Raw genomic sequence first — 71,188 nt, 5'->3', positions numbered from 1 at the left:
TACACACCTTGCTCTGTGCTGCTCAAGAGAAGCCCTGGGCCTGATCTCTGTACACTCACCACAACCAGCTGTTTCTTTCCTCACAACACATTTCCATAAAAATGAATTTTTAAAATATCAAAAACATAATGCAATGCTCTGCCTACTTGATTTTATCTATTTTCCTTTGAGACTGTAAAAGACTAATGTTTGAGAAGTTCATATAATCTGATTCACCAGTGCATGAAATCCTATCACACACCAATGAACTATTTGTAAATGGATTTGTCTTCCTAATTTAAAGCATGAATTAGGTAGAACTATAGAATAAGGCGATTACTGACTAGCCAGGAATTATGCGGCATTTTAATTTAATCAGTGTGCTTGCAAGTATGCAACATCAAGCACCAACCCCTTCCTATCTAGAAGTAGTTATTAATGGCAGCATGCAAGAAAAAGACATGAAGTCTCAGTAGACCAAAAACTTAATGACTTAGTGCTGTAATGGGGCTGTCCAGAAACCTTGTTTTGAGCCCAGATCCATTAACAGTAATGTGCAGTCTCGGGATACGGTACCCTGGTCACACCCGCTTGTGCAAAGCTCTAGGCCTTACGGCTGAAGAACAGACGCAGGCAGAAATGTCAAAACCACGTCACACAAAAGGAGGATGAGAAACCCAGGACTCCTTTCGAAGAGTTTAAGCAAACACATAATACTGATTAATAAGTGCCTGTATTACACTATAAACACAACCGATACAATTAGGGAGAAGTAGCAAATATCCCTTTTCTTTTTAAAGGGGGAAACTAAAGTAAGAAGTACCAGATGGAGTTAATTCTCAATGCTGGGGGGGAAAAAAAGTGAAGTGAAAATGTGTCAGTATCCAGTTAATGTGTGTGGAGACCTAATTAGGTTAATTCAAATTTCCCAAAGGTCTTTTAGTTTAACATTATAATTAACCACAATTTTTTCTTTTTCGTTGTTGTTACATAGTCCTAACCTTAGAAATCCTCACTAAAGATCACTTTTAAAACAAGCTTCAATGCAATGTATAATCAAATCATAAATAGCTTTCCTTGGTTCTTATTCAAAATAGGTAATTACTAAAGAAAATATTAACAGAACACTTTCACGTTCCTCCAGCTCCCCATTACTCACCCCAGTGTATGTTCTAGACAACTCTGGCAACGAAGACACCACAGAAATTATTATTTACAGTAAATTTTATTTTCATTGATATTTCATTTGACATAATTTCAAAGTAGGTCTGTGCTCTAAGATGAGCTGAAAAACAGAAACCCTAAAGCTCGTAAGAGATTTTTTTTTTCACGCTGTTCTGAGTAGGGAACGGGGCTTGGGGGGCCCCCAAAGTCGATACCTAATGTTTTACGCCTTGAGGCTTTACCTATAGGCACAGAATGGAGAACATCGACACACAAGAATCAAACTGTAATAAGCAGCTCTTGGGATACAAACCACCACCTCTTTAAGGCTGTAATGATAACAAAAGATTTCTTCTCTTGGAAAGTTCAATGTCATTTGTTTTTGGTTTTTTATTTCTTAGGTAAAACGTCAGAATATGTGAAAATGCTGTACTTGTTTCTCTTAATATACTAAAAATATGAGAAGTTTTTTAATTCTTCACGAGTCCAAGCTGGGACATGACTACTACTGACGGGGTCTATTCAACACACTAATTCCAAGTTTGGCGACCATCAGCAAACTGTTCAAAAGAAACACACAAACAAAAACACATCAGGTAAAGAAGAGAACAGGTACTCGACTGCTTTTTTAAGAAACTAAGACTCCAGGTCCTCCACACTACATGGCGAGAAGATGCCAAGGCCAAGGAGGCAGAGGTGGAGCCTTCAATGTTGGAAGCATGAAGGAAATAACATGCCGAGGGGCAGGCTTGCCCTGCACCTGCCTCAAAATAGTACGTGTGAACTGGGAGCTCCCCATCTCACAATCAGGATTCCAAAGACATGAGCGACCGGAAGGCGGGGCACACCGAGGTCTCTCCAGGGTCACAGAGCTAGCTAATGGCAGACTTCCAGCCTCCCAGTTTACTGCTCTTGAACTTGGGGCACATGGACTGTAAAGCATTAGGCTTGACAGCATTGTAACTATGATCGAAGTCAGGTAAGTGATCTTCTTCCAAACAGATTTTTAAAACTTCTGTGCTCAGAGTATCTTTACCACACGTTAAGGAATACATTTTTAAAACCATTATGGCCTGAGTTTTATAACTCAAGTTAGACAGCAGGATTCAATTCAAATTCCCAAACAAATAACAAACAAAATGTTCGGTAACAGAGGACACCCACACATCTAAGAAACCTGAAATTCACGCTGAGAGTCGCAGGAAGAGCCGCAGTCATGGCTTTATGTGAGGCTCCTTCCGTGACGGGCAGGAGCCAGGATGGACCAGATTGCAAAATGTGACAGCAAAATGAACTTACTTCACTTTGACATCAAATCAACTACTGTTTTTGCAGCCTTTCCTACTTGTGTGTAAATTAAATGGTTTTGGTTGATGGCCAGCATCAGACATACCAATGCAAGTAAATCTAGGAATGTACAACGCATCTGGGGCACTAAACTAAACTCCGTCCTGGTGAAGAACTGCAAGGGAACAGAAAATACCTGGCACCCGCGATTAAGCCTGCAGGCATAAATTTTCCAGAGTGGTAGAATCTCATTCCCATAATGCCAGCTAAGGTTCCAGATGTAGCTGAGGGGAAAGATAAAAAGAATCAAATGTCATTACATCTTCCATACGGGAGTATCAACATCCCATCCACCTTTCAAGGACCAGACCCCACCTCACACCATGTCCTCCTTGCTGGAGGAGCTTCGTGGTCAGCCGCGCCCTATGGGAGGGACTAAGTGCAAAGACTGGAATATAAGGCCCTCACAGTCTGGGCCAAATCTGCCTTTCTGACCATTCTTCAGCCATAGTTTTCCCCAAATTTGCCATAGGTCTGGTCTCCTATTCCTTGCTGGTGTATTTACCTTAACTGTACGCTCTTCTGGTCAGCCTGTTAAAATACCTACTGTATGTATTCCGTGCGCGGCACAAGGCGCTGGAGGACAAAACTATCATCATTAAAGGTCTCAAAGGTGATCCCGCCTCTTCAGGAAAATTAGGAAAGGATTTACTGAGGAAGTGAAGACCAAAAAAACCAAGACCTGAAAAGAAGTGAATGAGCTAAAGGGGGAACAAAGCACATACCAAGAAGAGGGAGTAATACCCATGGGGCCATGTGGTGAGAGGGAACTGAAGGCTCAACTATGGCCGGCGAGGAAGAGGGGCCAGAGCACAGAGCCCTGACAGCCATACGCGGGACTATGTTCTTCAGCCCAAGAGCAGTGAGAAGCCATTAAAGCACATCAGGCGGAGGACACACGAGCAGAAGAGGGCTGTACACACAGAATTCTGGCTGCTCCATGGAGAGCAGTCCGCAGCAGAACCAGAGCACGGAGGGAAACTGATGAAGAACTTCCTCGAGAAAGCAGGCAAGATAAGGGATAACTGGGCTGAGGATGGTGGCCATGGAGACTGAGGAGACACTTCAGGGCATGTGCTGGAGGTAGTGTCAACAGGACTTACTGCTGAATCAGACAGAAAGAGGGAAGGGAGGAGGACAAAATCCAAATAGACGGAAAACACTGGAACCAAACACGTGCGAGGACATGACGTCAGGTTTGGGCAGATGCCTGGAGACAACTAAAAGATTTCAAGCACACAATCTTTACTTAAGGAGTAAAGCTTGGAGGAGAGATGCCTATGTGAATCAATTTCCTGTTTCAATGGTAATTTAAGGCCTGGACCCCATGACACTGTCGAGCAAGAGGGTGTAAAGAAGATAAAAAGAGCCAGCCAGGTCTTAAGAACTTCAGTATTTAATGGCTTAAAAGGAAGATGGGTCGACAAAAGAGAACAAGAAAATAAGAAGGAAAACAGGAGAGTGGAAAATGGACTGGTCTACTATGCTGAGAAAGCTAAAAGGCCGACTAGAATGAAGATTAGAAAATGTACACTGGGGACGCCTGGGTGGCTCAGCTGGTTAAACATCTGACTCTTGATTTCAGCTCAAGTCACGATGCCAGGGGCGTGGGATTGAGCCCGCATTGGGCTCCACACTGAATGTGGAGCTTGCTTGGGATTCACACTCTTTCTCTCTCTGCCCCTCCCCAGCTCATGTGCTCACTCTTTCTCCCTAATACATAAACATTTAAAAAATACATACACTGGATTTTGAACAATCCAGGCCACTGACAGGCTCAGGGAAAGCTATTTTTGTGGACAAAGGACACAAAAAGGGAGACTGAAGGGGGTCAAGAACGTGAGGTGAAGAAATAAAAGCAGGGCATATGATGGATTGTTTTAGAGAAGTTTCTGAAGGGGAAGAAGGGCAGGCAACTGGAGAAGGAAGCAGGGTCACGAGAGGCCCTTTCGTTTTTAACGGGTGAGAGAGGACGCATCTGAACACGAGTGCGAAGGATCCACCTGCAGGGCGGAACACAAGTAAGAGACGACATCTCTGGCCGCCTAACAGTCAGAGAAGATGGGGAGAAGAGACCCAAAGCCTGGGTGGAGGGACTGGCCTTCGAGAGAGAAAGAGCACAGCGCAAGGCCTGGACGCTGATGGCGTGGGCGTGCCGGAGCCCCATGTGATGACTGCAGGCAGTGAGGTCAGCTGCCAGAGCAGAGGAGCGCAACCAGACATGGGAATACAGGAAATCTGAAAGTCATCCCGGAGCTACAGTGAGGGAGCCGGGAGGCGGAGCTGAGAGCTGGGCGCCTCCTCCTTCCCCCCGGCGCACCCCAAATCGGCCGCCACCAACCTCCCTTCTCAGCCCACACCAACTCTCAGCCCACACCAACTCGTGCAAACCACTGTGTTAACACGCTTGTTCTCCCCACCACTTCTGTAAAGGCCAGAACTATGTCTTCCCACTCTGCGTATCTGTGGAGATGCCTACACTACTAGCAGAACAACTGATGCATGGGTGGGGCTCAATAAAGATGCACCCCAAGCCACGGTGATAAGAAGGAATCTTCCCTTTCCAGTGCTGCTCACTGGTGTGTGCTGCTCCCAGGGCACTACAGCAGCCCCAGTCACCCCACGGAGTCAGTCACCACAAAGGCTCCTTGAAGACAAGGCCTATGCCATACATTTAGCTTAGTGCTAAAAGCCTAATACATGGTGTCCAAATGCAAACAAATGCACTACTGATGCAACCCTAACCCAGGCATGTGATCCTCTGGGGATGCTCAAGCACACGGTCTTCAGTGGGCAGACATAACGATTAAGAGACGTATACTTGCCTTGTACAAGTTTAATATTAATTCCTTTGGCTAGATCTAAACTCGTGAGGCATGAAAACCTTGCCATATTCTGGACACAGAAAATAAACAGAAGCCAGCACAACTCTCTCCACCCCCAATTTTAAAACCTCCCTAGCACTTGGGCAGAAGTAGTCAAATCGTTTTCAGGTGAAGAATCTGCTACATGCCACCAAACCAGAGCCTCTGGGTAGAGGGCTCTGGATACAAAACTGTATCAAGGAGACAGTGAAGCAGACATACCTAGGAAAACCCAAATGTTCCTTGGATCCTGAGACAGCTGATAAGCACCCAGGCCGGCTAGACTTCCGAAAAGCAGCCCAGCGGCCAGCGACGGGACGCTACCTGTATGGAAGCAAACAGTTCTGCATTATAACATCAGACGCTCATTAACAGAAGTCACCAAGTCTCCTTTCCCTCCAGGAGAAAACAGCAAAGAGAATTTCTCTCCATACAGCTCAAAACCAAGGAGCCCTCAAGCAGGAAAAGGTGTTGTGGTATTTGCTATTTTACAGAGAAATCAGGGTAACACCACATTATTCCTCTCTTTTTTAATATACAGACGCTTCCATCTGGGGAGAAAAGAAGGGCTCTTCACCAGGCCTGATGAACCAGTCAGGTGTTGGAATGTCCAGAGGCAGAACCTCAGGCAAATCCCCAAAGGAGAGGGAAACAGGGGCAGTGAATTCAAAACAAAACAAAACCAAACCTGGAGAGTAAGAATTCTGGTGTGTGTTGGGGTGGGGAAGGCAGGCTAGAAAAGAGGTAGAAACAGCACGTTTACTGATAGACCTGTGACTGATGAGAGACTTCAAAAACTGAGCGCGTAAAGAAAAGAGGTTCCTTCCTACTCCAAAGAGCACAGAGATAAGAACACTCTGGGGTCAAGGCTGATGTGTGGTAGTCAATGATACTAACAATCTACTACCACTCCTGCCCACCATCTGTAGATAAACAAGCCAAGAACAAGGGAGTACACAAGAAGCTTGACTTGGGTCGGCCAGATAATGGGAAACCAAGTGCAAGAGGCAGCTACGGGACTGAAAATAAGCCTGCACTCAAGCTAGAGGGCTTAAAGCAAACTTGACTCAAACAAGACCGCACTCTGGGGACCCCAGGGCCTCACTCTTTAACAGCGGCTACGTGACGATCTTAAGAGGTTAAGTAGTTACAAACCATACCTGCTTTTGCATAGCCAATGATCCCACCAGAAGCAATGAGGGCTGCATAGCCGAAGCCAATCCAGTGTAAAGGTACTCTGAAAATGAAAGCGTAAGAGACCAGTGCCAACCAAGTCTAAAAAATAAAAACGACAAGCCCAGGACGGGACTAAAACGTCATCATTCCAGAACAGTCCTATCACGCTGTATAAATGAAAATAAATCCTAGAGGTTGGAGGACTTGCCTGGAGTCAGTGACGGAGCTGGGACTCAAACTCTGGTCCCTGGCCTACATGTCCGTGCTCCGATAACCCCAGGCTGCCCGGCTGTCTACTCTTAGGGCCCTTTTCAGATCAGGAAAGAAGCTCTGGTTTTGAGAAGTTCTCGGCCACTCCGCTCCCGTTCACTGTGTACTTACAGTGGGCCGGAGTCGTTCTGCATTGCTCTCTTTCACTCGGATGAGACGGAAGACTACAGCTGACCTGCACCTGCAGAGGAGACGCTGGATCAGAGGGTAAAAACAGCACGTCCCTTCTAGAAAGAAGTGGATCCTACTTTCAGCTCCACTCCTTAGCAGCTAAGAGGTAATGTACAAGCTACCAACCTCTCTGAGCCTCAGTTTCCTTTACCTTACTGTGAGGATAAGAATGGTACAAATTTCCTGGGGCGGCTGCGGACATTAAACAAAATTGTAAGTAAAAGCGCTTAGCCACTAGTAAATGCTGAGCAGAAACCAACCATTTGAGTAATAACCTCCACCCCAATAGCACAGGACTACAGTAAACAGCAAAACTGACCAGCTCTGTCCAGGTAATAAGTTTACCTTTTCATCAACTAACCAAGTTATTACTGAATCGGAAAATAAGTACCTCCCGATCCCTTAATTTAACTATTTTAGCTACCGCTTTCCACTCCTGCCCAAAGAACTGAATTATTTCAAAACTCAACACGTGCAAACTTTTAGACAGCTAACTTAACTTTTGTATCCAAATCCTAGCTCTTGTTAAGACTGGGTTGGGGGGGGGGGTGATAAAGGGTGTAAAATACAGGAAAGTCAAAGTCATAATTAACGTGGGACACTTCGCTCTTGGCAAAGAAATGCATCTGGTACCCAGTGAGGTTTAACGTGAAAGCAATGAAACCTCTTTTGTTTAAATTATTAATTGTGCGGCAGGGGGCTACTCGGAATTGCGCCGGTTATTAACTGCAAGTAGCACTGAGTCAGCGAGATTCTCAAGGAGCTAGAGCAATAAAACCCCCAGGAAATGAATCCCCAGTAGCTACACTCGTAAGCTCTGGCCTTCAGAGCTCAGGGCTTCTGCAAGGTTGACGACTTCTTTAAGGAAAGCAGAAAATGCGCGACTAGAAAGGCAACTATGACGCGGCCTGAAGCCCCTGCTTGGATCTGGGGGACAAAGAGTAGGCGGCAGCAAAGCCCCTTATATAATCCCCCAAAGTCAAAAAGGTATAAAGTAACAATTCCCAAGCACCGAACCTCTTTCCCCCAACACCGCACCGGTCGAGCGAGGCGCAGCAGCCGGGAGACGCGGAGTCCAGCCCCACCGGAAACAACGCAGCACGCTCTGCGTCCCGAGCGCAANGGGCGTGCCTGGGGTCCGTACCGCCGTGTTCCGATCGCCGCTCCGGCCGTGCTGACCAGCCTTTGAAGCCCAGCTCGCCAGAAGCCTGCCCGAAACCCAGCATTTGAGTCGGGTCTTTGCAAGTGGCTTCGCGATCGGGGCCGTGTTTACCTCGTGTAAACCAGAGCCGGAGGATTGTCACGCTACCGAATCACGTTTTTTGCCTACCACGGTTAAGAACTACTTTCTTCCANCTCTCCTAGAAATAAATAAAACATTAAAAATTTTAAAAATAAATAAATAAATACAGTCTTCAGTGAAATAAGGAAATTGCAGCTCCCACATGCTCCAAAACAAAAACTTTTCACTTGCAACATCCCTTACCTTTCAGATACCAAAACTGAATTACCATCGCTGATTCTAACTAGCCAAAGCAGATCATGACTGAGAAAAACCATGAGCAATTCTAGTATGCCAGACTCTCACCAAATTACTAGAAGATTGCTGAACAACCAACAGGACGGATCATAACCAGCTCTGAATGGATTTAGGGATGCATTCCTCCCCAGTCAGGTGTATACTTAAACCTTACTTATAACACCATCATCTTACCCCTGTCCATGACACTTACAGAAATTGACCACAGAGGATTAAGTGAATTACCTACAAGCATAGTACTTGGTAGAGCTGTTGTTTGAAGTAAGGTCTTTCAAAATCTACACCCTTAACTTTGTGTTATATTGCCTCTGTGTCATTTCTCAACCATAACACACCGCATTTCTGTGTGTGTAGTCCCAAAACTTACTGTAAACTAGATTGGGTCTCTGCTCTGTTTCAATTAGAGTAAACCAAATCAACGATTTGTGTTCAGTAATGTTTCTAGTTGGCATTAACATATTTTAGGAGATAGCTCAGTTCTTGGCTAGTAACCCACTGGATTGATTACTGAAACCCTGAACCACAAATGTGTCAATGGAGTGTGACCAAGACTGTGTACGGAAAAGTTTTTAGTCTATGGTCACTGGGGCTTCTCAATAGTTCTTTTTTTTTTTTTAATGTTTATTTTTGAGAGAGAGAGAGAGAGCAAGCTGGGAGGGGCAGAGAGAGAGGGACACACAGAATCTGAAGGAGGCTCCAGGCTCTGAGCTGTCAGCACAGAGCCCGATGCAGGGCTCTAACTCACGAACTGTGAGATCATGACCCAAGCCGAGCTAAACTCAGATGCTCAACCGATTGAGCCACCCAGGTACCCCTCAATAGGCTGTTTCTGTTTGTTTCTTTCACAGAGGCCTAGAGTCCAGACCGTGTTTGGTAGACATGCAAAGGTAGTCAAACACGTAACCAGAGAAGTAAAGACCGTCAAGAAGGAATAGTGCCTCAGTTTCAGCATAATTTTTTCATTTTTAGAACCTCGTATGTGTGACTTTACACATTAAAAAAATCCCAAAACAAAAAAGTCAAAACCAAATTCCTGGTTGCAGTGTTTTAACTAATGTGTACTGAGGATCCACAATACCAGTTTCTAGGTCTTCAGGATGCATTTTGTAGCTTTGAAGAGCAACATCATCCATTCAATAAAACGTTCCTCCAAGAAATTAATGACTGAGATTATGGGAAGATATTGCCTGTGTTCTCAAACCACCCTGTCTGCCACATATTATTAGAGCCATAATATCAGAAAAGAAAAAAAAAACCATGCAGAATGCTAATTATAAGCCAGACACTGTACGAAGTGCTTTACATAGATGAACTCTTAATCTTCAGACTATCCCTTGGACTAGAGTCTTACTAACCCGTGGTTTTAAACACAAGAGGAGAAAGGGGTTATCTAATGGCCTTAATAAATGGCAGAGCTGCCCTAACTCCTTTAGTCTGTTCTCAATACGGTGACCAGAACACTCGAGTTACAAGTCAGTTGTGTTATCCATATGCTCAGATCCCTCCAACGACCCCTTTTCTCATGCAATGTCTCTCGAAATCCTACACACCTACTTTCTGGCCGTTGGCAGCTCGCTTTCATCTCCCCCTTCACTCATGCTGCCCCAGACTTGTTCCCACCTCTGAGCACCTGCACGTCCTACTTCATCTGCCCAGAATGTCTCCCCAGATCATCTCCCAAGTCACTTCCTTATCTCCTTTGTCTTTACTCAAAGGTCACCTGCTCAATGAGGCCTTCCCGGCTCACCTGGTTTAAAACTGCAATGCATCCGCAGTGTCTCCCACGGCTTATTTTTCTCCATGGCACTCACCTCCATATATAGTTATATAACTTACTGATCGTACACTCATCTCCTTGCCCCTAACAGGTTAAGTTCCTTGAAAAGGATGTTTATGCAGCACTTGGAACAGTGCCTGGCACACAATGGATGCTCAATAAGTATGTACTGAATGAAAGAACAGATGTGGAGTAAGAGAGGCTGGTCCGCAGAGAGAAGCATGAAGACAACATGCAGAGTCGGAGACAAGACGGAGAGATGGCCCCGGCTGCACCCTCTGCCTTTCTGAGCTCTGAGTCTCTTCTGTCCAACCCACCTGTGTCTGTTATAAACCGAGCCCTCTGCCCTCTGTTGAAGTTTAGAACAGCCAGAGTAGCTTTTTGTGTCTCGCAGCTAAGTCTGTCTTAGCTGACACAGCACCCCATTTCCTCTGCCAGAAATGCCATTTTATCCTTGTCTGAAAACTCAAATCTCATTTTTTATTAAAGTCATCAGTCAAGCTGCCCCTGACCATCCCAGGCCATTACAGCTGTTCTGCAAAAGGGAGGTGCAGGCAAAAAAGACCTCCAAAGACCAAGGGGGCCATTAGACCAAAGGAAAAGGCCGACAAGTCTAGCTTGACAAGAAATGGCCCTTAATGGGGGCTTACGGATGGAGTGTTTCTTGGGATTTCACAAGTAGTTCTCTTTCGATCCCACTTCCCCTAAGATTTGCTTTTATAGAGCCCGGGGGCAGGAAGTATGATAGGAAAAGATAGGATTCAGTAGGCAGAGAGGGAAAGGTGAGGATGGAGGTCCTCAGGTGGGGAAAAACACATATTTTGGAACAATGCTGGGAGCATCTGACCACAGCAAACTCCCTCCCTCGGGGTGTAAGGTTCCTCTTAAGAATGTAACAGATGCTACCTCCCCTCCCTCAGGCTCCCCTCAGGAATTTGACAAAAGACCTATCAGTAGTAGACCACAAAATGTATGACTCCGCAAGGAATAAGGCCACAGACCACCCCCTGTACAATGGAACTGAGCCGATCAGGAATGGCCAACCCAGCACCTAGAGTTAGCAAACCCATAAGTGTAGGACCTAAGAAGGAAACAGGGGGAAGGGAACAGAGGGCTGACCAGAATTAGAAAACAAAGACCCTTGTCTACTGCTGTGGGTATTCACCTTTGAGTGCCCCCACTCTGTAAAGAGACATTTTATACTATTCTTTTTTTAAATTTCTTCTAACTTTTATTTATTTTTGAGGGGCAGAGAGAGAGGGAGACACAGAATCTGAAGGAGGCTCCAGGCTGAGTTGTCAGCACAGAGCCCGACGCGGGGCTCAAACTCACAACCTGCGAGATCATGACCTGAGCCACCCAGGCAGCCACTATTCTTACTTTTTAATCTTATACTCTAATAAACTTTTGCCTGCTGCTCATTTTATTTTGTGTTCACCTCTTCATTCTTCAAAGTGGTGAGACAATGAACCCTGGGCATTGAGATAAAAAAAAAAATCCTGCAACAGGAGTATGTGCTGAGGGACCACTCAAGGGGAGGATGTTAAGAATAGGTATGTTTCTTAAATTCCACATATGAGTGAAATCCTATCTTTGTCTTTCTCTGACTCATTTCACTTACATAGAAGGGAAGGAAAAAAATTAAAAAAGAGAGGGAGGCAAACCATAAGAGACTCTTAAATACAGAGAGCAAACTAAAGGTTGCTGGGGAATGTTGGGAGAATGGGCTAAATGGACAATAAGGAGGGTACTTGTTATGAGCACTGCGTGTTATTTATAAGTGATGAATCACTAAATTCTACTCCTGAAACCATTATTATACTATATGTTAACTATCTTGGATTTAAATTTTAAAAAACCAGGTGCCTGGGTGGCTCAGTTGGTTAAGCATCCTACTCTTGATTTAGGCTCAGGTCATGACCTCACGGTTCATGGACTCGAGCCCCACATTGGGCTCTGCGCTGACCCTGCAGAATCTGCTTGGGATTCTCTCTCTGCTCTTCCCCTGCTTGCACACTCTCTTTCTTAAAATAAATAAACTTAGGGGTGCCTGGGTGGCTCAGTTGGTTAAGCAGCCAACTTCGGCCCAGGTCATGACCTCACAGTTCATGAGTTCGAGCCCCACATTGGGCTCTCTGCTGACAGCTCAGAGCCTGGAGCCTGTTTCGGATTCTGTGTCTCCCTCTCTCTCTCTGCCCCTCCCCAACTCACACTCTGTCTGTCTCTCTCAACAAAATAAATGAACATTAAAAAAGTAATCATAATAAAAAAACTTAAAAAAAAAAAACAGGTATGTGTCAGTCATATTTCCAGGGCTGATCAAGGATATTATGCACCAAGGGCATACTTAAGGGTGTGGTTAAACAAAAGGAAAGAAGGGAGTGGTGCTCAAAAAGGTTTCAGGCTAAGGAGAGTCATCATGGCAGATCTGTCCAAGGCAGAGTTAGTCTGGTTCACGTAACATGTAATTTACCAACTTTCATCCTTTAGGTTGGGATCACACTTTTCCTTTCAGCGCCCAGAATCTAGGGTAGTACCTGGCGTATGGTGAACACTTACTACCTGGCTAGTGAACAAAGTGGGGGGTGGGGGGGAGGTGGATATAGATTACATGGCACATTCTGAATTGGGAAAAAGTGGATCTGTGAGGAGAATCAGCTCACACACAAGCATCAAAGTAGATAATTCAACACGTAGATGGCCAAGACTATGTGCAGACTATACATTTCTAGGTGGAAAAAAGAGACAAAGTGAACATGAACCCCCCTCCCAATAAATGATCTATTTTTGTACAAACCGTTGTCAAATACAAGGGCCTCCGAGGACGTTACCAGGTAAACCAGAGGTCACTGAGCAGACAGGCTCGTAGCCTACCCTAAGATGCTTGAATCACATGGTTTATTAAGGCAATTTAAAATAGATGAGGGAGGAGAGAGGTGGTTCAAGACGGTGGCGTAGAAGACCTTGCCCCAACCTTCTCCCATGGACACACTGCATCTACACCAACAGACGGAGAATTACTTCTGAAGACCTAATGGCTGCTTGAATAGCTTCTGCATAACAAACAACAGAGGGACCACGTACAGAAAAAGCTGAAGAGACCGGTAACAACGACCAAAGCGACAACCTGTCAGCAGCTGCGTAGGCAGGGAGGAGTAACACTCAGGAACCCGCATGCGCATTTGCTCATCCCTGGGGCAACTGAACTGGAAGTGAAGGAAATCCATTTATTAACCCCCTGGAGTGTCTACCGAAGGGTGGGAGAAGGGCTGGAGCTCTCCGGGGTTGGAGGGGCCAGCGGGGCAACTGTTTACACACACCCCCCCAACCACCTGGATAGCACAAGAGGGGACAGGGTCCGGGCGCTCTGGCCGGCCTGCCAGGCCTGCTCCGCTGAGCCCCGGGCCCCTAACACACCGACCCCCGTTGAGCCCCAGACCCCTAACACACCGACCCCGCTGTCCCACAAGGAGGCCCCCGCACACGGTGCTCTGGGACCCCTCGGGCCTGCACCAGCTCAGCACCTCACCAGGAATGCCCAGATACCTCATGCACTGCGACACTCCCAACCAGCACCGGCTCCAGCCCAGCCACCCCGCCAGGGCCGTCCAGGATCCCCGAACCTGGCAGGCCCCAGCTCCAGCCATCCGGCCCCAGCACAGAACACTCCAGAACCCCTGCGGCGTACCTGGGGCAGGTCCGGCCATCCTGCCGGTGCAGCGGTCTGTGCGCACTCCAGCCCCAGGAGCGGCCCTGACCTGCACCGGCTCCGGCAGGCCAGCCAAAGCCACCGGGGACATGCAGCCTACACGGGACGTCGCTACACAAAGCCGCTTCTTCAAGACCGAGACAAGTAGCTCTTCTGTCTTTCACAAAAACAAACACAAAAGTCAAACAGAATAAGGAGATGGAAGAAAATGTTCGATAAAAGACGATAAAACCCCAGAGGAAGAAAACCCTCATGAACAAGATAATTTACCTCGTAAAGAGTTCAAAGCAATGGTCGTAAAAGTGCCCACTGAACTTGGGAAAGAATGGAGGAACACAGTGAAAACTTCAACAAAGAGTTAGAAAACTTAAGGAAGAACCAAAGAGAAGTCACAACTGAAGGTTACGGTAACAGAATTGAAAAATACACTATATGGAATCAATAGCAAATTGTAAGATACAGAAGAACAGATTAGCGATCTGGAAGACAGAATAGTGGAAATCACCCAATCAGAACAGTTAAAAAAAAAAAAGAATTTTTAAAAATGAGAAGTTTAAGGGACCTCTGGGACAGTATCACTTGTACTAACATTCATGTTATAGGGGTTCCAGAAAAAGAGAAAGGGGCAGAAACTTATTTGAAAAGATAATGGCTGAAAACTTCCCTAAGACCCGGGGAACTGACTGGGTACAGGAATCCCAGAGAGTCCCAAACAAGATGAACCCAAGAAATCCATACTAGGGTATACCATAACTAAAATGGCAAAAGCTAAAGCAAAAACCTTAAAAGCAAGAGGAAAAAACAGAGTCACATACAAAGAAAACCTATAAGGCTCCCAGCTGATTTCTCAGCAGAAGCTGTACAGGCCAGAAGAGAGTGGCACTACATATTCAAAATGCTGAAAGGAGAAAAAACCTACAAACAAGAACATTCTATCTGGCAAGATTATCATTTAGAATTGACAGAGCGCCAAAAGCTAAAGGGAGTTCATCACCACTAAACCAGCTTTACTAGAAACGTGAAAGGGTTTTAAGTGGAAAAGAAAAGGCCATAACTTGAAATAAGAAAAACCTATGAATGAGGGGCACCTTGGTGGCTTGGTTGGTTAAGCATCGAACTTTGGCTCAGATCATGACCTTGCAGTTCCTGAGTTCGAGGCCAGCATTGTGTTCTGTGCTGACAGCCAGGAGGCTGGAACCTGCTTCAGATTCTATGTCTCCCTCTCTCTCTGCTTCTCTCCTGCTCACATTCCGTCTCTTTGTCTCTCAAAAATAAACAAACTTTTTTAAAAAAAGAAAATATATGAATGAAAAAGATCTTACTGGTAAAGGCAAATATATAGTAAAGGCAGTAAATCAACCACTTAAAAAGAAGGTAGGGGCGCCTGGGTGGCTCAGTCAGTTAAGCGTCTAACTTCGGCTCAGGTCTGATCTCATGGTTCGTGGGTTCGAGCCCCGCATCAGGCTCTGTGCTGACTTCAGATTCTGTGTCTCCCTCTCTCTCTGACCCTCCTCTGCTCACGCTGTCTCTCTCTCAGAAATAAATAAAACATTAAAAAAAAATTTTTTTAAGAAGGTTAAAAGAAAAAAACATTAAAATCAACTTATAACAATAGTAAAGGAATACGCAAAATAAAAAGACGTAAACTATGGCATCCAAAACCTAAATGAGGGTGAAAGAAGTAAAATTACAGTGTTTTAGAATGTTAGAACTTGTGACTAACAGCTAAAAATAGACAACTGTATGTATAGGTCAATATTTAGGAACTTCATAGTAACCACAAACCAAAAGTCTATGATACACAGACACACACACACACAAATGAGATAGGCACCCAAACACTAAATAAAACTATCAAACCATAAGAGAGAAAGATAAGGAATAGAGAACTAAAGAAACAAGTAGAAAACAATTAAATAAATGGCAATCATATTAATATTTACTTTCATTAATTACTTTAAATATAAATGGTCTAAGGGGCACCTGGGTGGCTGTCAGTTAAGCGTCTGACTTCACCTCAGGTCATGATCTCGTGGTTCGTGGGTTCCAGCCCCGCATCAGGCTCTGTGCTGACAGCCAGCTCAGAGCCTGGAGCCTGTCTTCAGATTCTGTGTCTCCCTCTCTCTCTGACCCTCCCCTGCTCACGCTGCCTCTCTCTCAGAAATAAATAAAACATTTTGAAAAATAAATAAATATAATGGTCTAAATACTAAATATTGAAGGACAAAATTGGAGAACTGATGCTATCCAACTTCAAGACTTACTATGCTACTGTAATCAAGACACTGTGGTATTGGCTAAAAAAAATCTAGACACAGACCTAACACATTTCACAAAAATTAACTCAGGATGGATCACTGATCTAAATGTAAAATGCAAAACTATAAAACTCCTATTAAAAAAACTTAGATGACACTTGGGTATGGTGAAGCCTTTTTAGATACATCAAAAATATGACCCATGAAGGAAATCACTGATTAGCGTGGCTTCATTAAAATTAAAAACTTCTGCAAAGGGTATTATCAAGATGATGAGAAGACAAGCCGCTGACAAGGGAAAAAAATACTTGCAAAAGACACATCTGATAAAGGATTGCTATCCAAACTACAAAGAACTCTTAAGACTCAATAGTAAGAAAACTATTTAATTAAAAAAGGCCAAATACCTTGACACTTTGGGAAAAGGTGCTCCACATATGTCCTCAGGGAAATGCAAATTAAAATAATGAGATACCACTACATGCAAGACTGGCCAAGATCCAGAACAGACAAATGTTCAAAGTAAATGGTACAGCTGTTTTGGCAATGTGGCAGTTTCTCACAAACCTACACGTACTCACCATGCAGCCCATCAATCACACTACTTAATATTTACCCAAAAGTTGAAAAGACACCCACCCCCAAACTTGCACACAGATGTTTATAGCAGCTTCATAATTGCCAAAACTTGGGAGGCAACCAAGGTGCCCTCCAGCAGGTGAATCACCTCCAGCAGGTGAATTAACCATTAAAAAGGAATGAGCTATTAAGCTATGAAAAGACATAGAAGAGACTTAAATGCATATTCCTAAGTGAAAGAAGCCAATCTGAAAAGGTTCTGTAGGATTCCTAGTACACGCCATTCTAGAAAAGGTGAAACTATGGAGGTAATAAAAAGATCAGTGATGGTGGAAGATTCGGTGGGGGAGAGATGAACAGGCAGAACACAAGAGTTATTTCAGGGCAGTGGAAATACCCCGTGGATTACCCTATGTCATTCTTCCAAACCCATCACGGCCAAGAGTGATCACTAAGGAAAACCATGAACTCTGGGTGATTTTAACATGTCAATGGTGGTTCATCCTTGGTAAAAAGGGTCCCATTCTCATGAGTGATGTGACTATCAGGGGTGGCTGTGCGTGTAGAGATGGGGGGCACATGGGAAATCTCTGTACCTTCTCCATTTTGTTATAAACCTCAAACTGCTCTAAAAAATATTAAATATTTAAACAAAAATATAACAAAAAACCCCAAACCTACATTCATCTTTGTTTGTAGCCCTGATGTTAACGAAGAGGTAGCCTGAAACGTCAGACACAGAATTTGGCTCACTTCCTAGATGATTTGCTCCTGTGAAGCGAGTGGCAATTCCAAAAGCTGGATGTCTCAATTTGCCTGAACAGGAGGGATTCCCCTGTCGGCCTCAGGTATTTGACATCTGGTCAGCTAATTCACATCTATGAATCCTCTACTAATGTGTCTTTTCAAAATACCCAGGAATCTTCTGAGAGGGGAAAAAAAGAGAGAAATGACAAGATTATAATTAACAGGCTGAATTTAAGATTATATTTATTAGATTAACTGAATTTTTTTGTTGGCCTGAAACAGGTGGGGAAGAAAAACAAAACCCTGTCATTTTCCAAACCATCCATTACCTTGTCATTCAGTGGGGAAGCAGAGTAGTTTAACAAGGTCTGGCAATCTAAGAACTTTCTTAGGCACACAGTCCTAAATTTAAGCATACTTTATGCATAGAAATTTTATCTGTCCATGAGTTTTAAGTTGGTCTTCATACTTGCTGACAGGAAAATCTTTGTAAACCTTGGTTACAAAAAGGATCAAAATCTGTATTAAAAGTACTAGAATCATCTGAAGAAGCCAAAGGAAGGCAGTTTTATTACTCTTTCCCCATTTAGGAGAAAAATCTGAAAAATGACTCTTATCCATCTCTGGTAAAGAATGTGTTCAAAACTGTTATTTTTAAACTACAATATTTTGAGAAAGATCTTTATTTGCTTTATACAATGGTAAAAATTATATATTATACATTAACATACCATATATCACCATGATATATACACTGCCTACCAAAACATTTTTTACTATTCTTCAAAAAAAATAAAAAACACCTAAATGTGTTCTTTTTAAGATGTACATTTTCTCCAAAAGAAGAAATTTCTAGCTTTTACTCGTGGAGGGCAGGGAGGAACATCTGTATAGAATTATTCCATCTAAGAAGTTTTTCTCATATAAGAAATGTGATATTCACTGTATCACTCCAATTTTCTTCTTTTTTCTCTTCTTTTTTTCCAACGTTTCTACCGTTTTCCTCTTCTTGGTTGACACCAGGCTATTTCCTTTCGTTGGCTTATTCCTGGCATCATTTAAACCACATTTCTGATTAGGTTTGGACTGCCTTTCTTCCTCCTGCACCATATTGCCAGCTTCCTTTTTGTTGATTTGAGATTCTTCTTTACTTACTAAAACACAAGAGACAGTGCATTTAAAGACTGCTTTTCCCCTCTTGAAATAAATACAAGCTGAGGATAAAGTGAAGTTATCTGAATCTCCTCCACCTCAACAATTCAAGAACAGACTTTTTAGAAACGATCACTTTCACTTACCAACAGAAGGCTCTGCAGCCAGAGGAAGGCTTTCTTTGGCATCTGTCGCTCTGTCTAGCCACACTCCGAGGCATGTCAGCCTGGCATTAGTTTTTACTTCACAGAGTAAAGATGGAGGAACTTTCTATAACAGAAGAAAGAATTCATAACATAGGGGAATTGTAAATACTTTTCTTTTTGCGTAATCAAGTGAACTTAACTTTTTTCCAAAGTTTTTTTTTTAAGTAATCTCTACACCCAACGTGGGACTCCAACTTACAACCCCCAAGACCGAGAGTCACATGCTTTACTGAGTCAGCCAGGCGCCCCTCAAGTGAACTTAATTTAAAACTTACTATGTGTTCTTGAAAATAAAATATACTGCTTAGAAAAGACCTATTATCTTGATTCATGTTTGGTTTGGCTATGTCCTTCACAGAACATGTTTCTGAATATTCAGAAATTGTAAATTCACTAAGGAAAAGGATCATGTCTGGTTCATTTCTAGATTTTAATAAAGAACCCTGCGCAAAGCAGACACTCGACAAACCACATTTGTGTAATGTGTTTATAACAGAACCAAGTAAAACAAGTAAAAACAGGAGAATCTGTAAGAGTGAGGCCACTGAAGGGATCTAACTTCCCACTTATCTGATTCAAAACTCTTGTTAGATAATTGATCAGTAGCTTTCAAATTTTTAGTAATGGCAAAGGCTCCACACCCAACATGGGGCTTGAACTCACAGCCCTGAGATCAAGAGTCACATGTTTTACCAACTGAGGCAGCCAGACACTCCAGTAATGGCAGTATTTTTATCTAGCAAAATCTTATAGAGAAGAGTAATATACACCCAAAAGAGAAGAAAGTGGCACTCCTCTGACTATAAAAGCAGCAGTTCTGGTATCCTGCCAGCTCAGACTCACACCAACCCCACGCTAGCTCTTGGAACCCTACCTTTAAAACTATGAGCATCAATCATGCATGAAAGAGATTTTAATTTTTTGACAGATCTCTGCCTTATGACCTTTGAAAAATATCACCTCACTTAACCCAAAACAACACCGACAGTAAGCCTTGCATTACAGCGCATTTATAGTGTGCTAACACACCTACCTTATTCTGCATAAGCTTCCACATTTTGATGAAGCCATCACTTGATGCTGTAACAATAACATGATGCTCTGGAATTTCAAAACTGAACATGTCCTTTATCCTAGAATGAAATATTAACACCATAAAGGATCCTTTCTTCCCAAAAGTATGATATTGTTGTAAAACTACGCACACAGACTCTTCATTTTTCAATGTTCCAAATGCTTCCAAACTGCTCAAGGAACAGTGCTAAAATAGAACGATGCTCCACATCCCCGTAAGTCAGTGCGCCATTTTCAGGGTCTAAATTCTAGATAAAATGGATTGTTAACCAGATCTTAAGAAAAAGCTGAAAAGATGATCATGATAACCATAAGTAATTAGGTTATCACAAATGAAATAAAAATACTAAGTCCTTCACCTCAGGAGACTCCAAAGTCAGTATGAACAGACAAGTAACAAAACAGAGATACACCCCGGCTTTCTCCCACACCCTCATTTCTCCCCCTCCAGTGCCACCGCTCTAGTCTAAGCTACTACCGCTGCTCCTCTGGATTACTAAGGAGCCTAACTGGTCTCTCTGTTTCCATTTTTGCTAACATTTTTTTTTAATTATCAAATCATGTTACTCCCAGGTTTAAAATCCTACAAAACCAGGATCTTTTTAAAAATAAGACAGGAGAAGTGTGCCTGGGTGGCTCAGTCAGTTAAGCGTCCAACTGTGGCTCAGGTCATGATCTCACGGTTCATGGGTTCGAGCCCCATGTTGGGATCTGTGCTGACAGCTCAGAGCCTGGAGCCTGCTTCGGATTCTGTGTCTCCTTCTCTCTCTCTCTCTGTCCCTCCCTTGCTTGTGCTCTGTTTCTCTCTCTCTCTAAAATAGACATTTAAAAAAAAATTTATTTTTTTAATAACACAGGAGAGGAGGAAGGTGCCAGGAGCATATATAAAGCAAGTCTGGCCATAAACTGACAACTGCTGAAGCTGGGTGATGGGTCTATGGGTGTTGCTTCCTTAAACTGGTCTATTGGCCTTTACAGTTTTCCACAATAAGAAACAAAACAAAATCTACAAAGGCCCTTAGATAAAATCTAAACTCTTCACCAGTCTACAAGGCCAAGCACCATTTGGCTCACTCTGATCCAGGCACACAGATCTTCCATCTGTTGCTGAGACACATCCAGCTCTTTCCTCCCTCAGGCCACTATGCATGCAGTCTCTTGTCTCTCTATTTAGAAACAGCTCCCTTTTATCCCTCAAGTATTATCCTCCTCCATTTCTGGATCAAGCTGTGGAAGTTATCTCTGTTATTCTTAAAACACACCTTTCTATTGCTTCCTGTTCTAATTACCTGCTTACTTGAGTCACTGAATGCAAGCTCTTGTGTTTTCCTTCAATCATTAAATACTTAGTGCAGTTCTTAATGGATGCCCAATGAATACTTGTTAAATGAATGAACAGCCAAATATTCCAAGTGTTATCTTAAGTGTACTAGAGTTAGTAGTATATTTGATTGAAATGGCTGTGAATGAACACTTCCCAATGCAGGGGAGAACAGGGCCTATACACTGAGTACAGTATCTGGAGTATTCACAAGAGATTTCTCAAAAAACATTACTTGGAAAATAAAAACTAGGACTTGCTTAAGACATAAAAAGACAAGTAAATGAAGCACATTAAAGTAGAACTGTGCATTATCACCTTTTCCACAACTGTGTAGAAAAAGCGGAGGCAGACAGAATGGAATTTGGATCTCAGCCCCACCACCCAACAGTGGGGTGACCTCGGCCAAGTCACTGAGCTGTTTACTCTGACCATCAGCATCTACGCCTAGAAGTACAGGGAGCAGTAACAGGCAAGAAAGATTGGCATAAAACAGAAGTCATTACTGTCACATATTTCTCCTGCAGGAAAAACAAGTAGTGTGCAAAGGAGGAGTGTAAAAGAGAAACAAAGTAAAAGCACAACAGAGATCCTGGCAAAGCTCAAACTGTTTTTTGGTGGTTTTTGTTTTTGTTTTTGTTTTTGCTCCTCTTCAAATACGGCTGATTTCAGGACCCAAGTCCAATATCATTGGAAAAACATCTTGTGCAAATCACTAGTCCTGACGACAGCTTCCCCACTTCTGCGCAAAGGCCAAGACAACATGTCTACAGTCCTCTCAGATACCAGGAATCATATATATGTAGGAATGTCTATCTCTGTAAGAATGTATCCCACCTTATGAAACTACTGCATATGGGACGTTTACTGAAGACCCTACACTTACATACACACATACACAGAAACTGGCAAAACAAAACAAATAACAACAACAAAAATACCTGTTATCATGAGCTTTAAATTCACAGAGACGCATTAGTGAATCACAGTCAAAAAACCTGACAACTTCTTCATCTCCAGCCACTGCCAGGACAGACTCCTGGAAGAAAGAAAAACAATACCCAGAGTGTCACCAACGATTCCAACCATCATCACACACACTCGGATTCCACCACGGACGGCTCCTCACTTACTGAGAGAAACGTGAGTGAAGACACTCTCTTTTCGTTTGTGATGGTGCCACTCACAGATGCAGTGTCCACTTGGTAGACATCTATTTTATTCAGTATAACAACTACGTATTTCTCTCCTCTTGGGGACCATTCCACTATGTGAGCATCTGTAAGTTTAAAAAAAAAAAAAAAAAGCTTTTTCATTTCATAAACAAAAAAAATGAAACAATCAGAGTAATAATAAAAATAGCAAATAGCTATACCATGCATTTCATACCCACTGTCGTATTTAGCCTTCATAATGAATTTTTGATAAGTATTTTGCAAGTTAAGGTTTAGAAAATAAACTGGACTCAAAGGATTAAAGGTCAGAGAGCTGGTAGGTGACACGACCCCGTCAAGAATCCCAAAACAAAATGGGGAAGAAAAGAAAATGGGAAAAGTAACCCAAAGCATTCCTCCAGGAGGTAACCACCACCGTGCAGGGGAAATAACATCCAAATAAAAATACTCACTTTGTTTTATATTTTTTATAAATGCTGATCTTCCTTCCACAAGATTCCATGTTCTGCAAAACAAGAAGTTCATTGATGGCATAGTAACTTTTACTAGGTGTTACTCAAATGACAATTTACTACAGACGCAGCTATTTGGAACTGTCGTGTTTCTTACGACAACATTGAAAATATTTACCATCAAGCAAGACTAACATACCCATTCCCATACCCCTTTCACCTGTTTAAAATGTTTAATCTATTTTCAAAAGGTCTCACCTCTTAAAGTATTTCTTTTTAGGATCCTCTTCCTGTTTGCTTCACAACTCAGAATGACTGGGATGTAACATGTATGCCTGAACACAGAGCCTGTCAATTTCTCTACCATTATGAAAAGGTTCACTAGTTTTCAGCCTTTCCTTGTACTGCAGTATCTTTAAGTAGCTGACAGCCATGAGACAAGACAGAAATGTATCTAAAAGATACCCTGAAGGTACTTGGAGAACCAAGACCACAACTGAGAAAAGATGCTCTCAGCATTAATGACTTACCTTAATGTCTTATCTGTACCCACAGACAGGGCCAACTTGCCAGATGGGTGAATAGAAAGGAAGGTCACGTGTCCTCTAAAAGGAAACCAACAGTTAGCTCCAACTTGACAGGTACCTGGAGACCGCCAATGGGAAAGGGCTGGACTCACTTGTGAGCTTTAATGGACTTCAGGCACTCCCATTTCTTTGCATCCCAGACACAAATGAGTCCATCTTCAGCCCCACTGATTAAGTGCCTGTTGCCATGGAATTTCAGGCAAGTTATTGTGCCTGTGGAAAAATCAAAATACAAACTTAGTATTTTGAATGCAGACTCCATTTCTGGTTTAAAGGCTATGCTGTGGTAAGTAAAAATCTAATGTCTTAGTATTACTGAAATATGCCTACAAGTCTTAAATGAGTAAATTCATTTTTTTCATATCAAGACGTACAATTTCAAGGCCATGAAAATACTTTCGGCAGAATTTCTCTAGTTGTAGATACAAACGGGAGCTAATTAGTTCACTTACTTGCTCTGTGTGTCCACAATCATAAATTTGGAGGTGGCTGGGTCAAGGACTATTTGAGCAGAAGTCAAACAAAACCAACCAGTAAACCAGCTAATCTGGGGAACAAACGAATATTTACAGCCATATGCCTTCTTCCTTTTCTTTCCCTCCCTCTCTCCCTTCCTTCCTTCCTTTTGAGAGAGCGAGAACGCAAGTGGGGGAGAAGGGCAGAGAGAGAATCTCAAGCAGGCTCCATGCTCAATGTGGCTGGATCCCATAACCCTGGGATCATGACCTGAGCTGAAATCAAGAGTTGGATGCCACTCAGGCGCCACCCCTCCTTCTTTACTGAAAGAGAGGAGAGGAGGGACTATTATTTTCTAAACAGTCAGCTACCCAATCATCCACAATCCAATTATTATCACTACAGAGCTGTTTTCTATTTGATTTTTACACAGTTCTCATTCATGTCATAAAAATGTATTAGAGGGGCACCTGGCTGGCTCAATCAGTAGAGCATATGACTCGATTTCAGGGTTGTAAGTTCGAGGTCCAGGTTGGGTTTAGAGATTACTTAAAAATAAAATAAAAATTAATCAATTAAAAAATTTTTAAATCTTAAAAAACAAAGAATTTATTAAAACTTCCTAAATTGTTCCACTATTTAATTATGCCCTCTGTAATCTCCTTTGCATTGTTCACAAATTTTCCTACAGCTTTTCAACTTCTTCATAAAACACTCCACTCCCCTCTACTCAAATTAAAATCTTCATCTCCCATGAATTTCTCCTACAGCTCTTGGGATTGACAGACACACATTTTCAATACTCACAAATATTAACCCTCCTGGAAGGAGGTAAGGTGATAGAGGAGCCCAGCATTCTTCTGACCCCCAAAAGCAGTACATGTTTATGGACAATATACAATGATACACTGACCCTCAAGCAGAACTCCCTATGCTTTAAAGCTGTGTCACTCAGCTTACCTTTCCTAGAGCTCAGGGATCAACAAACTACTGTCTCTAAGTCAAATCTGGCTGGTGGCCTGTTTTGATAAATGCACTTTTGCTGGAACACAGATTTGCCTGTTCAGTTCAAAATGTCAATGGCTGTTTTTTGCACTGCAAGAGCAGGGCTGAGCAATCAAAACAGAGACCATATGGCCACAAAGCCTAAATATTTACTGTTTTGTCCTTTTTAGAATAAGAGCATGAGACCTTGGGTCACTGCTGTTCACCTGCCACCTCCTGGTCAGTCCTTCACACTGTCCTTTATATATATGGAAAGGGTAAACGATCTTTGATGAGTAATTTTGCACACCATCCCTCCCCACCCCCAAATATACGGGTAACATACAACCTTATCAAAGTGGGGGGTCTTCAGTCATCTGTGCCCGTTTTCCTCCTTCCTATCAACTTATTTCCCCACCTTGGTAAAGATCTTATCTATCACCAGCTGTTAGATAAACAGCCGTCATACAAAGCATGAAGGAAGTTAGGAACCATAGTACTTCATCCCATCCAAACTCCTTCTACGTCAGCCCCGTCCTTATGGTGCAAAACCAGCACCAGCGGCTGTGGGCAGGCCAGATTTGGTTAGCTTAGTTCTTCCACGCCTAAGGGAAGTTTGTACATTGTGTGAACTGGGATTAGGAGACAGAACGGAATAGGGACGTACGTTGAGCTCACTCCAAGTCTAGCTTCTGCTGAAAAGCAAAAACTTGTCAAAGTAGCTAGGGACCATCTAAGAAGGACAAGGAACACTCCATATTTACCGCCAGACACCAACGCGTGGCTGTCTTATCTCCCTTTAATTGAAGGAAATCAACAACCTTGGCAGAGTTTCCCCAAACTGCACATCTAAAAACTACACATTCGCTCCCATTTCCCTTCTCCTGGAACATGTGTTAAACCTCATTCTTTGTCCCCTTGGGAAAATACAATAAAAACAGAATAATGTTCAATACTGGGGGGAAAAAAAAAACCCACCTCTTCAGCCTTCCTATTCCTAAATCCTACCACTATCCTGGACAACTTCACCATCAGTGTGGAAACCCAAGCACGAGCTGAGAATCACCAGGCCCTGACCTCAACCCCAGGGACCTCTGCCCCCTCTCTAGTTCAGCCCCGCACACCTACAGCCGGGACATGTCACCACCTAGAGCGGCTCCCCATTACAGCCCTTGAAGGGTCTCTTCCCCGCCTGCAACCTCGCCTTTCACCAGCCCTTTCTTGCCCCCTTCATTCACACTCCGCCCGCTTTTTCATCTCAGAGATCTGCAGGTCCTTAACCCCCCATTTTCTCTAGACTGGCAGTCTAAACTATTCTTTCACCAAAATCCTATGGAAATCAATCCTTCTATTGCACGTACCGAGTAGCTTTCTGCTCCCCACATAAATGCCTGGAGCTTAGTGCAAACGGATGTTACTGGACCCACAGCCTCCAACTTCAGTCGGACAGACGCTCACCAGACCTTCTGCTTGCCCTTGGTCAGCATCTCTCTCATTTGCCAGGCGCCAGCGCTTTCCTCAAGTCCACACCGCCCTCCCTCCCATTCAATCCCTAACCTCTTTTTCTCAAGGACCAGCCAGGACCTGGCCCAGGTCCCCAATCACCCCAACCTCCGTTTTAACCTCATAATGTTGACTTGCTTACAGGTCCCCATGCACCCAGTGGTTAAAGACATGGGCTCCCGACCTAGGTCTGAGTCCTCATTACACTGTTTTGTGACTTGATAGTCACAAAACATCTTTGAATCTCAGTCTCGTCTTCTAGGAACTCAAGATGCAGCTGTTCCTTGTCGGCAAACTGCCGGGTACGTGCTATTCCCTCAATAAAGTTAACCATCAGCATGAGGCTGCTACTGCGCACTTCCTGCTCTGCCTGGAATGCCCTCTCTCCCGCCTTGAAAACCTCACCTGGCTAACAACTGGCACTTCTCTTTTAAGATAATTTAGTCAGATGTCATTTTAGGGAACTTTCTGCTTCCTCCCGCTCCCTTCTGTCTCCCAATGTGGACTGTGAAGAACTTAAAAACAAAAACACCCTTTTTCATTTCTGTATTTCCTAGCACAGAATCCACTACATAAAAGATACTTAATGAACTGCTCAACTGAAGTCAAATCGTCAAGTAATGACGCCTCAACATTATCTCAAAGGACGGGATTTTCTTACCGCTGTGATGCACCAGAGCCCCGTGGTCTACCTTCTTCTTCATGTCGTATATGTGGATCGTTTCATCTTTGCTGCCAGTGACTACAAAACGACTACTGACAGCCACTGCTGACAACGAGGCGGTGTGGGCATGGTGGGTGAAGTCAGCCACAGAAGTCCATTTTTGCTGAAGAGTAAAACACACAATGTCACGATCACATCACAGTTCTCCGGAAGCACGTTAAGCGGTTACACAGTCCACAAAAACTACCAGCGGATACTTACAAATTGAGAAAAAACTATGCAATGACAGCAGATTAAGAAAAACAAAGAACCCGTGAATTAAAAAAAGGCTGGTAGCAAGGAGACAGTAAGGCAACGCTGGGTGTCATGACTCCAAAACAATTATGGAGACCAGATTGCTTTAAGGTCCTATTCCAATCCTTAACTCCTGAATATATTTCCTTATACGTGAGACCTGCACACTATTTATTCATTCAATCTTCAGATTTGATCTGAATTTATTCGTTCAAATACTAAATGACTACTATGTGCTTGGCACCATTTTAGACAGTTGATATGTAACAGTGAAGAAAGGAAAGTCCTTATTCTAATGGAACTACCATCCCTGTGGGAGAGACAAACTGTAGGTAAATATGACATCACATAGAGATGAGTATGAATGACAAGTCTTATAAAGAAAAATAAACCATATTTCCATTAGTACCAAAATAAGCCCTAGAGAATGACCGATGATGAGGTCTCAAGAACTCTAGGCTTATCCATTGTACAACTTCTGCACAGAATAAGTGAAACTGGTTGAGTGCAAGGAATGACTGACAGCTGAATACATACACACACCCAAAATTGGCAGAGACGCATCAAGAAGTATCAGCAAATCAGGGGTACCTGGGTGGCTCAGTTTGCTAAGTGTCCAATTTCAGCTCAGGTCATGATCTCAAGTTCATGGGTTTGAGCCCTGCATTGGGCTCTGTGCTGACAGCTCAGAGCCTGGGGCCTGCTTCAGATTCTGTGTCTCCTTCTCTCTCTGCCCCTCCCCTACTTGCTCACATGTGCTCTCTCTCAAAAATAAACATTAAATTTTTTTTAAAAAAGGAGTATTTGCAAATCAAGCAAACCATGGAAGGAAAAAATAAATCCATCAGACTTCTTTGAACATACTTTAAGATGTGTTACTGAAAACTAATTTCTAAATAATTACAGCGTCAAACGGTCTTTCCATCAATCAGGACCAAGGGCACCTCTTTTGAGTAAAGGCACAATATTCCTGAGGGGCTGCTACAACCATAAATCAAACACAACCTTTGTGCACTTTATGGAAGGAATGTTGATTATCTGAACTAATATCTGTCTAGGTTTAGAAGCAGCAGTGGGTAGTATAAGAGCTTCATGTTTCAGAGACCCCTGGGGACTTGAGTCCCAGGTCTCCCAATATTAGTTGTGTGGCACTGAGCAGGTCACTTAGCCTATCTCAACTTCAGGCTCCTCATCTGTAAAATGGGGATACCTGTATTTGCCTCAGGAGATTGCTGTGAAGACTACATGTGAAGTCACAGAACAACGTAGTGACTTTATTACAAAGAGAACACAATCAACAGCATCATCTTTAAGATTCGAGAGATTCACCTTCCCGCCAAAACCAGATTAATAACCAGGTATAAACAAAAACAACAAAAAAGTAATTATTCAAGTTATATACTTCTAGTTTTCCGGTTAATTCAAGACTGACACCTTAACTTCTTCATAAAGAAGTACTGAAAAGAATAGATTTCTGAGACTTAGGTTTGCTTAGGGAAAAACACTGCTAGGTTAAAAGAGATCTTTTTTTAAATTTTTTAGTTTAATGCTTTTTATTTATTTGTGTGTGTGAGAGAGAGAGAGACAGCGTGAGAAGGGGAGGGTCAGAGAGAGCGGGAGACTCAGAATCCGAAGCCGACTCCAGGCTCTGAACTGTCAGCACAGAGCCCGACGCGGGGCTCGAACCCACAAAACGTGAGATCATGACCTGAGCCGAAGTCGGACGCTTAACCGACTGAGCCACCCAGGCGCCCCAAGAGATCTTATTTCTAGCCGTGGATATGCCCTAACTATCTGTTTAACTACTGGCAATTTACTTAACCTCTCCACTCACACATCCAGTAAAAATATTTCTATTTTGTTATAATTTTTCTCCATGCATTTGTCTCCTTCGCCCTTCTTACGTCGGCAAGCTCTCGCGCTGGATCCATGCCTTTGGCTTGTCATCTCCACTACCAATTAATGGTCCCATGGTCAGGGTCCAAAAACAAACTGAGGAGGTTATCCTGACCCCGACCTAATATTCTGTAAAATTCCAGGACAAAAAGTAAAAGAGCGAACTCTTCTCTCCTTAAATCCTGAACGCGTACACCGGCTGTCAACGGACTCATTTGCCAGCTTAACCTTCCTGCACCGTGGCCGGAATGTCTCCTAAAGGCAACAAACACGATCTCGTTTTACGAAATGCCTGTCCAAGTTTTAAAAAGCTAAATTATACGTTTGAGCTTGACTCATCAATTCATCCCTAGGAGATCAGTGTGTTCACCTGTGCTGATGTTACCACGGCCCTGTGGGAGCCCGGCCAGGCCTTCCCACGCCCCTCCTCCCGCGGTCCCTCCCGGTGCGCACTCTCACCTCTTGGTCGCCGCTTGCATCTGGCTCGGGGCGGACAGCGAACCCAAAAAGGACCTGTTCGTAACAACCAGCTACCAGCTCCATTCAGCAGCGCACGTGCCCCTTCAACCAGCACCGCTCAGCTGAGGCCGTGACGAAAGCGGATGCCAGAGGAAGTGGGGTCCTTCCTGCGTCGGCGCTCAAATTACGTCATGAGCTCAGGGCTGCCTTTAGGGCGCCTGTCTCCGCGGAAGCGGTTTCAGCGCTCGAAGATCACGCGGAACTTCCAAAAGGAGAAAAAGAAATGATTTCACGTGAGGAAATTCTCACGGCGGGGAGAAAAATGTTGGGGGCAAGCAGGCATATTCTAGGTGGCTGTCAGGTAGGCGGGTCTAAAGGAGAGTGGGGCGGGACATCCTCTACGGAGGGGCCTCGGTTCCGTGACGTCGCGAATAGGGGCGGGGCCTCCCCTGCTGGGGCGGGGCCTCCCCTGCTGGGGCGGGGCCTCCCCTGCCGGGGNGTGTGGAGTCGTCTATGCTGTGGGCTGTCAGACGAGGGACAGGAAGGAATTGAGTTTCTTTAATGCGCAGGAAGCATAAGCAAGCCTTTGTCTCTCACATTGTCTCGTAACAGAGCAGAGAGGGGGTCGACATTCACGGTTAGCGGTTTCTAAAGAAGGCCTCACACCTTTCCTTCCGGCTTGATTGGCTTGTCTGACTTTGGGGTCACATCGGCCGACGTCGCCGCCCACCCCGGGGAGGGAGGAGGACGCTTTACCTGAAGGGCGAAAAGACGGGCGGCTTGCGGACGAAGAGCGCAGTCATCGTAGGGGAAGGTTCCAAAAGGAAATCTCCCATTTCACTTTGACCACGTCCCCAGTTCAGGGGCCAAGTGAAACGTGCATGAAAGCAAAGATCGCCTTAATTAACATTTGAAATTTTCATAAGGTGTGGAGATGCAGGGGTCTGTCGGAAACGACAGTTTTGCACAAATCGGAGTAAACCTGGAGCGTCGTAGTCTCCTGAGGGCCACAGCCCGTGCATCTGACAAGCAGGCACTGGGAGGCCATCGTTGGTGTCAAGTCTTGAACCCCCGTTTCAGTGCTGATCCCCTAGCACGTTGACCCTTTTGCTTTCAAGAGAATGTGTCCTCTGGTATTCTGCACTGTCACTACGTGTCTAACTCGTGTTCGTTTTAATCGCTGCTGGTTTGGGTCTTGTAGACATGATTACCCTTTGAATGATTTGGGGGTCATCGCAGCGCAACGAAGGCTTTGCGTTCCCACTTTGGCGACCCCACATGTACGCCCTCCTCAGGCACTGAAAATTCTGTGGTCAAACCAACACTCAGTCTCGGGAACACGTGTAGTCATTCACTGTTTTATACTAATTCCTTCACTATGTGCTGGTTATCTTCATTACGTTAAAAAAAGTCAAGTTATTTTACTATTTAAGTTACTTTCCTTTTTACTCCTTCGCTGTGTCCCCCAGAGACCCACCAAAGTGAGAGGTGTGTGAATTCGGGCAGTGGATGTCAGCTGGGCATGGGACAAAGAATGAGTGAACAGGACATTTCTTTGAAGTCTCATATTTTGTCGTGAAAACTGTTAGAAATTACTGGAACCAATTGAGAAGCTCAGAAGACCTTAGAGAGCATTTATGCAGGTGATCCCAATCTAGTTTATGGGTAAGTTCTGAGGGTTTTCCAGCGCTTGAAATTATATGCTCAGTTGTACCGTACGTTTTTGAAGGAGAGCATGGAAAAAATTTAATGATGTTTGCAAAAAGATTAGTGCCTCTAAAGTTAAAATGCACTAATCCAGCCTGAGGTTATAAATGTGAAATAGGTCTAGAAAAGTAACTCTTTCAAAACCACACAGCTAAGGGACAGTAGACTTAGAGCGCTGCTACTTTTTACATTTCCTTGGGCTCAAACTTTCTCTTTAGCAGAGGAGGAAAAAGCAGTTTCACTGCCTTAAGAAGAACAATACATCCAACTTGACAATAAACTATGAAAAAAAAGAAAAACAATACAAAATTACATACTTGTTCAACTAGATTCAAACCGAGCATACTTCCTGCAAACCTCCTGTTCTCTTCCCAAACACAGGATGCAAAAAAAAAAAAACATTTAATCTCATTCTTGTGAAAACTGCAGTTGCCAAGAAACAACCACCTGCTAAGAGTTCGTTGACAGTAGACCACGACAGGATTTTTTTTTTTTTAGTTTTGCTTTTAAATTATTGATCAAAAAGCTTTTTACGCTTGAGCTGTGTGTTGATTTATTCATTCATTCAACAAATATTTATTAAATGCCTGGCTTTGGTTTGCTAAAGAAAAAACAGCCAGTTTTTTGGGTTTTTTTTTTTTGGTGGGGAGGGTAGTAAGGTGGACATACTGCACTAAAAAGCAGGATACAACAGAGAAAAATCAGTCGTGTTAGAAATATGAGAGTTTCATATTTCTGCTCATTACCACCGACACCCCCTTTTCTCACTGTGACAAGTAGTAAGTCTTAACTTTTAGGACTACAGAGGTACATGCGCATATTGCCAGAGGACTTTGGTCTCCTTTGCACATAGAAGCCTAGAGAGTGAGTTGCATCCTCCTGGACACTGGCCAATTGTCTGCCCTGGAATAAGTTTGCTTCACCTGCTTCATGAGAATAATGCAGGTGAAATCTGAGAAGCTGGCCTTTGGGGCTTTCAGAGAGCAAAGCAGTATTTGTGAATCCTTCTTTGTCACTGTCATCAACCCCTTGAAAGTCCATCTTCACTGGAGCTTTGCTCCTGGCCGTCTGTCCCCAGCTCTTGCCACACTGCTGGGGGATTTTGACACGCAACCTTGACTTCTCCCTTCCTCAGCTTCTGTAACCACCTTAACTATCAACATTTAATTTTTGCTTTCCCTTCCAGCTATGGCTTTATCTCTCGCCCATTTATAGCCACCCTGCTGGTTTTCAAAATCCAGCTTTTACAAAATCCAGCTCTAAACTAAGAGAAGGAACCAAAAACTGATAAAAGTTTTACAAAAAGAATCCTCAACTGATGGGTTTTATTTGATGGCTAAACGGCTACAGCAGTTAGGAATTGCGTTTAAGTTCATACAGTGATCTGAATCAGCCGTGCCTTAAACAAGACATTTATCTCGTAAGTAAAAGAAATCTGGAGGGAGTCAGTCTAGTGCTGGTACAAGAAGCCCTCAGTCTTCAGGCACCCAGACCCATTCTCTCTTTCAGATCCTATATTCTGGTATATGGCTTCCTCTTCGATGCCATCTCATAGGCCAAAATAGGTGTAGAGTTTGGGCTCCAGCCATCATATCTCTAATCCCAGCCCTAGGCCCAGAGAAAGGGTGCAGTACCTACCGCAGGCCTCCTTCCCGCTGAGCAAACACCCCTGGCCCACACAGCTGGCCTCAATCCTCTTTATAATACTTCTATTTACATCTTATTAGCCTGACTTTGGCCGCTTGGCCACATCTACCTGCACTTGGGGAACTAGGAAATGTCTTTTAGTGAGGCCTATCTCTGCCCCCAAATAAAATCAGGGTGCTGTTATTTTTTCCCCTAAATTTTTATTTAACATTCATTCATTTTTGAGAGACAGAGCATGAGCGGGGGAGGGGCAGAGAGAGAGACAGAGACAGAGACGGAGTCTGAAGCAGGCTCCAGGCTCTGAGATGTCAGCACACGAACCCACGAACCATGAGATCATGACTTGGAGCTGAAGTTGGACGCTTAACCAACTGAACGACCCAGGAGCCGACCCCCCCTTCCCCTGCCCCCCAGGTTCTGTTATTAAGGAAGAAAAGGAACCTAAATAGTGGCTGGCACCCAGCAATGTGCCCCACAGCTACTAATCAGTAACCTCTCCCAGGAAGCTTGGGGACGCTAGAGTGTAGGCGTCACTCGATCAGCCTGCCCTGCACAAGTAGCTGTTCAGTGAATAATGGGTGAATAACTGAATGATTTGAATTCATGATTATTATTTTTTACATCACAGGTAAATATAGACTACATCAAGCACTTACTAACAAGCTGCAAGGAAATGGCCAGACCCTAAGTGCCCCTATCTGGATTCAAAAGTTACCTTCTTACATTTTGACACTGCGTAGGCTGGCTAGTTAGAAGGGCAGAATCTGAGTGAGGCTCTAATCCAAATCTATTGCATCAGAACCTACATTTTAAACAACATGCTGAGGGGCGCCTGCATGGCTCAGTCGGTTAAGCGTCTGACTTCAGCTCCGGTCATGATCTCAGAGTTCATGGGTTCGAGCCCCGCGTTGGGCTCTGCTGACAGCTCAGAGCCTGGAACCTGCTTCAGATTCTGTGTCTCTTTCTCTCTCTGCCCCTCCTCCACTCATACCCTGTCTCTCAAAAGTTAAATGTTAAAAAAAAAATCCAAACATGCCAGGGTAATTCATATGTACATTGAGATTTGGGAAGGCATGCTTTCTTTTGTTTTTTATTTTTTTTAAATTTATATATATATANCACGAACCACGAGATCATGACCTAAGCCAAAGTTGGACGCTTAACCGACTAAGCCACCCAGGCGTCCCTTTCTTTTGTTTTTTAAAATAACACTGAGCCACATCATTATTTCTTAAAATGTTTTCCTGGACCCCCATTAAGAGGGTGGGTTGGGGGTGTGTGTGTGGTTGTGTGTGTGTGTGTGTTCATTCTAGGACGTCTCTCCACCAGCTGGTCCAGGTAATGATTTCAACCTGCAGGGGCTATAAAAAAAAAATTCCACTAGTTGCTGGTTCCAATAGTTAGCAGATAATTGAACTGAGAAGGGAAACATCAACTTTTTTTTTTTTTAAGGTTTTAGTCATTACGAGTGACTCAGTTATTGTAGAGAGTGGGATGGAGACTTTGTGGGCTTCGGTGGGCTTTGGCGGTGGCTAAACACACACCCCTCTGCATCCCCCCTGGCTTTCAGCTGCCTTTCCTGGGGGCCTGGGGTTGGAAGAGGGTGTTGACAAGCTTAGAGCCAGCTGTCAGCGAGCAGAAGCTCCCCCAGGTGACCCCTATGGACGCCTCTCCCACCCACACCTTAGCCCCATTGTAACCAAAGTCAAGCAATTCATTGCCTAGCAGGAACTGCCCCCCGAGTGTAATTGCTCTCTCAGGTAGTCGAGAGAGAGTTTTGCTGGGGTGAGAGTCTGTAGCCCCCAGAGCTGGAATTATTGCCCCAGGAATAAAAACTGTGGATGCCTGGTCCGCCTGTAAAGTTTCTGGACAAATGACTGCGCAGAAGAGTTCTGCGGGCTTTGGCGTAGCGCAAGCAAATGACTATTACTGGTACTGGCAAAGGTGAGCTGGTCTTTCCTACTCCGAATGGAAATGAAGGCCGTCCGCACTCTACATCTTTTTTTTAATGTTTTTATTATTTATTTCTGAGAGAGAGAGAGGCAGCATTAGCGGGGGAGGGTCAGAGAGAGAGGGAGACGCAGAATCTGAAGCAGGCCCCAGGCTCTGAGCTGTCAGCACAGAGCCTGACGCGGGGCTTGAACCCACGAACCGTGTGATCATGACCTGAGCTGAAGTCAGACACTTAACCGACTGAGCCACCCAGGCGCCCCCGTCCATGTTCTATCTCTTCCATGATTTTTGGCCATTTCCAAACCATCGCTTTGGAAATAGGTGTCCTTCAACAGTTAATGCAGGAATCGCCTTTACTTGAGCCTGCTGGGAAAGAAGAAAGAGTCCTGGGGTTTTGAATGATTCTGCCTTGTTCAGTGATGTCATTCTTGTTGTCCTCTCTCTGCTCTTTAGGGGGACACCAGTGTTCCAGCCCTGCCAAGGTTACCAATCGAGCAGCTGGTTTGAGCAGCCTCACAGCGGTTACTCCCTCTCTGGCTACGCCTATGGCTGTGCAACGGATGGAAATGGACACAACCTTTCTGTGCGTGAGACCTCCGGACGCCCAGCTGAGAGTCTGGTCACAGCTAAGGTACGCCTCCCTGAAATGAATCCTGTGTTGTCCGTGAGCCCAACAGAGAAGTAGCTTTTTCCTACCTTCACACCTCCACATGCTCTCATTCAAATTCCCACAGCAAAGGCTTTTGCTCCCCATTTAATACCAGAGAGGAAAAGCTGATGATTTGCAACAATTTAAGTCATCACCTTCTTCCAAAACCAAAATAATGGGCTGATGAAGTCCTTGCCTAAATTCCTACTGCTAAATTTTAGGTTAGCACTCATTTGATTTCACTCTTTTTTTTAAATGTTTATTTATTTTTGAGAGAGAGAGAGACCAGGTAAGTTGGGGAGGGGCAGAGAGACAGGGAGACAGAATCTGAAGCAGGCTCCAACGTGGGGCTCAAACTCATGAACCGTGAGACCATGACCTGAGCCAAAGTCAGAGGCTTAACCGACTGAGCCACCCAGGCACCCCTTGATTTTACTCTTTAAACGCTTAAAATAAGACTAGAGGTAGTTTTTGTTTTGTTTTGCAATAGCAGAAAACATGAACCCACTTATAAGAACTGTTCCAAGGGCGCCTGGGTGGCTCGTCGGTTAAGCGTCTGACTTCAGCTCAGGCCATGGTCTCACAGATGGTGAGTTTGAGCCCTACCTCGGGCTCTATGCTGACAGCTCAGTGCGTGGGGCCTGCTTCAGAATCTGTGACTCCCTCTCTCTCTCTGCCCCTCCCCCACTCATACTCTGTCTCTCTCAAGATTAAATAAGCATTTTTTAAAAATTAAAAAGAGCTGTTCTAATGTTTAGGTTACTAAAGCAAGCTATTTCTGAAATCGCCAGATGTGCTAGAGTAAGAGAAGCTTCCTCCATCCTACCCCCCATCCCTTCCCTCTTCCCCATCTCCTCCCCACTTAGAAGAAAGCCCTGTTCAAGGGCATCTGTGTCCTCTGGATTTTCCCCTTCTACTCTTGCGAATCAGTGTGATTGGGCTTTATATCTGTTTGCGGAGTTGGGGGAGAATTGGGCAAGAATGACCTGTATAGTACATATCGGCTTACTCGCTGCTTGCTCCCGCTTACAGGTGGCATTAGGAGATGTTCCCCTAACGTTTGTTTATTTTTGAGAGAGAGTGAGAGAGAGCGAGAGCTCGCACGGGAGCGCATACGCGTGTACAAGCAAGGGAGGAGCAGAGAGAGAGAGAGAGAGAGGGACAGAGGCTCGCTGACAGCACAGAGCCTGATGAGGGTCTCGAACTCAAGAACCATGATGAGATCATGACCTGAGCTGAAGTCAAGAGTCAGGTGTCTGACTGAGCCACCCAGCTGCCCCGAGATATTCCCCCTTGTAAAGCGCTTTCTTTAAAAGTTGCTCATTTGGACGTGCTGTGACATTAGCTCATCCCTTATGGGCTCACATTTTATTTATTTATTTATTTTAATGTTTTAATTATTTCTGAGAGAGAGACAGAGACAGAGACAGTGTGAACAGGGGAGGGGCAGAGAGAGAGGGAGACACAGAATCTGAAACAGGCTCCAGGCTCTGAGCTGTCAGCACAGAGCCTGACGCGGGGCTCGAACCCATGAACGGTGAGATCATGACCTGAGCCGAAGTCGGACACTCAACCGACTGAGCCACCCAGACACCCCTGGGCTCACATTTTAAATGTTCTTAGTGCTTCAACAAACTTTGACCGATCTCCAAGTACTTGTTGGAGTGTTCCTTTGCCTGAGAATACATTTCTGGAAGTAGAAGTTCTGGATTATAGGATGTAATATTTAAAATTTCAGATCACAAATTACTCACCAAAAAGCCTGCCTACGTTTACACTTTGCAGTTATGAATGTGCTCGCCTCTCTACATTTCTGTGTGCAGTTTACCAATGTGCCGGGTGTGGAAAGCCATCTGCCTATCATTGAGGGCAAATACCTTTTAAGCTGTTGCTTGATGATATCTGTGTTCTGTGACCTTGATGTCCTTTGTCGACCTTTTTTCTGTTATACCCCCTTTTATCTGACTGTGCAGACACTTACATATTATGGAAATTAGCATTGAGCAGTCAAAGTGTTAGTGCTCTGTCCAATTTGTTTTATAATGTGCTCCTTACGGGATATCCTATGCCTTAAACCCAGAGTTAGATTTAACATTTCAACCCTCAGTTTTTAAAACTTACATTTGCTTGGCATTCCCCACCCCCACCCAAGCTTTTGTTTTCAGTTTTTCAAGTCTGTTTAGGTGTTCCTTCTTTTATATAAAGTATCTTGTTAGATTTCTTGCTTTTTAAATTTTTAAACCCAAATCGAGTTTTACACTGTTAGCAGATGTTTGATGGTGCATCACTTAAAAAATATATTTTACTATATTACCTGAGGTTTTAGTACATTTTTTTTTCTTCTGCCCCTTCACTTTTTCACTAGTTTAGGAGATAGTCTATGTGTCTTCCGGTGGTTACCCTTATCTTTAAATAGAGAAGTATAGGTTTGACTGCATTATCAAGTTCAAAAATGAAAGTATTTCTTGATTTCTGCCTATTCATGAGAAAACAACCAGGCAGAGAAATAAAAGACCATAAGAAACAACACCAAAAGAACAAAGAAACATAACTAATAAAAATTTTTTAATGTCTATTTATTTTGAGAGACAGAGAGCAGGTGAGCAGGAGAGGGGCAGAGAGAGAGGGAGAGAGAGAGAGAATCCCAGGCAGGTGCCATGCTGTTTAGCACAGAGCTCGACTTGGGACTCAAATCCAGGAACCCTAAGATAACAACCTGAGCTGAGATCAAGAGTAAGATGCTTAACCGACTAAGCCACCCAGGCGCCCCATAAATAAATAAAATTTTAAAAAGAAATGAACCAGCTTTCCCTCCTTGTCCCTTACCCCTCCCCCCCCACCTGCTTTCTTCTCCACCTGTTGGGATTTTCATCCCACTCTCCAGTCAAATTATGACTATAACATGCAGTTTCTTTCTTTCTTCTTTCTTTTGTTACTTCTCTTTCTTTCTCTCCTCTTTTGTTTCTTAACATGCAGTTTCAAGAATTAGCAACCTATTCACTTTGGTGGCTGTGGTTAGCACACTTGCGCCAACTCCCTGCTTTCCTGGTGGGAATTCCCAGTTATGAGTCTGGTCAGCAAAATTCCAAATGGTGAGGCTCTGCCATGAGCCTCTTCCACTCATGCACCCTCGTTTCATTCTTGCCTAAGAAAGCACGGCCTCTGTCAAATGTCCCAGGTACAGTGTCCGTTTCCCCCCACTGGGGCATGATGGTGTTCCCAACGCTTGTTTCTCCAAGATAAGAGGTTAGCCTCCCGAGAACCCTGTACATTTTGACACTGGGTCTTTAGGTCAGAGGGAGTGGATATCTTCAAAACGATTCTGAGCAAAACCACTAGCAAAACCACTAGCAAAACAGTTACTAGTTGTGCCCTTCTGGAAAGACAACAGGTACTGCCCAGGGGACCCTCACGCCAGAGAGAATGCCCTGTCTCCAGAGAGCATCTGCTCCCTGCCCCCTGGTCACGTGGGGTCCACAGCGACCCGAGCACACGTTGCAAAGGAGGAAATGTGAGGTTACTCGGGCATTGTGTTATGAGCAAGGCCTCATTTAAGCACAAATTCGAGGTGTCTTAGTCATTTCTAAATAGGAAAAAGATACCAAAGGTGAGCTTAAATTTATGGTAATTGTATAATTTACTTTCCAAACCAGGGCCTCCTTCAGAGTAAAAGGGAGGCATGTTTTCCAACAGGTTCAAAAGAAGAGATCACGCATCTCTGGCTTTCTGTATGATCTTGTTCTTCTTAGCAAGGGAGGCTCATTAAGTTCATTTGGTGCCAGGAGCTACCCGGGCTCTTCCTGGAAGGCTTGGTTCCTTCCAACAGCTGTACACCTTTAACAGAAACCCTTCCCAACAGATGCCTGTGGAGAGGAGTCATAAAAACTTACACTGTCCCTGGAGAGCCAATTGGGTCTGGGTTAACCAGACAAGATTTATTTGGAGAATGCTTCTGGAATTTACCTCTCTCATTGACTGGTTTGCTCTTCTATGGTCTCTGATATCTTCTTTTTTTTTTTAATTTTTTTTATTTATTTCTAGGAGAGAGAGAGAGAGACAGCGTGAGCAGGGGAGGGTCTGAGAGAGAGGGAGTCACAGACTGAAACAGGCTCCAGGCTCTGAGCTGGCAGTCAGCACAGAGCCCGACGCAGGGCTCGAACCCATGAGCCGCGAGATCATGACCTAAGCGAAAGTCGGACACTTAACCGACTAAGCCACCCAGGCGCCCCTCTCTGATATCTTCTTAAGCACCTACTGTTCCCGTCCTTAGCTGAACTGTGGGGCTGGGGTGTGACTAGAAGGCTGTAGGGAAAATCGTGAAGATTTTGTGACTCATCCTCTGGAAGAAGGGGCAGAGTTCTAGGTAGAGAGTTGAGCATGTAGTGCAGGGACTGTGGAGTCTGGATGCAGGGTCCCTGGTGTCTACTTCCTAGCCCCAGCCCTAGGGTGCCAGTTAGTTCCAGATGCTTCAGGGAGGCCAGAGGCCTTGGTTAGGCATGCTTCTCCTTTGTGAGTTTTCATCTGTTGACTCAGTTTACCTGTTTCATAACTGTAGTCATTATTATTTAAAGATCCTTCAAATCAGACTTCAAAACAAATGTGATCGAAAGGGAGTCCAGTGCTGTAGATATTATTTTTGACAGCTAGTGCTTTCTATAAAAGCATGTGTTGACAATAAATCTTTAAGTTATTTCTTTTCTTAACATACTAATTTCCTTATAGGAAAGCACAGCTCTGGCGGGAAAGCAAGATGAAACCCCACTGGAAGGTAATGTAAACCCTGTGTTGCCATGGTTGAAAACAAAACTAACCCATTCCCAGGTTACTCATTACTCGACTGGCTCAAAACCGAGAGATTCTACTGGAAAAGTCCTACATAGGTTGTGTAAGCCATTTTCTTCAGCAGTTCATCTGGTTTTTGGAAATTTGTTTCTGTGGGAAGCTTGAGCAAAGCCACCTGTTTGGGTCTTTCTGATGGACTAGGAAATGGGGACATTTCCAAACAATAAGATGACAATGAGTTGTTCTTTTATTTTTTTTAACATTTATTTTTAAGAGAGACAGAGCATGATCGGGGGAGGGGCAGAGAGAGAGAGAGAGAGAGAGAAAGAGAGACTGAATTCAAAGCAGGCTCCAGGCTCTGAGCTGTCAGCACAGAGCCCGACGTGGGGCTCAAACTCCTAAACCGTGAGATCATGACCTTAGCCGACGGCAGACGCTTAACTGACAGAGCCACCCAGGTGCCCCAATGAATTGTTTTTAAGATCAGTTTCCTCCATAAATTTAAACTTTGGGATTAATTTGCTTTAATTTTGATTTTTAAGGGGAGAAATGGGAGGTAATCACTGTGGCCTTGGCTTCCCAGCTCCCCTCAGGGTTACTGGCCCCCTGCGACCTCACAGGCCCAGTCTGTAGGGCCAGGCAGTGTTCCTTGTAGTTCGTGATCTGTTTTGAAAGAAACAAAGTGCAGGAGCACAAAATGGCCAGAGCAGGGCCTTGTTATTAATCGAGGAAGGGGAGAAAAGGTGTGGCTTGTTTTACTTAAGTTATGGGAACGGGAAACAGAAGAGACACCCAGAGATAACGCCTTTGCTGGTTCCTTACCACATGCCTGTGTTATCACACGGCCATCTGGTGGCTTCCCCCCACCCCCAGGGGACTCCCAGCAGACCAGCCCACCCACCACCTTGCAACAGCATCAAAGGTGGGAACACTTGTCTTTGTAGTCCCAGTGACTAATACAAAGTCGGCAAGTTAACAGGTGCTCAGTGTGCAAATGAAATGAAACTGATGTTTAAAAGAAATCTTTCAATGCTGTGGGAAGTTCTAGTTTTATCCGAATACCTTTTGGTTGAAGTGTGAATAAAAAGGAAGTATTCCAGCTCCCAGGAGGATTTCATTGTGGCTCAAGCCTGAGTCCATTCTCCCTGCCTTCATCAGTCCTGGACTTTGAGAAGTCCAGGATCAAGGTGTCAGCTGCTTCAGTGCCTGGCGAGGGCTCTCTTCCTGGCTTGCAGAAGGCCACCTTCTCATTATGTCCTCCTATGGTGGGGGGGACACAGAACACCAGCACTGGTGTCCTTTATTATAAGGGCACTAATCCCATCAGACAAGGGCCCAACAGTCATGATCTCATCCAACCCTAATTATCTCCCAACGATCCCATCTCCAAATACCATTGCATTGGAAGTAAGTGTCTCCATGAATATTTAAGGGGCATGAGTATTTAGTCCAGAGCAGGCGTACAAATACAAATGAATACTGTGGTCCCTTGTGAGTATTAGGAAGTAAAAGTTATGGTCCTGGATGAGCTAAGGTTTGCAAAAATTACAGAGGAACACAGGGCTTCTTCAGTTACATTCAGTCAAAGGAGAGAAAAAACCGGAGGGCATGAATATCCTTGGAAACCTGACAACTTGGAACAAGTATTGAGGTCTGATGCTTTCATGATAACTTAACACAGTCTCATCATAAGGTTCCAGGTTTCAGAGAGGGAAGGCTGTGCCCCCCTCTGTTTCTGAATGAGCTGCTATAAACAATGTATCTACTTCCATCAGTCTGATAATGAAGCAAAGAAAGCAACATGTTTATTGTTTCAAAGCCCTGTTCTGTGGATTTAGTCCTGGCTCCCTGGCTTTGTGTCCATCCAGGTGTTCATGCCAGGCACTTAGGGCTTATCCTTGACCCTCCCTGTCTCTTTTGCCCCAAATTGAACCCATTTCCAACTAATGTCCATTCATCTCCAAAGCATCTCTTTATCCATCCATTTTCTCCATCTTTTTCACCATGGGGATGCTCATTGAGTCTGGTCACGCTGCTTTTCCAGCTCTCATTTCTATTTTCAAATCTTCTTGAAAGGCAACACACAATTTAAAAACTCTTGCATGAAATGTCTGCGATATTTTCCTGCTGGTGTTTTTATGAAACTCTCATTTTAAGCCATTTCTGATGTGTGTCCTATAATGCTTTTTTTTTCATACGCATTATTGGCTTCTGCAGATCCAGATCTTCACTTGAATATTGAAGAATTGAACAAGCAGTTTATGGTGAAAAGCGAAGAACTCTACGACTCTCTCATGAGTTGCCACTGGCAGCCTTTGGATACGGTTCACTCTGAAATCCCAGATGAGACCCCCAGAGAAGCATGAGGTCATATCATGCTATCCAACTGTCATATCAATTGCATCCTGTTTTGGTTTTCTTGTGGGTGTTTTTTGGTGTGTTTTTGTTTTTGTTTTGTTTTCTGCTAAACCAAAAAGAATTCTCCCAGGGATGTACTCTGTGCTATATGTAAATACAAATCTCCGGGACTTAGATGTGACTGACATGATAAAATGCAATGGAAATAAACTTTACCAGCACATCCGTTTCTGGAAGTATGTTACATTAACAAAATGCCAGAAGAGGTCCCATACCTATCCTGGTAGAATAAGCAGCACTATAAGACATTTGAAAATAGGTTTGGAGATGGGGCGCCTGGGTGGCTCAGTCGGTTAAGCGTCCGACTTGAGCTCAGGTCATGATCTCACAGTTTGTGAGTTCGAGCCCCGCGTCGGGCTCTGTGCTGACAGCTCAGAGCCTGGAGCCTGATTCAGATTCTGTGTCTCCCTCTCTCTCTGACCCTCCCCTGCTCACGCTGCCTCTCTCTCTCAGAAATAAATAAATCATTAAGAAAATTTTTTTTAAAGAAAATAGTTTTGGAGCACCTGGGTGGCTCAGTCAGTTAAGCAGCTGATTCTTGAGTTCGGCTTAGGTCACGATCTCACAGTTCATGGGTTCAAGTCCTGCTTTGGGCTCTGTTCTGCACTGACAGCATGGAGCCTGCTTAGGATTCTCTTTTTCACTCTCTCTCTCAAAACTAAACGTTTTTTAAATGACATTTTAAAGTAGATTTAATAAGGATGAGGCTGATCTGAACTGGTCAGGGCATTAGTGGATAGATGTGTAAAGGTGGAATGTGTAAATGCAGAGTGTGGAATCACATAATCTGGCTAGACGGCAATTGATAGCCAGAAATTGGCAGATGAACGGTTATGCTTTAAAATTGGGGGCAGCTTTGGGGTGCCTGGATGGCTCAGTCGGTTAAACGCCCAGCTTCAGCTCAGGTCATGATCTTGCGGTTCGTGAGTTCGAGCTCCATGTCAGGCTCTGTGCTGACAGCTAGCTCAGAGCCTGGAGCCTGCTTCAGATTCTGTGTCTCCCTCTCTCTCTGACCCTCCCTTGCTCACGCTGTGTGTGTCCCTCAGAAATAAATAAAACATTAAAAAATTTAAAAAAATAAAATTTGGGGCAGCTTTGTCACCTAAGCTCAGTGTAGTGGGGCAATATATAGCATGCAGAAATAGAGAACATTTGATTAAGAGGGTCTCGATTTAGAAGATGTGAGTGAAAGATAAAATGAAAGCATCAGCATAAATGTATATGTTGAAAAGTCTCCTGCCCTGTTGCTGGAACGGCCCCCACTGCCTCTGCTCTCCTTCCGCTTATCACTATTAATCCTGTGAAAGGGTAACCATCCACCTCAAGCGGGAGGAAGTCTTTACATTCTCTAATACCAAGTGAGACAAGGGTAACTTGGGAGGTAACAAATGCTGGGTTTGGGGTCAGAGGAAGCAAGAACAGCCTGATATCTCTGTTGGAGATCAATGGATTCTCCAGAATTTTCAGGTTAGCAATGATGGGGACCAAGCGTAGTGTAAGCAGAGAGGACCCCTCGTGATTGTAACCAGACAGTGGCAAATGCAGTGTGAAAAGTGATGATTACCGCCAATTGGAACAAATCCCAGCTTCACAAAGGGGCAAGAGCTCTACTTCTAAAAGAGACAAAGAGGAACAAAAAGATGTGTACAAGCATCAGCATTGTTTATAAATATCAGCTTGTTTGTAAATATCAGAGGTCGGCGTAGTTAGATGTCTCTGCTGAAGTCCAGGGTGACCTGGTTGGTGTGGTCACACTGTCCAAGTCCTTCTGCTGAGGGCTGACAGTAAGTAACTGGTTGTGAGAACCCCCATTGGTCATAGGCAATCAACAGTGGGCTTTGAAGTTCTGCTTGTGCTGGTTGTGTCCATGCAGACGAGCACCCGATGAGCACGGGCAGGCAATATTTCTGTGCTGCAAGTAGAGAGATAAGAAAACCAAAGATGGAAACTGATGCTCTGTACTTAGTGACGACTGTTTGGGCAAAGGCCTTAATTTCTGGTGCTGCTATGTTTTGCTCTATGAAGAACAAGGAAACCAATGGGCCCGTGGGATGGAATCCCCACTGTCTGATGAGGCAAGGTTAGGATTGTGTGGACCTATGGACCCTTGCCTCTGATCGAGGAGCCTTCATGGAGATGCGGACTGGGAGGATTAGACTCCTTCTTGTGATGGAAGAGGGAGGAAATGCTGAGAGCTGACCACAGGGTGGGCATCTGGTGGTGTACACTGATCATCGTGGGGTGCTCTGAGACCCCATGGTATGCTCCAGCTTTCCCTGAGTGAACTCCACTCAGGCTTCAGCAGCAGAAGCCACAGTCCAGCGCGAGTCCTGTAGTTACTGAGATGTGAGCTATCTTAAAAACGCGAGGGAGAGGGGATGTGGCTGACCTCACTGCTTCCTTTATCTACTGCACCTTCTATAAACAGGCTTCTGCCTCGAGAATCTGCACAGTGTATAGTTGGCACTTGGTTTTGTCAGTCAGCCTATCTTTTCTTGGAAATCTTTTTCTGACTCAAATCTTGGGATTCTGGTGATATCTTTCCTCGGTGACCCTTGATCACAACTGACAAGTGTTCTATCGCTGGGCTCCAATGCAGCCTACGCCACAGTTTCTGCCTCACCTTATTGGTCAGAGTGATCTCACAACCCAACTGAATCCATCAAATCTTCCCTCGAATTTTTAAAAAAAATTTTTTTTAATGTTTTATTTATTTCTAGGAGATAGAGAGAGACAGCGTGAGCAGGGGAGGGTCAGAGAGAGAGGGAGTCACAGACTGAAACAGGCTCCAGGCTCTGAGCTGGCTGTCAGCACAGAGCCCGACGCGGGGCTCGAACCCACGAACCGCGAGATCATGACCTAAGCGAAAGTCGGACGCCTAACCGACTAAGCCACCCAGGCGCCCCAAATCTTCCCTCGAATTTTTGAAGATGATCAGTCCTTCTCCGGTGGCGAAGCTGGGCCCCAGGAGCTGCTGAAGCAATATCTCCAGCTGTGGGATAAGGTGAATTTACAGAGAGAGGTAGATAGAAGTGCTCGCAGGAGAGAGTCAGGGGCTGTGTATTCTCTCATTTTTTTTTTTTTTTTCATTTTTGCACTCTACTGTTTTCAGGAAATCACTAAGTTTCCAAGACAATTCTCTTATTGATTCAGTTTCCTTCCTTGCAACCCAAAGTGTCTGAATTTAATCAAGTTCTTAATTTGGACATCCCATGTGGGCAGGTTAGAAAGACTTGGGTGGTGGTCTCTATTTTCATTCTGCTATTCAACAGCGTCCTAGGCCACACGTTCTGTCTGCGTTTTCTCAGGGTTGGCTCATCCACTTCCTGTACAAGAAGCCCACATCGATGTTTGCAGCACAGACCTTTCTTTTGAGCTTCACATTAAGTGTATCTTACTGCTTACTTGATTGCTCACCTTGGGTGCCGATAGGCGTGCTAAAATTACCAGATTTGTAACGGATTGTTCTTTTACCTACGTTAATACACGTTACGTTCAATCAAGCAATGCTTACGCCTCATGCACTTCACTTGGAGGGATTTAGATGGGAGCGAGGGGAGATGGATGACTTCATGAATTTACTGCTATTACTGCAGGGCACGTTTTGGGCTTTCAGCTCTAGAGAAAGGTAGAGACTGGGTTACAGGGTGGCAAAACTCCCATTCACTCCAGTGAAGATCTGGCCCAGTCAGGAGTTGGGAACTGACCACCCTGGTGCTAGAAGTGAACACTTTTTGCAGCAGGTTAATTTTTTTCTTTTCTTTTCCTTTCTTTTCTTTCTTTCTTTGGTAAAATACACATAACATAAAATTTACTGTCACACCCATTTTTAAGTGTGATACTAGGTGATACTAAGTACATTCATGCTGATGCACTACCATTACTACCATTGGTCTCCAGGACTCTTTTCAACCTGCAGAACTTGAAAGTCTGTACCCAGTCAGCAATACATCCACATTTGCTGCTCCTCCGCCCTGGCAACCACCATTCTACTTTCTGTCTCTATGGATTTTCCTATTCCGGCTATTTCATATAAATGGAATCATACTATGTGACATTTTGTGTCTGGTTTTGCATAATGCCCTCAAGGTTCATCCACGTTGTTGCAAAGGGCAAGATCTCATCCTTTTTTATGGCTGTGCAATATTCCATTCCAACAAGCACCACAGTTTGTTTCTCTCTTCATCCATCAGTGGACATTCTGGTTTGCTTCCACCTTTCAGCCATTGCAAATAATGCTGATATGAATGCAGCAGATTTTGAAGGCAAAGCTGTGCCTGGGAGTTACATTCTCTTATGAGAGCACCTTGGACAAACAGGCCTGAGTGCCAGGTAATAGGGATCATGGCCATCAGTGTTCTCAGCTTACTAGCACACTCCCAATGGTGCCATCTGGGTCTGGAGGACCCAGAGGATTACCACCTCAGGAGCCAGCTCCACTGTCTTCTTTCTTCCTGGTGACCAATTCTTCTGCTAAGAAGTGAGACCGATTTTCCCAAAGCTCTCAAAATTCTCCTAGGTCCTTTCCCCTAGGATGACAAGGCTCTTGACTTATACTTCTAGGACTGTTCAGTCACTTAGTGATTTTTGGCACAACCAGAAAGATCTGCTTTGCTCTACGGTGACTTTCTATCTATATATGAAATAGTTGGACCCTCCTCCCATGAAGACGGGGAAATGCACCCAATTTTATCTCCTTCATTGGGACAGCCCACAAAATACATAATGACTTTGATTAAATGGGTTAGATTCATTGTCAAGCACTAGGAAACAGCCACTTGTGACTAGGGTCGAAGTGCAGAAGATTGAAACTTGTTGTAATGTCATCTACCTTCAGAGTGACCTTGAGGATATTGTTACTGCAAGTTCACAGGGTGGCCATAGGTCTGCCATGTGTGCTAGCTAGGCAAGATCTATGATGAAAATAGAGCACATATTCCAAGACAAGAGTTATTGTTTCTTATATTAATATAGTAAAACCTTGGTTTGTGACCATAATTCATTCCAGAAACATGCTTGTAATCTAAAGCACTTGAATACCAAAGTGAATGTCAAGAACCATTGGCTCAGTTGTGATCATGTGACATTTGGCATTATGTACTACTCGTATTGCAAAACATCACTCGTTTATCGAGTTAAAATTTATTATAAATGTTTGTTTGTCTTGCAGAACACCCACAGAACAAGTTACTCGCAATCCAGGGTTTTATCGTTAATTCTTATTTGTAGCATATTCTTTAAGAAACAAAACAGATGAACCTAGGGAAAGAAAGGGAAAAATTAGATAAAAATAGAGAGGTAGGTGAGCCGTAAGAGGCTCTTAAATACAGAGGACAAACAGGTTTGCTGGAAGGGAGGGGAGTGGGGGGATGGGCTAAATGGGTGATGGGCATTAAGTAGGGCACTGGTTGGGATGAGCACCAGGTATTATATGTAAGTGATGAATCATTGGGTTCTGCTCCTGAAACCAGTGTTACACTGGATGTTAACTAACTTGAATTTATTTTTTTTAAGTTTATTTATTTTTGAGAGACAGAGACAGAGCATGAGCAGGGGAGTGGCAGAGAGAGAGAGGGAGACACAGAATCCGAAGCAGGCTCTAGGCTCTGAGCTGTCAGCACAGAGCCTGACTTGGGGCTTGAACTCACAAATAGTGAGACCATGACCTGAGCTGAAGACGGATGCTCAAGCCACTGAGCCACCCAAGGGCCTCCTAACTTGAATTTAAGTAAATAAATTTTTTAAAAAGTAGCTCATAATTTGGGAGCAAATACCAATCTGGTTCTACTGGGACTTCATCTTGATTTAGGACTCTGTCCTGAATCCTCACTTCTAGGCATTTCTATGGATATGACTCTAGTTCAAACTTGTTAGCAAACACGTTGGAAGATGTATAGACCCACTTTAAGTCACTGGGTCCATAGACACTCCTATCTTGGTAACAGTGACCACGAATGAACAAGATATCAAGAAACACACAGTGACATAATAACCAAAACAAAAACATCTTACATTCCTGAGAAAGAAAGCGTTTTAGATTCTTTGGACTCTCTAAAATCAGTACTTGTTATGTAAGATATGCTTTCTCTTCATTTTTCAATGAACAGGTCATTGCAAGCGAAATCTATCAACTGCATTTGTTTGCATGAGCAGCAGGGGTGAATCTGAAATAGAATTCTGTGGGAGAATGGAAGTTTCAAACTGAGCAGCTGCAGAAATTTATAGCACTAATTTATTCAATAAACACATATTATTATACATTACACTTCAGATTGGCAAGATGCATCAGGCATCTCATCATACCTGGAGAGGCTCATCAACTGAGGGAACTTTCCAAACTGCTAAAATACAAGATAAATTATAATGCATGCCCCAGAGTTATTATACAGAGTACTATGGACATTATAATGGGATCAAGGGTTAGAAATACATCACGATGTGAAGTAGTCGATTTTATTGCATTTTCTATTGTCTCAGATGGTACCCTAGTTTCACATAACCATCGTTGTAGAGTTCAGGAAGCAAGAGTTCTGATGACTCAATGCTCATGGTGAGGGGATTTCCTTAAAGTCCTCAGTGGCTTTGTGGCCACTATGACCATGCTTTATGGCAGCACTATAGTTATGCTATGTGTAGAGTCAGAAGTTTTGGAAGTGAAGGATTTCCCTTCTCCCAGTGACTCTGCAGTCACTACATCCTTCCCAAAGAACCCACTCTTCTTCTTCTAGTCCCTTCTTTAAATTTTTTTTTAAATATTTTTATTTATTTCTAGGAGAGAGAGAGAGACAGCGTGAACAGGGGAGGGTCAGAGAGAGAGGGAGTCACACACTGAAACAGGCTCCAGGCTCTGAGCTGGCAGTCAGCACAGAGCCCGATGCGGGGCTCGAACCCACGAACCGCGAGATCATGACCCAAGCAAAAGTCGGACGCCTAACCGACTAAGCCACCCAGGTGCCCCTCTTCTAGTCCCTTCTTGTTGAATACCTCCTCTGTCCAAGGTACAACTTGAGTAGCCATATATTCCTCTCTTCCTCCCCATAACTGTCCACCTTGATGGAAACTTAGGGGGCCCAGAGGTCATGCTGCCAGCCCCTTGGGAAGCCTGATCACAGAATGTCCTGTGCTCCTCTAGCCCTTTTCATCTCTCTTACTCCTTTAGCTTCCATCCTACCCTTTGGGGAAACTCACCTGACGGGCTCCAAGGTTCCGACCACACAATGGCAGGGAGAGGTGATTCAGGGTTGGGGGGCTGGCAGGGCTCAGATACTCATGTCCCTTGTCAAAGGACTCTAAAGAGAAGGTAGGGGAGAAATGGAAACAGAGTCATGGCATGCTTGGATTTGTGGCTTTAAAAGAAGACTCTGGGGGCGCCTGGGTGGCTTAGTCGGTTAAGCGTCCGACTTTCACTTGGGTCATGATCTCGCGGTTCGTGGGTTCGAGCCCCGCGTCCGGCTCTGTGCTGACAGCCAGCTCAGAGCCTGGAGCCTGTTTCAGTCTGTGACTCCCTCTCTCTCTGACCCTCCCCTGCTCACGCTGTCTCCCTCTCTCTCTCTCTCTCCTAGAAATAAATAAAAATATTAAAAAAAAAAAAAAGAAGACTCTGACAACAGTGTAAAGGAAAAATTTTAAAGATAAAGATGGCTTTGCCTGACAACCAAGTGGGGAATTCGTGGGCACAATAGAAAAGGATGAGGGAAAATGGCTGTAGGAAGGGGCTGGTTGAGCTAAGAGAAAGAGGAAAGGTATGAAGGCTCAGGAGTTTCACTGGAACAGCAGGTATAGGTAATAAAAGTGAAGCAAGGTTCACAAGTGATATCAGTTGGCGCAGGGAGAGGAAAACACTAGATTAATTTTGCTTCTTTTTTTTTTTTTATTTCTAGGAGAGAGAGAGACAGCGTGAACAGGGGAGGGTCAGAGAGAGGGAGACACAGACTCTGAAATAGGCTCCAGGCTCTGAGCCGGCAGTCAGCACAGAGCCCGACGCGGGGCTCGAACCCACGAACCGCGAGATCATGACCAAAGCGAAAGTCGGACGCTCAACCGACTAAGCCACCCAGGCGCCCCTAATTTTGCTTCTTAATGAGGCACAGTCATGGGAAGAAGTGTGGGCACACCAACACATCCACACATTTCCGGTATGGCTCATTTCGTAGCTCCAAATGGAAAGTTAGCACGAGGAAGATGACATCAATTGTCTCCTCCAAGGGACGGGCATATGCTATGTTTCAGAGCACCATTTCCCACACTGTGATCTATGGAACCCTAGAGTTCAGAGAAAGACATTAAAAAGATACTTGGGGCATCTGTTTGACTCAGTTGGTGGAGCATGTGGCTCTGGATCTCAAGGTTGTGAGTCAAGAACCCCACATTAGGCATAGAGATTGCTTCAGAATAAAACCTTAAAAAAAAAAAGATGAACTACCAGAGAAGGAGTGGTAGTTCTGTGGCCAAATAAGTTCAAGAAATGCTGCAATATTGGGGCACCTGGGTGGCTCAGTCGGTTGGGCATCCGACTTCGGCTCAGGTCATGATCCCACGATTCGTGGGTTAGAGCCCCACATCGGGCTCTGTGCTGACAGCTAGCTCAGAGCCTGGAGCCTGCTTCAGATTCTGTGTCTCCCTCTCTCTCTGATCCTCCCCTGCTCACGCTGCCTCTCTCTCTCTCAGAAATAAATAAAGCATTAAAAATTAAAAAAAAAAAAAAGGAAAAGAAATACTGCAATATTACTCCGCATATTAGCAGGTGAAAGGCTCTGAACATCTCCGGAATGGACTGGGCCATAGAAACCTTTACCCATCACACCTTTGCAGGGCCTGGCTTTGTAAAGAGTCCTATGTTGTAAATAAAACACTGAGCGTACTGAAAAGGTGTTCTGCAGACCTGTGCTGGTCCTCCAACTCTTTACCAATAAATGGTAAGGTTAACCCAGAAACTGAGCAGGTATGGAAACTTTGATAGCAATCGAATATTGCTGCAACATTCAAGCAGCATTTTAATAATTCATTCATTATCTTCTACAAAGACATTGCTCCGCAACTGATTGGAGAGAAAAAAACTGGCTTTTTGTCACAGGTGATTGAGAAACACTCTTATTTTATTATTTTATTTTATTTTATTTTATTTTATTTTATTTTATTTTAAAAAGTACTTTTAAGGGGAGCCTGGGTGGCTCAGTCGGTTGAGTGTCCGACTTCGGCTCAGGTCATGATCTCACAGTTCATGGGTTTGAGCCCCACATTGGGCTCTGTGCTGACAGCTAGCTCAGAGCCCAGAATTTGTTTCGGATTCTGTGTCTCCCTCTCTCTCTGACCCTCCCCTGCTCACGCTCGCTCTCTCTCTCTCTCTCTCAGAAATGAATAAAATTTTTAAAAAAATTTTTTAAAAAGAAGTAATTTTAAAGGAGCAATGGCCTGGAGATGTTGTTCTCACAGACATTTTGATTTCATGGATCAAAACAGAAATTTTTAAGTGAAATCTATATATAATGACCAACTCTTTGTTTTACTATTTAAGTGATTTCTATCATCAGCTCCCATCATTTCATTTTTAAATATGTCATCTTAATATAAAAACAAAAGAGGAAGAACTTAATTTCAAAGAAAGGACAGTATTCTAAATCTAAGAAGTCCAGCTTAAAAAATAAGGTTGCTATACTTTGTTTTCCTTCTCATTTTGCCAAGGACCAGTGAGACTTTCTCACACAAGGGAGTTTTCTGTAGACTAAGCTGTGAAAACCACTGACTTAGAAAAATGAGTTATTGGGTTCTGGCACAGAGAGGAAGGGGAAGAGGGTAAGGAGGAAGGGCTTTCCACAGACTGTTCCCTTGAAGCTGACTGAGAAAAAAAACAAAGAGAACCTCTATTGTTGTGCCCAAATAGGAGGTCATTTTCCCATCTGTATAGCCATTATGGGTGATGTGTGAGCACAGAAGACTAGACATACCAAAGAATTTTATAAACGGTCCTGGATCAAATGAATACATACGTGAGTGGAGAAGGCTGGTCAAACATTAGCATTTATAGTGATCTCCTAGTACTTCAAGGGATTTCTAGGTTCTATGTAGTTACTACTACAAAAAACTAGATTTAAGGGGAAGCAGGTTGTAATGACAAAATCCTACACTCCAAGTTAGGACAACCGTGTTCTGTTCTCGGCTCTGCCTCTCACCAGTGAGTCCTTTAATCTCTCGGTTTCCAAATCTATAAAGCTAGGAAGATTAGAGGATTTCCAAAGATCCTTAAATTAGTCCTAAAACTCTAAAATCTCCAAGATGAAATAGTTACTGCAGATCTGCTGGCATGTTTTCAGAGCTATTCATTCTTGACCGCTGGCTCTGTGACCCAGACACAATTATTCTAGCTAGAGTCTATCATTCTAAGTGCCTTTCCATCCACTCCTTTTATTGTGAAAATGTAGCGCCAGTGAGGGGAAAAAACAATGAGAGAAAAAGTGTTCCCATGACAACGTTTATGAACATTTTCCTGGAAAAATGACTTCACACCTGTAAGACTCACATCTGAGATTCTTTGGGCACCTGGAGAGTTGATGAGGAGAAAGACAGAGGGGCTGAACTAAGTCACTGGAACTTGGGGAGTTTCCCTGAACAAACCATGTTTTGGGGGACCTTTTATGAATTTGCACGTTTTCTTGCTTTGCTGTTTGTCTTTCTATGGGTTCTTTTCCTTAAAGAAAACAAAACAGACAAACTGGGCCACCTGTGTGACTCAGACGATTAAGCATCCAACTCTTAGTTTAGGATGAGGTCATGATCTCACGGTTCATGGGATTGAGCTTGAGTCAGGCCGACAGTGCTGACAACACAGAACCTGCTTGGGATTCTCTCTCTCCTTCTCTCGCTGCCCCTCTGCCCGCTAGCACGCGTGCTCTCTCAAAATAAATAAACAAATTTAAAAGAAAAAAAAAAGCAGACAAACCAACTAACCCAGAACCACTCTCTCCTTCATCTACCTCTGTTCATCTTTTGCTTAATAAGATATTGAAATTTAATACAGTAGAGATTTCATTTTTTAAAAAATTTTTTAATGTTTTATTTATTTCTGAGAGAGAGAGACACAGAGAGAGAGAGGGAGAGACAGTGTGAACAGGGGAGGATCAGAGAGAGAGGGAGACACAGAATCTGAAACAGGCTCCAGGCTCTGAGCTGGCTGTCAGCACAGAGCCCGATGCGGGGCTCGAGCCCACTAACCATGAGATCATGACCTGAGCTGAAGTCGGATGCTTAACCGACTGAGCCACCCAGGTGCCCCAAGATTTCATTTTTTAATTATTTTTTAAAGTTTATTTATGTATCTTGAGAGGGAGGGGGGTGTGTGTATGCACGAGTGCAAGTGAGGGTGGGGCAGAGACAGAGGGAGAGATTCCCAAACAGGCTCGGCACTATCACCGTGGAGCCTGATGCAGGGCTTGAACTCATGAACTGTGAGATCATGACCTGAGCCAAAATCAAAGGTCAGATGCTTAACCAACTGAGCCACCCAGGCACCCCGAGATTTCATTTTTTGAATGTAGTGTGTTATTAGCATTTTAATAAGTATGACTTAATATATACAATACGGATTCAAACACTTAAGCTACTTAGTTGAATTTCTTATGAAGACAATAAAGGAAAATTTTAGCAATGGCAGCAGTTCTCAAAAGTGAATATCCATCAAAACATTACCTGGCCAGCTAAGTAAACACACATGGGTTTCCTCATCCCTTGAGGGTTTCTGATTCTATAAATCTAGGCTGGAACCTGAGAATCTGCATTTCCAGCAAGTTCCAAGGTGGTGCTGATGCTTCTCCAGGACCATACAAACTCTGAGAATTGCTGAGATACAAAAAACTCTACATCTTGATGAATTCTTATAATACATGTCGTACACACTTCTTTTGTAGAGAAAAAGGGATGATCCCAACAATACCCCACCCCCAATGGAAACACACGGTCTTTCTAAGACAAAGAAGGAGTTGGGGAGATTGGGTCCTGTCAAGTTCCTCTTTAACTAGAGAGTATCATACACCAATACTAAATCTGCCACTTACCATCTCATTCCTACCTCCTGGTTATTTCCATGGCAGCGTCTGTGAAGTGGTCTGGACTCAACTCCCCTACCATCCTCCTCTTCCTTTGTCAATTGCCTGTTGATGCCATTTTTGCAATTTTCTTTTTTTTTTTTTAATGTTTTATTTATTTCTGAGAGAGAGAGAGACAGCATGAGCAGGGGAGGGTCAGAGAGAGAGGGAGACACAGAATCTGAAGCAGGCTTCAGGCCCTGAGCTGTCAGCACAGAGCCCAGCGCAGGGCTCGAACCCACGAACCATGAGATCATGACCTGAGTCAAAGTAGGACCGACTGAGCCACCCAGGCGCCCCCATTTGTGCAATTTTCTATGGAGACAGTCCTCTCATTGATTCAAAACTGCGCTCTTCATATAAACAAAGAATATTAAATCTTTGTTAGTCACATATTCTGAAACTATTTTTCTCACTTTGCCTTTTTAAAAAGTTTATTCATTTATTTTGGCAAGGGGAGGAGCAGAGAGTGAGGCGAGAGAGAATCCCAAGCAAGATCTGTACTGTCAGTGAGGAGCCCAATGTGGGGATCAATCCCACAAACCCATGGGTTCAGCTCATGACCTGAGCTGAAATAAAGAGTCAGATGCTTAATGACTGAGCCACCCAGGCCCCCCTCCCACCTTGCCTTTTATATGAACATTTCTCGTTCAGATTATTTATGGGCACTTTATGTTAGTAAGACCTTCCCCTATTACATTTCTTAGAAATGGTCCAAGAAAGCAAGTGAATTCCTTATGTTTCAGTTTGTTAATTTGGCCAACTTTGCAAACTCTCTTTTTATTTCTGAGGCAGTTAACTTAGCCAGGTAAGATGTACTAACACCCATCTTTTTAGGAAGTCACATAAGGTTGGGATGAAATCAGTAGTCACTGGGGTTCCAGGTAACTCAGAGATTGCCCAGCCCTCTGACCATTCCAAGATAAGCGTTTGGTCAGTCTCTGCTCTGAATAAAAAAAAAAAAAAAAATGAGTATTCAGTGGATGGTGTGCAAAGGAGTCCAAGGCCTTGAAGAAGAGGGAATTTGTATCATAGTACCTGGTGTGTTGTGATAGCTTACTAATGTTTGACCGGAAGGAAGGCTCTTGACAACATTTCTACATTTAGTCCCTGCATGTTATCACTATCTGTGAATGAATTACTGGTCCTTCTGAAAGCTCCCTAGACTTCACAGCCCCCAGGTTTAGGGAAGTTGCAATCAGTTTGTCTCTTAATGGCTCCTCCATTTGTGGTCGCCATTTGTGACCAACATTACCAGAATGGAAGGGCATAGATCATTAATCTTAGGCTCATAGCTGACTATACTGTGTCTGTTTTCTAGACCACAGGTTTCAGGAGAGAGAGTGCTCATAAGCATGACCAGGAACATGCAGAGTCAGGGGCCTTTTAGTGAACAGCTGCCCTTGACAATGAAAGAAAGAACACTGGGGCATGACTTTAGGATAGAAAATTTCAGAAAGTTCAGGGCAAAAAAATACAAACATCTAATTTTATCACCATAAGCTCTCAAAGGAAAGATGATTCAAAAGGAGAAAGGAAGTTTTAAAGAACAAGAGTCAGACAACATAGTCACTAAGCATTCCAGTGAAGAAAAGTGAGAAGTAGATTATTCAACTTACATAAAGACTATTTGATGATCCTGGATTTAAAATGATAGATATATGGTGCCTGGGTGGCTCACTCGGTTAAGCATCCAAGTCTTGATTTTGGCTCAGGTTTCATGATCATAGTTTCACAGTTTCATGAGTTTCAGCTCCACTTCGGGTTCCGCGCTAACAGTGCAGAGCCTGCGTGGGATTCTCTGTCTCTCTCTCTCTCTCTCTCTGCCCCTCCCCCATTCATACTATCTCTGTCTCTCTCAAAATAAATAAATAAGTGTAAACATTTAAAAAATAATAAAATGATAGTTATAGAAGGACATACAAATAAAAATAAATTGTGTGAGCCCACGTGAGCATTGGGAAAACAAATTATGATCCTGAATGAGCTAAGGTTTGTAAAAATCTGAAGAAAACAGGAAGGGCTTTAATCATGTTTAGTTCAAGGAGAGAAAGAAAGGAGTAGATTAAGCTTAAGAAGCCAATGACTCCAGAATAGCCAAAGCAATCTTGAAAAAGAACAAAATTAGAGGTCTTATACTTCGTATTTCAAAATTTACTACAAAGGGATGGTAATTCAGGCTAGTGGCACCGTCCTAGAGGAGACAGATCAATAGAAAAGAATCACCAGTCCAGAAATCAACCCTTATAATTATGGTCAGTTGATTTCCAATAAGGTGGCCATGAAAATTTAATGAGAAGCAACAATAATCTTTTTTTTTTTTTTACAAATGATACTAGAATAACCTAATATCTTCATGTAAAAGAATGAATTCAGACTTTCACCTCACATCATTACCACAAATGAGGTCATTTCCTAATGAAATTTTATATCTTCCTGGTCAGAGACAAAATCCTAGAATATTCTTTTTTTTAATGTTTATTTTTGAGAGAGAGCGAGAGAATGCAACCTGGTGAGGGGCAGAGAGAGAGGGAGACACAGAATCTTAAGCAGGCTCTAGGCTCTGAGCTGTCAGCATGGAGCCCGATGCGGGGCTCAAAGCCATGAACCCTGAGATCATGACCTGAGCTGAAGTCAGACGCTCAACCAGCTGAGCCACCCAGATGCCCGCAAATCCTAAAAGATTCTATGTAGAGAAGGAGAGAGGATTGAGCACCTATAAAGATAAAGGTCTCATTGGTAACAGATTTCTCTTTATTGACCCTTGATGCAGAAGGTGATCAAAGCAAAGCTCCAAAGGAAATTATTTTAAATTCAGAATTATATATCATACTAATCTATCATTCAAGAGAGAAATCAGCATAGTAACTTAGATAGTTTATACGACTTTCAGAACATTTATTTACAAATTATCCAAGGATATACTCCAACTTCATAAAATATTAATCTAAGACAAAAATGGAGGCCCCTGGCTGGCTCAGTCAAAGGAGCATGCAACTCTTGATCTCAGGGTCGTGAGTTCAAGCCCCAAGTTGGGTGTAGAGATTACTAAAAGCAAATACTTAATTAGCTTCAAAAAATGAGAGAGAAATCAGGGCACCTGGGTGGCTCAGTTGGTTAAGCATTTGACTTTGGCTCAGGTCATGATCTCGCGATCCATGGGTTCGAGCCCCGCGTGGGACTTCGTGCTAACAGCTTAGAGCCTGGAGCCTGTTTCAGATTCTGTGTCTCCCTCTCTCTCTGCCCCTCCCCAGCTCGTGTTCTGTCTCTGTCTCAAAAATAAATAAACGTTAAAAAAAAATAAGAGAGAAATAGCATATAAGAAAAAATAGAAAAAAGTAGTTAAACTCATAGTTAAGTCTAAATAGCTGTCAATGACACTGTTTTGAGGCTCAGGGCAGTGGTGAAGACAATTTTTCTAGAAAATAGTAGAGATTGGATAAACATTGCAGATACTCCCTTCCTGCCCATGGATTTATCCTACCCATGACAGATAAAATCTCTCTCTCTCTTAGAAAAGACCTATGCTTTTAGACTTAATCAGTTATTGACAGCACTGGAAAACATTAGAAGTAACATCAAGGAGTCCTTTGGATTTACAGAGAGCAGTAAATCACGTCCAAAGCTTATAGAAGCGATGTGTTCTGGTCAGAGTAGGCAGGGTCCTGGAATGGCCAGGCACAGAAACAGAAGGAAGCTCAAGAGGAAGAAGGTAGGGCCCTGAGCAAATGTCAGAGTAACTGGCTGGAAAACTAAATTATGAGGAAACTGTTAAGTAAGTCCTTTCTTTCATCTTCCACTCATGATAAACAATGGGAAAGAGGCATTTTTCTCAGGCTAGAAGAATCTAGAGGGTAGAATCGGAACAGGGGTCAGCAAATCATGGTCGCAGACCAAACCCACCTGTGGCTATTTTGTGTTGCCTGTGAGTTTGCTATGTTTTGGTGTTTTTTTGGTACATTTTACATTTTTGTATTTAAAGCATGTTTTAAAAAAGCAAAGAATACATGGCAGAAACCATATATAGGCTGCAAAGCCTAAGTTGGGAACGTTACAGAAAAAGAGTGTTGGCCATTGGTATAAATATCCAGGAAAAGGAAGTTGTGCTATATCTGAATAACTAGTGATGTTTAGGAGGAGTGAGAGCAAAGGTGGAGGTGAAAGGGTACAATGGCCTCTAGCAGAACACGCGTCCAGCCCACTCCCCATCATCACAGGTCATGATGAATATAACCAACGTGCACAAAGAAGAATAAAGGAGACAGGTGAACGAGGAAGCTTAAAAATAATATCACGTGTTTGCACATATAGGAGGATTAGGAGGAACTTAACGGAGGACCATGGGGGAGAAGAAGGGGGGAAGTGGTGGGGGAAAGGGAGAGAGGCAAACCATGAGAGACTCTTGAATGCTGACAAAAACTGAGGACTGATGGATGTGGGGGGGAAGGGGGAGATGGGCATGGAGGAGGGCACTTGTGGGGATGAGCACTGGGTGTTATATGGAAACAATTTGACAATAAACTATTTGTAAAATAAAATAAAATAAATAAAAAATAAATAAAGAACCAGATACACTAACAAATATCAAAAAGAATTGAAGAAAACAGAAACACGAAGGAGAATGTCCAGATTCAATAAACAGAAGCACTAACACCTAAGAAAAACAGTTAGTAAAGAAAAGACAATGAAAATAGAACTAAAATACAGACATCCAGTTTGGGGTTCTTCTACTTGCAAACTAGTACTAAGGACAGTTTCTAAAGTTCTGTTAAGAATCCTGCTGAGAGGGGCACCTGGGTGGCTTAGTCGGTTAAGCATCCGACTTTCGCTTAGGTCATGATCTCGCGGTTCGTGGGTTCAAGCCCCGCGTCGGGCTCTGTGCTGACTGCCAGCTCAGAGCCTGGAGCCTGTTTCAGTCTGTGACTCCCTCTCTCTCTGACCCTCCCCTGCTCACGCTGTCTCTCTCTCTCTCTCCTAGAAATAAATAAAACATTAAAAAAAAAAAAAAGAATCCTGCTGAGAGGGGCACTGGTGTGGCTCAGTCGGTTAAGCATCCGACTTTAGCTCAGGTCATGATCTCATGGTTCGAGGGTTCTAGCCCCACATCAGGCTCTGTGCTGACAGCTCAGAGCCTGGATCCTGTTTTGGATTCTGTGTCTCCCTCTCTCTCTGACCCTCCTCTGCTCACTCTCTGTCTCTCATAAATAAATAAAAAACATTTAAAAAATTTTAAAAAAGAATCCTGCTGAGATTTTTTATTGGAACTGCATAGAATTTAGAAATTAATTGGGGAGAATTGCCATCCTTAACATCCTGAGTCTTTCAATCCATGAAAATCGTTTATCACTCCATTTTAAAGTTTTTAATAAAATGTGGCACACCTGGGTGGTTGGTTGAGCATCGGACTCTTGGTTTTGGCTCAGGGCATGATCTTGTGGGTTCGAGCCCCGCTTCAGGCTCTGTGCTGATGGTGCGGAGCCTGCTTGGGATTCTCCCTTTCTCCCTCTCCCTGCCCCTCCCCAATCTCTCTCCCTCTCAAAATAAATAAATACACTTTAAAAAAATGAAGTTTTTAATAAAACGTATAAATTTATCTATTAAGATCTTGAACATCTTTTGTTAGATTTATCCTTAATGCCTTATGGTTTTATCACTGCCCCAAATATTCTTTGCTTGTATATTTGAACACCATTCACTTACATATATGCTCTTCTATCCAACCAAGTACTGATGTTGCCTATGGATCCAAAGAGCTTTTTTGTAGATTCTTAGGATACATATCTCACATCTTCATTATCTATTCATCCATCAATGAACACTTAGGTTGTTTCCATATCTTAGCTACTGGGAATAATGTTCCAGTAAAGATGGGAGTGCAGATATCTCTTTGATACGCTGTTTTCATTTCTTCTGAGTATATGCCCAGAAGTGGAATTCCTGGGTCATATGGTAGTTCTATTTTTAATTTTTTGAAGAACCTCCATATTGTTTCCATAGTGGTTGAACACATTTATATTCCCATCACCAGTGTAAATGGGTTTCCTTTTCTCCACATCCTCCCCAGCACTAATCTCTTTTTCTTAATAGCTATTCTGACAGGTGTGAGGTGATATCCCCTTGTGGTTTTGATTTGCGTTGCCCTGAGGAGCAGTGATGTTGCCTGTCTTTTTATGTACCCACTGGCTGTTATATGCAGCTCATCTAGAGACTCTTGTTTCTCTCTGAATATGATCAGGAACTTTGTGGAGTCCTATGGACCTTGTAGTTAACTGTAGTGTAAGAGCCTGACATAAGCTTTTTGACTGTGAAGTAAGTGCCTGACATTAAGCTTTCGACTGTTGAGACATTCATTTCAAAAGGCAACCATATTGACTACTGCCATGTACTGCCAGTTGCATGGTGCAGCTAATGGCAAAACAACCACATGAGGAATTAGGATGCATTCATTATGAAGTTCTTTTTTCAGAAAGCCCTGGATAACCTAGATAACTGACCTCCTGAGTGACCCTGCTTCTCCCTTCCTGTTCCCTTATTCCTGTTCCTATACTTTAAGTTAGCTAATAAAGACTGAGCTCATAAAACCCTTATAAAGGCAGCACCCAGGTCCTGTGTATGTGTGTGTGTGTGTGTGTGTGTATATATGTGTGTGTGTGTATCTGTATGTCTCTCTTTCTCTTTCCATGGCCTTGCTGTGTGCCCCTTGGATGTACTATGTACCCTCCAGAACCTATGAGTAATAAATCTTATTCTTCACCATTGGCAGTGACGTGGATAGACCTAGAGAGTATAAGTCCATCAGAGAAAGACAAATACCCTATGATTTCTCTCATATATGGAATTTAAGAAACAAAACAAATAAGCAAAGGGAAAAAATAGAGACAAATCAAGAAAGACTCTTAACCATAGAGAACAAACTGATGGTTATGGGGGGGAGGATGGGTTAAATAGACGATGAGAGTAAGAAGTGCACTTGTCATGATGAGCGCTGGGTGATGTATGTACAATCACTATGTTGTACACCTGAAACTCATATAACACTGTATGTTACTAACTGGAATTAAAAATAAAAAGTTAAAAAAAAATCTCGTTCCTCAAAGTTCCCCAATGGGGTTTTTTTTGTTGTTGTTGAAGTATGTCCTGCAATCATGTGAATCACAAGGGCCAGTCTAGCCATAGCATTGACCCTGTGAGTAACACAGCTGGGCAAGTTCCTCAGCCATTGCTAACCAATAGCATCATTATCTATATGCTGGGATCCACATGACATTAACACGTGTTACAAATGCGGCCTCACATCTTCCCTAGTATCCTTGTTCTAGTCTGTGAAATACTGCCTTGTAAATTTTTTCCTACGTCTTACAGCAGATTAAGATTACTAGCACAGAACTGAATTTAATATTTTAAACATTTTATTATATTAAATATAAACATATATTAAATATAATTTAATAAATAATAAAGAAGAGCTAGAAATACACTACTTATTCAAATACTTATACTACTTATTCATATGTTAGTATTGTCTATAAGGGAAACAGTCATTCAACAGTGAACATTTAATGTAATCAGGTATAAGGAATTTAGTACGTTGAATAAAACCTAGTTTCCTCTAGAAGGATTTCCATCCTGGATGTGAAGAGAAATAGACCTTAAATATATAATGGTTTATTTAATGGACATTAAATATAAATATATAATGATTTATCCAATCACAGAATAACAAAAGCTGATGAGTATTCTGATTCTCTGGGAGAGTTAGGAGGATGAACCTGTGTCCCTTAGTTCTATTTATTTCAAGCCTACTCAACTATCTCCATTCTGGAACCTTCTCTGGCTAGGGCAGGGTAGTATGCCTAGAGAAAAATCTGATACAGGAAATGTTCCTTGTTTAGAAACTAACTGGAATGTGGGAATCAGTGAAAAGGGAGGAATGCAAGAGGTCTCAGTACATTGTGTCTGGAAGATGAATAACAAAGGAAGAGCACTGGGGGGGGGGGGGGTATTCTCCTGGGGATATGTTTATGGGGCAGTTAAAGGAAGTGAATGTTCCCGAAGTCACTTGAGAATTTTTACATCCCTAAAATGGAGACAACCAGACATTATATGTATCCTGATTCCATGCAAGAGGATCCCCTTGCCCTCCCAGCTGGTCAAATCTTATTTTAATCAAGATTTGAGATCTAATTTCCAGTCTGTTAGAAATGGATGAGATAGACAAATAAAAAATGAAACAAGGAAGTAGTCAGTCAAATCTAGAATGTGGGATGTTCTTCATGACAAATCTGTTCTAGAAGAAAGGAAACTTAAAAGAGCTTTGAGACATCATAAATTCAATTCAGAGATTGAAACTTGTTCAGATCCTTATTTCAACAAACCAACCAATACTATAAACTTTTTTAGACAGGAAATTTGACTTTGAATTGGGTATTCAGTTACACTGAGGAATTATTACTAATTTTGTTATATGTGTTAATGGTGTTACGTTGAGTAACAAAATGGTCTCTCAACCATTGAAAAGACATAATGGCTTGGGATTTGCTTCCAAATATGGGAGTTAAAGAAAGTTGTGGAGGATGGTAATTGAATCAAGTATAGATAGCATTATATAGATGATTCTTAAAGCTGATTGATAGGATTTGGGGGTTTGTCATACTCTATATACAAAGTACGTTTGGATATTTTTCTCCTTTTTTGAATGTTTATTTATTTTTGAGAGAGAGAGAGAGAGAGTGAGAGAGAGAGCATGAGAGAAGGAGGGCAGAGAGAGGAAGAGAGACACAGAATCCAAAGCAGGCTGAGCTGTTAGCACAGAGCCCAGTGTGGGGCTCAAACTCATGAACGATGAGATCATGACCTGGGCCAAAATTGGATGCGTAACAGACTAAGCCACCCAGGTGCCCCTGTTTGGACACTTTTCTATTGAAACATTAAAAATATCACCAGAAAAAAGGCTGGACATGGAGCTGAGAAGAGAGGTAGGACTAGTAATAGAAATACAGGGTAGGGTTACATCAATTAGAGTAAACAGCTACAATGTTATAGTAGCAAGGGTGACTCTGAAGGACATTTCTAATGGGAAATCCTCCAATAGGCAGAACTTTGAGTACATTTGGTAGTTCACTTTGTCTGAAAGGAGAGATGGCCAGAGGCATGGATCTATACTCACTACACAGGCAGTAGCATAGTTGGGCTGGATGTTAGGGACTTAGGAGAAATAGAATTGAAGACTGGTGACAAGGAAGTCTGGGGAAGAGGTAGGTATGTGGATGGGCCTCTCAGAATGGGAAAAGACTATGAAGATATTTGTGTGTCTTATGTGAATGCTCACCAAACAGCAGACACTGCAGAGGAGGCTCTCAATTGTCAGGTAAAGCAAATGATACGTTCTATGTATATTCACCAGCCACTTTCCCCCATCACCCAATCTTTTCTCATTGGGCCCATGAAAAAAAGTGGCTCTGGAGGTGGGGATGGGAGCTAAGTATGGGCTCAACAATATGGACTTTCCATTACCAAGCGTGACCTGTACAGTGCTACTGCTGAATGCTTAATCCAACAGCAGAGACCAACACTGAGCCCTAAAATGGTTCTGTTTCATCACTGGGAGTAGAGATGTGCCCTCCCTGGAATAAACAAACATTCTGACTATGGAATATGGATTTGCCTTCCCTGCCCACAATGCTTCTGCTAGCACCACAACCCATGAACTCCAGGATGACTTATCTATCATCTTGTCATTTTGTGCAAAGATCAAGGAACTCAATTCATAGCAAAGGAAGTTTGGAGATTTGTTTGTCTCCATGGAATTAACTGGTCTTACCACATACCTCCTCAAGTATAAGTGGCTGGCCGAATTTAAATTTGTAATGGCTTTCTGAACTCAGTGCCAGTTCTTGAGACACAAAATCCTGAAAGATTTCTCTATGGATAGAGTTCTCCCATAGAAGATGCCATATACACTTTGAATCAGAGACTATTATATGGTGGTCTTCTCCTTAGCCAGAATACATGGGTCTGGGAATAAAGGACTGAATCCCACAGTATTTTTACTTCTCATCCTGACAACTTTGAATTACGTGATTTGGAATTTTCTAAGGCAGAATGCTCCCTCTAAGAGACACAACAATGGTTCCATTGAATTCAAAGATGAGATTTCCCCTTGGTCATTTTGAACTCCTTATGCCAGTGAACAAATAGGGAGAAAAAAGTATCACTCTAAAAGAAAAAAAAAAAACAACACCTCTCTACAGGGGTGAGGGGGGAGTGATTACCATTTTCAAAGGCAATTGCATTGCCTACCCAATGTGGGCAGGGTGGACACTTCTGGGAACCAAGGGAATTCTCTGGGGATCACCTCTAAATATTTCCATGCCCCATAATAAGGGGTAATGGAAAACTACAGCAACCAAAAAAAAAAAAAAGCAATATGATAAAGGACTCATAACTTTCAGGACTGAAGATTTAGATCACTCCACAATTAAAGAACCCTGAGCACCTGAAATTCTAGCTGAAAAGCATGAGAGATACAGAATGGGTAGTGGAAGAAGAAAGTCACAGCTATAATGTGCAAACTTGTGACTGATTATAAAAGTGAGGATTGTAGCTGAGAATGAACGTAAAATGGTATAATCACTATGGAAAAGAATATGAAGTTTCCTCGAATTAAAAACAGAATTATTGTATAATCCAGCAATCCTACTTGTGGGTACACATTCAAAAGAATTAAAAGTAAGACCTTAAAGATATATTTCCATACTGTTGTTTTTTCAGCATTATTATTCTCACTAGCCAAGAGGTGGAAGCAATTCAAATGTCCATCAATGGATGAATGGACAAAGAGAGTGTAGTCTATACGTACGATGGAATATTATATGGTCTTTGAAAAGGAGGTCCTGTCACAGGCATTACGGTAAGTGAAATAAGCCAGTCACAAAAGGGCAAATACTATATGAATCTACTTATAGAGAAAGTAGAAAATAGAAACAGAAAATAGAAGGTTGGTTCTCAAAGGCTAGCAGGAAGAGAAATGGAGAATTCAATGGGTATAGAGCTTCAGGTTTACAAGATGAAAAAGTCCTAGATCTCAGTTTCACAATACTCTGAATACACTTAACGCAATCAAAAGTACACTTAAAAATGGTTAGGATGGTAAATTATGTTTTGTGTTTTTAAACACAATTTACATAAATGATAAATACACAGAGGACTATGGTAGCTTTGCATGTTTTCTCATTGCTTGTGTTTATCTGTATATACTGACCATTTTTTCTCATTCTTCCCATTCTTCTATTACTATTGTATACATTTTTATATATACAAGTCATTGAAGGTCAACTTTACAATTTTTTCCTTAGGCAGTGGAATATTCGTTGACTGTGAATGGAGCCAGTGATGGATACAATAGTTGTTTTGACTGTGTGTCTCCCAATTTTGGAGAAGTCTGAGGTCCTCTTACTTACACAAAGGGTAGCCAGATCTTGTTGGGTGAAAACATAGCGTTGTTTCATTGTATAGGGAAGTTCCAATGTGTGTAGAAAAAATTACCTCTAAGCTCCAAATGTATCCTTTGTGATACTTGAGCTGGACCCTCATTTTCTCTTATCATTTAGCTAATTCAGTGAAGACTTGAGTGGTTCCCATAAGAATATAAAGAGGAGGCAGGTTTTCCTTCATAGATGTGTGTGTGTGTGTCTGTGTGTGTGTGTGTCTGTGTGTGTGTCTGTGTGTGTGTCTGTGTGGGCATGAGGGTGTGTTCCAACCTCTTAACTCTGGCATGTGTAGCCAGACAGACTAAATAGATAGACTCCGGATTAGTGAAGTGTTACTATACGTGGTTAGTTAGTTTTCAAATAGTCTCAGCTACTAAACCTTTTCCTCCCAGCAGTCATGGCCCCTAAATGCACTGCTTTATTTTGTTTTAAGTATTGTTGTTTACATGTATTAACAATACACAAATCATCCCTTGAACATACCCAATAAATATTTGCAAAAATAAGCAGGATATTTTTTAATGTTTTTTAATTTATTTTTGAGAGAGCACAAGCAGGGGAGGGGCAGAAAGAGGGAGAGAGAGGGACAGAGGATCCGAAGAGGCTCTGCACTGACAGCAGCGAGCCCGACGTGGGGTTCGAACAAACCTTGAGATCATGATCTGAGCTGAAGTCAGATGCTTAGCCCACTGGGTCACCCAGGTGTCCCCTCTAACTTTTTATGTTGATGCTCAGAGCGTCCCATGTTAGCCAGGAGAGCCCCTTCAAGGTGACCTTGGTGTTTTTGAAATGCTCTCGGCATTCTTTGAGCACTACCCTACTTTCTGGTGCCACATTGTTTTGCAGACCCATCTTATACTTTCCCTGCCCAAGCTCTCGAACCGGTCTTTTCTCCAAGGAGCTCTTGACTAGCTGAAATGTTAGCAAAGCCCAGGAATACATTGGTAAAGCAAGTGCTACCATCCAGCTATGGTCTTTGTGATCAATTGCAGATAGCAAGACTCTAATCTCAAAAGGTCCCCTCTGAGGACAGGCCTTACCTGACAGTCGAATCTTTGAACATATAAATCCCCATGATCACCATGATAAGTCTACTTACCACCTGTCAGCATACAAAGTTGTTACAATATTTTTCCTATATTCCCTATGTTATACTTTATATCCCTGTGACTTATTTTATAACTGGAAGTCTGTACCTCTTTTTTAAATGCTTATTTATTTGAGAGAGAGAGAGAGAGAGAGGCAGAGAGAGAAAAGGAGAATCTCAAGCAGGCTCCATGCTGAAAGCATCATTTCTATTCCTAGTGTTTTGAGGAAACACTATAGAGCCTGCACCCAGTTACATTCCCACCAACAGCGTAAAAGAGTACCCTTTTCTCACATCCTCACCAATATTTGTTATTTCTTGTCATTTTGATACTAGTCATTCTGACTGGGGTGACGTGATCTAGCACTGTGGTTCTGATGTGCGTTTCCCTGATGATTAGTGATGCTGACCATCTTTTCGTGTGTCTGTTGGTCATGGGTACGTCTTCTTTGGAAAAATGACGATTCAAGTCCTCTGCCCATTTTTAAATTAGAGAGGGGGGAGGGTTGTTTGCTTGTTTTTCGTGTTGAGTTGCATGTGTTCTTTATGTATTTTGGATATTGACTACTTATTGGATGTGTCATTTGCAAATACCTTCTCCCATTCAGTAGGTTGCCTATTTTGTTTATCAAAGGTTTCCTTGGCTGTACAAAAGTTATAGTTTGATGTAGTCCCAACTGTTTATTTTTGCTTTCTATGCCCTTGCCTGAGGAGATGATATATATAAATATATATATATAATCTCCATTTATATTAATAAATATAAATATACATATATATTTATTGCTAAGACCCATGTGTAAGAGTTCACTGCCTGTGTTTTCTTTTAGGATGAACAAACCACCTAATCTAAAGGATCCCATCTCCCTCTGTGTCTATTGATCTCTATCGCTTCACTTTTCTTTAGTCTCTTCACAGAACTTAATCATTATCTAAAGTTGTCTTGCTTGTTGATATATTCTTTTAATTCTTATCTCTTCAACTTGAATATAAAAGATCTATCAGTTTAAACACACAAGTATATTATCAGAGCATGAACCTGGCGCAATTTCTTTGTTAAATATATAAATGAATAGGTGGAGTCTTCCTGCTTAAAAATCCTATGAAAACACAACATAATCCTTTACCCTTATTATGAAAAACATTATGAATGTTTTTCAGATGACATTTGCTCAGAGTCCCACCATTGCTTAGAAAAGTTTCTCGATTCCATACCCAGATAGGAAAATTTTGATGTATGGTAAAGACTCCCACATTAGTGTTTTGGTAAATTTCCTACATTTTCATATCTTTGTCTACCTGTCTATAATGTAGTTAAGTCACACTGTTGCTTTTTGTAACTGTATCCCCAAACAATCTCATGCTATTGCTGTGGTTACTCTTTAAACCATTCTTCTTCCACTGGGTCGCCTCTGATACACAGCCATGCAAGTGGAAAGTCTAATTTAAATACTTCCTGAGGAGTCCTCTGTAAAGGCCACCACATGAATGTTAATTGTGGAGCCTCCACGCCTGGCCCACTCCGAGGTATGTGGAAAGGGATCACCAAAGGTGTTAAGCACCAGAGATTAAATGTGTAGACATGGCAGTAATCAGTGCTTTTCCTCCTAGCTCTTCATGACCCGGGAAATCTATTTAGTGAAATCCGGAGAAAATGAATCTAAATGATAGTATTCCAACCAGTGATCCGTAAGATACAAGAGATATTTTAACCACTGTGCACCTGTTTTCTCCTCCACATTTTCTTGGTGATATAACCATAGATTTGTTCTTTTATCTCATGTTCATAGTCTGGAATAGAGAATGTACAGAATTTTCTTTTCCATAGTACAATTTTCATCAGGAAATATCACCTGAGACCAGTCCCTTTCTTTCATTTGGTCCAATATGATGGTGTGACAGGTTCTTGGGATTCACATACCGTCTGGTCTGTCCTGCGCAAAGGCAAGAGTCAGTCTGCCACAACTCTCAATACTCAGCCAGCGCAGAATTACAAGCCGAACAAACTGGTTTTGATCATTAAACTTTGGTTATGTGAGATGGTAACATTAGAAGTAGCGGGCTGACGGATATATAAGAACTCTCTATAATTTTTGTAACTTTTTTCTAAGTTTAAAGTTATTTCGAAATAAAAATGTTTAAGAAAGGCCTCTAAAGCCCTACCTTTTTGCTTTGTGTATCTGGTTTGAGGTTCACTAATAATTCATGTTAGCTGAAATAAATGGCCCGAAGTTCATAAAAAATTCAACTGTTTCTCTGTTTCTCTTAATAGTCTCAGCTCCTGATCACGTTTTTAAAAAATTTTTTTAATGTTTATTTATTTTTGAGAGAGAGACACAAAATGTGAGCAGAGAAGGGGCAGAGAGAGAGGGAGACACAGAATCCAAAGGAAGCTCCAGGCTCGAACCCACGAACTGCAAGATCAGGCCCTGAGCTGAAGTTGGCCACTTAGCTGACTGAGCCACCCAGGTACCCTGACCTGAGACTCACTTCTGCAGTTTAGCACTTGATGCTGGCCATCACTTTCTGAATATTGTCTTCCTCTCTTAAGAACCCTTTACTTTTGGATCATTGAGCCCACTTCTCTGATATAGATCCTGGGATCCTTCCCAAGGTGTAAGTCAGGCTTCCCGGGACTCACAACAGGACTCTAGTCTTCCAGATAGCTACCGTGGGTGCCCACCTCTTTTAAGTTTGTAGGTGTCCCTCATGGAAGAATGAAGAGGGATGGCTTCACCTCTCACCCTCCTCTCAGACACATTGCTGACAGTCCTCTTTTCCGAGTCAGAACTTGGCTCTGAGAGGTTGACCTCTGGTGTATTTCCCATGGCACTTAATCCCTAAGCCATCCTGACCAGAAGAGGGAGTAGTTACAATAAGGAACCTTCCAGCTCAGTCATTAGTTTTTCCCAACTCCAATTGTTTGCCTACTAGTCTGTTCAGAAGGATCTCTGCTTCAGTTTCTCACTTGGCAAAGATTGCTGTACTAAATTCTTACTGTTTCAAAGATGAGGAGTAGTGACCTTTTCCCCTCATGTTTTGAAATAATATGTGCAACAAAAAACTTTTAAAAACCAAAGTCTCTCAAAATTGCATCAAGCAACAAAAAAGATAGCAACTGGTGTGTGTGTGTGTATACATACATATGTATATGTATATATGGCAACTGGGATATATATGTGTATGTATGTACACACACACACATATATATATTTAATTAGAATCATCATCTATTTCAACATATGTTTATTTTCTGGTATTTTGATTCTTAACTCAATAAAGAGTATCTACCAGAAAAACCTACATCAGACCTCCAACATCATGCACCGCAGTTAACATGCTCTTTAATGTTGAGAACAACTCAAGGATGGTGCTATCACTGCTACCATTTAAAATTCCATCACAAATTTCTGCCAATGGAAGAAGAAGAAGAAGAAGAAGAAGAAGAAGAAGAAGAAGAAGAAGAAGAAGAAGAAGAAGAAGGAGGAGGAGGAGGAGGAGGAGAAGAAGAAACTGGATGACTTAATACTGGGACAGAAAGACAAAACTGTTATTTGTAGATAATTACTACAAAA

At 42.9% G+C, this 71,188-nt stretch overlaps 3 protein-coding genes across 4 annotated transcripts; 1 reads left to right on the top strand and 2 right to left on the bottom strand.

Moving 5' to 3' along the window:
* Window positions 1–1,185: 1,185 nt before the first annotated feature.
* On the bottom strand, window positions 1,186–8,079 carry LOC144236445 (transmembrane protein 14C). 2 transcript variants are annotated; one of them, XM_077770093.1, is made up of 6 exons: window positions 7,989–8,079; window positions 6,912–6,981; window positions 6,515–6,591; window positions 5,577–5,678; window positions 2,627–2,714; window positions 1,186–1,703 (listed from the first exon to the last, which is right to left on the bottom strand). In XM_077770093.1, exons 2-6 carry the CDS (start codon window positions 6,932–6,934, stop codon window positions 1,649–1,651), a joined length of 345 nt encoding a protein of 114 aa, XP_077626219.1. In that variant the 5' UTR covers window positions 6,935–6,981; window positions 7,989–8,079; the 3' UTR covers window positions 1,186–1,648. The 2 variants fall into 2 exon arrangements, with proteins under 2 accessions (XP_077626219.1, XP_077626220.1); XM_077770094.1 differs by having other exon boundaries at window positions 7,984–8,041.
* Window positions 8,080–17,807: 9,728 nt separating this feature from the next.
* On the bottom strand, window positions 17,808–29,929 carry PAK1IP1 (PAK1 interacting protein 1). The gene is made up of 10 exons (XM_077769997.1): window positions 29,805–29,929; window positions 27,153–27,318; window positions 23,641–23,761; window positions 23,492–23,566; window positions 22,962–23,014; window positions 22,468–22,613; window positions 22,276–22,373; window positions 19,973–20,072; window positions 18,880–19,003; window positions 17,808–18,735 (listed from the first exon to the last, which is right to left on the bottom strand). Exons 1-10 carry the CDS (start codon window positions 29,886–29,888, stop codon window positions 18,521–18,523), a joined length of 1,182 nt encoding a protein of 393 aa, XP_077626123.1. The 5' UTR covers window positions 29,889–29,929; the 3' UTR covers window positions 17,808–18,520.
* Window positions 29,930–35,031: 5,102 nt separating this feature from the next.
* Window positions 35,032–42,908, top strand: CUNH6orf52 (chromosome unknown C6orf52 homolog). The gene is made up of 4 exons (XM_077770143.1): window positions 35,032–35,102; window positions 35,565–35,742; window positions 40,483–40,528; window positions 42,760–42,908. The coding sequence occupies exons 1-4, from the start codon at window positions 35,032–35,034 to the stop codon at window positions 42,906–42,908; spliced, it is 444 nt and encodes a 147-aa protein (XP_077626269.1).
* Window positions 42,909–71,188: the final 28,280 nt, after the last annotated feature.

Source organism: Crocuta crocuta, unplaced genomic scaffold, assembly GCF_008692635.1.
Source record: "Crocuta crocuta isolate KB4526 unplaced genomic scaffold, BGI_CrCroc_1.0 scaffold24, whole genome shotgun sequence".
NCBI classification, from domain to species: domain Eukaryota; kingdom Metazoa; phylum Chordata; class Mammalia; order Carnivora; family Hyaenidae; genus Crocuta; species Crocuta crocuta.
Note: the sequence above shows the minus strand (reverse complement) of the source record. Positions and strands in the feature narration are given on the sequence as shown.

Excerpts from the sequence above, each read along its gene's own strand:
- LOC144236445 (XM_077770093.1), bottom strand. The coding sequence starts at position 6,934 with ATGCAGAACGACTCCGGCCCACT. Across the intron at positions 6,592-6,911 it reads CAGAACGACTCCGGCCCACT|AGTACCTTTACACTGGATTG; the intron begins GTAAGTACACAG and ends TTTCATTTTCAG. Across the intron at positions 2,715-5,576 it reads GAACATTTGGGTTTTCCTAG|CTACATCTGGAACCTTAGCT; the intron begins GTATGTCTGCTT and ends CTTTCCCCTCAG.
- PAK1IP1 (XM_077769997.1), bottom strand. The coding sequence starts at position 29,888 with ATGGAGCTGGTAGCTGGTTGTTACGAACAGGTCCTTTTTGGGTTCGCT. Across the intron at positions 23,567-23,640 it reads AAGTCCATTAAAGCTCACAA|AGGACACGTGACCTTCCTTT; the intron begins GTGAGTCCAGCC and ends GTTTCCTTTTAG. Across the intron at positions 23,015-23,491 it reads GGTACAGATAAGACATTAAG|AACATGGAATCTTGTGGAAG; the intron begins GTAAGTCATTAA and ends CTTGTTTTGCAG.
- CUNH6orf52 (XM_077770143.1), top strand. The coding sequence starts at position 35,032 with ATGACTGCGCAGAAGAGTTCTGCGGGCTTTGGCGTAGCGCAAGCAAAT. Across the intron at positions 35,103-35,564 it reads TATTACTGGTACTGGCAAAG|GGGGACACCAGTGTTCCAGC; the intron begins GTGAGCTGGTCT and ends TCTGCTCTTTAG. Across the intron at positions 40,529-42,759 it reads AGATGAAACCCCACTGGAAG|ATCCAGATCTTCACTTGAAT; the intron begins GTAATGTAAACC and ends TGGCTTCTGCAG.